This window comes from Perognathus longimembris, chromosome 8 (genome assembly GCF_023159225.1).
Source record: "Perognathus longimembris pacificus isolate PPM17 chromosome 8, ASM2315922v1, whole genome shotgun sequence".
Classification (NCBI taxonomy): Eukaryota; Metazoa; Chordata; class Mammalia; order Rodentia; family Heteromyidae; genus Perognathus; species Perognathus longimembris.
Genome location: NC_063168.1, coordinates 56,047,570 through 56,119,248, shown reverse-complemented (window position 1 = coordinate 56,119,248; position 71,679 = coordinate 56,047,570). Strand labels below are relative to the sequence as shown.

The window sequence follows — 71,679 nt, the reverse complement described above, 5'->3', positions numbered from 1 at the left end:
AGAAGAGTTACACAGAGGAAAAAAGTATCCAAGAAGGGAAAGGCCTGTCTGCTGTTTGACCATCTGGAGCCCATTGAGTTGGCTGAACACCTCACTTTTCTGGAGCATAAATCTTTTAGAAGGATCGCAGTAAGGAACTTGACATTTATTCTTCCAAGGACAACAACCACCATGCCAACTTTCCCAAGAGCTGCATTTTCATACTCCAAAGTGTTGGCAGGCTCTGTCACTATGCTTTGCTGGAAAAGTGCCCTTAATTCACAGGAACAATCCCTTTTAACCAAAGATAAATATTATCCTGCCTTTATTTTATGGCTCAGGAGCTGTATTTCTGTCGCTGTTTTCAATGTCTCCTTTCATAGAATTAAAGCCTGATTTTTCTAAATACTCAATGGAGATTTAACCATTCAAGGTTTATTTAGCTCGTTGACTTTTCTCCCCAGTGAACATGTCTAGTTGGGAGAGTTCATTCTGGAAGGAAGAAAAATGTGCTTATGTTGGATTTTGCATAAATGACTAATTAGGAATACAAGCAGAAAATTAGGAATTGTAGGTGTTGAGGATGATCTCAACATCCAGGGAGAGAGACCTTAAACTTTTTGTCCCTCCTCATCTTGCTATTGCTTCATTCCTTTTCTACATCCCCCCTTTTCCTCCTCCTTTTTCCCCTGGACTGTGGTCTGTTCTTTGCTGCCTTCTCCCTCTGTAACAAGTATGTTACAATGATATTTTCACCTTGGTTCACAATCAGCTAGCTGTTTTGCTTTGCTTCACCCAGCTCTAGGGAATTCACTTCTTGAAATGAATTGCACTATTGCTGGCAAAGAAGGCCCTGTTGATGAGAAGCTTGAATTTCTAAAAGACTGATTCTTTCACTAAGTAGTCCTACTTGCACAAGATCCTGACCACTTCTTCCAGACAGACCTGGGGGAGTGAGCAGACAGTCCCCTGTACTGTATATATCATAAACGATTCAGATATATTTAATGGAATTCACACTAACTTTCCCAGAATCTATGTCTGTTTTGCCAACAAGTCGCCCTTCTTCAGCTGATATCTTATCTCTCCTCTCTCTCTTCCTATCTCTTTCTCTCCCTCTCTTTCTTCCTCTCCCTTTTCCCTCTCCCCACCAGTACTGGACTTGAATTCGGGCTATCTTTTTATTCCTGATTGTTTTTGCTCAAGGCTTACATTCAGCCACTTGAATCACACCCACACTTCTGACCTTTGGCTGGTTTAATGGAGATGAGAGTCTCTGGATTTGTTTGCCCAGGCTGGCCCTGAAGCTCAGATATCAGCCACCTGACTGGCTAGGGTTATAGAGTAGCGCGCTCTCTCTCTGTCTCTCTCTCTCTCTTTCTTGAAATGACTCAATTTTTATTTGAAATCTTTGTACTTATTTCCTATTCTTTAGTATATCCCATTGTGTCTTCAGCTTGGTTGATCATAGTGTCATTCATAGTATAAATATGGGGATCTTTTGTTTCTCCCTGCAATGATACAGATTCTTTTTATCTTGGGTGTTCCTGGGAACCAGAATTTTGACAAATGGTCCAGGGGGAATCTTACGATTCAGTGAATGTAGAAGTTGCATCTTGGCCCTTTCTCCTCCTCCCCCAAAAGAATAAATGTTTCTTGGGAGGGGGGGGTTGAAATGCTGTAAAATAGGCTGTTGGTGGTAAATATGTATCAAATACATGGGGTGTCATCACATATAGGAATTGAAAAAAATCATGGTGCTGCTATGAAGGAATGCCTCATGGGCTGGCCGTAGTTGGTACACACATATCATCACAGCCCTTGGGAGGTGGAGAAAGATGGTTGCAGGTGCAGGCAAGCCTGAGCGACATTGCTAGACCAGAAAGGAGGGAGGCAGGGAAGGAGGGAGAGAGAAAGAGAGAGAGAGAGATAGGAAAATGTAAAATTTCAAACTTTGTGAAAGCTTACCGATAACTCCGGATCTCTGACTTTCCCTTTCCCAGTTTACTGATTATCAAAGCTACGTGATCCATGGCTGCCTGGAGAACAACCCAACCCTGGAGAGATCCATCGGGTTGTTTAATGGAATCTCCAAGTGGGTCCAATTGATGGTTCTTAGCAAACCCACACCCCAGCAGAGGGCGGAGGTCATCATCAAGTTTATCAATGTTGCAAAGGTATGTCTTAGAAACAGATAGGGATCTTGGATTCTGGATATTCATTGATACTATTGCAAAAAGTGATTGAGGAAATTTGGTTAAACCAGTAGTAGGTATCTAATGGACAAATCACACTTCTTAGACTGGAGATGTAGTTCAAGTGGCCGAGTGCTTGAGCAAGTACACGGCCCTGAATTTGGACTCAGGAGAGTCAAAAACAAAGAACTAGGCATACATACAAATATACAAAAATTACTATAAATAATAAGAAAAAAAGCATATTTTTCTTGAATAACAAGATTGCTTTTTAAAATAAATACCCAGCCTATTTAATGTAGTTCTTTTCCTAATGGAGTCTATTTGTGCTTCAGTTTAAGACTCATCAAAGATAGTTTTTTTTCCCCTTAAGTTTTCATTTAAAAAGTTATGCTTGCATTCATTTATAGTTTGGAACATTCCGAGCAATTAAAGGATCCTTGCAGAGTGTTGGTGCTAACATTTTTATTGCAGAAGCTCCTTCAGCTCAAGAATTTCAACACCCTGATGGCGGTGGTGGGAGGCCTTAGCCACAGCTCCATTTCACGCCTCAAAGAGACCCATTCCCATCTTTCCTCAGAGGTCACAAAGGTACTGTGAATACTAGTCCTAATTCTAAGTAGACATTTGTAAATCGCTTAAAATGTGCTCCTAGCAAATATCACTGAAGTGGGACCATTTTCTTCTTAAACAATGGTAAGTTACACAACTAAGAATAGCCATGGCAAGCTGGGTGCAGTGTCTCATGCCCGTAATCCTAGCTACTTAGGAGGCTATGATCTGAGAATTTCAGTTTGAAGCCAGCCTGGGTAGGAAAGCCCACGTGACTCTTATCTCCAATTAGCCACCAGAAATTGGAAGTAAAACTGTGGCTCAAAGTGGTAGAGCACTAGCCTTGAGCACAAAAGCTCAAGAACAGCACCCAGGCCCTGAGTTCAAACCCTACGACCCACCAAAAAAAAAGAAAAAAGAAAAGCCACTTATATCAGCTGAATCTATTTAGAAAAGAAGATTGGGGGTAGGTGGTGCTAAATCTTCCAACAAGAGCATTTGTGATAGAAGATGACTGTAGTTTGGTTGTAAATATTAACAAGTGTTTATTTGGTGCTTACTATGTGAGAAAGCCTGCTCCCAGAGGACTAAAGACCTTATTTTTAGACACATTTTGGGCCCTTTCAGACTTTTGTCCATCCTGGACCAACAGCAGTTACTAGAGAATGATGGTGTATGACTGGTTTAGCCCTGCGTTCCTGAACCAATCACAAACCAAAGGGATGGAATTACTGTGACCATTCTTGGTTCTATAGAAGGAACCAGCTCCATCTCTACCTCCACTGGGATCTATTAGGATGGTCTGGTTGCTGTTAACTAACCAACTAGGGGCTTATGCATATAAACAAGAGGACGTAAGCCACAGAAGTACCACTGTTCAACCTCAAACTCTGTACTTATTCCAAGTATAACATGACTCATTATGTGTTCTACTTTCTTTTAGCTTTGTACTAAATTTCAAATTAAAAAAGCAAAAAAAAAAAAAAGAGAGAGAGTTTCGATGTTGTAAAGACTAAGACTGACAGAGGCTCACAGAAGCTTGAAATTACTAGTGTGTCTTTCAGAATTATTTCCTTGAATTCATCTTTCTGATAGAAAAGGAAACTGAGGCTCCTCCAAAGTGTGAGTGATTTGCCCAAGTTCAGCCTTGTAGTTAGTGCCAAGTCTAAAACTACAGCTATCTCCAATCTTAGTGTGACTTTTCCTACCCAATAGTGTCCTGGGCCAACCTTTAAGTAGTATCTGGAATGCAATGTTCATGGAACAACCAAGTAACATGAAACAGTAACATGTTCTGTGCTTGACTTTGTGGATTGTGATAGTCTCATGAATTGTAAGAACACTAGGTCCACAGAGTATTCTTTAACATCCTAGCATCCCTGTTGGGTAGTCAGATGTGGTGGCTAGTTCTCTTTTGAAACAAGATAGAACAGGCTATCCAATTCATAGGCAGGCATAATACATTTTTCTAATTTTCTTTTTTCCTGGATAATATTTTACTGCATCAACATTGGCGCAATTGATACTTCTCACAGTAGCTGAGGAATTTGCTAGCCACACAGTGCAGATCCTGGTGGGATGGTGGGTGAAGAGGGAGGGGGCCAAAAGAGAAGGTTATTGAAAATGTCTACTTTTCCATCTGTTTCCAGAACTGGAATGAAATGACCGAGTTGGTCTCCTCCAATGGCAATTACTGCAATTACCGCAAGGCCTTTGCTGACTGCGATGGCTTCAAAATCCCTATCCTTGGAGTCCACTTGAAAGACTTGATAGCGGTCCATGTCATTTTCCCAGACTGGATGGAAGAAAACAAAGTAAACATTGTGAAAATGCACCAGCTTTCCGTGACCCTAAGTGAACTGGTCTCGCTACAGAATGCCTCTCACCACTTAGAACCCAACATGGATTTGATCAACCTACTCACTGTGAGTTCGGGGGGGGGGGGGGGGTGGTAGAGGCAGAGCTAAATAATCTAAATAATCCTCCTGCATCTCACTTTCTAAGACATGTAGGAAGACCTGTGCCAGCAATTCACCTTGGGCATGACTGCTTTTGGGGGGTGGGGAAAGGGTGTCAGTCAATGGGAAGAAATCTCAAAGAACGAGGCAAGAGGAACTTTCACATCCATAGCCAACATAACTTGAGACTACTATCACCTTGGCAAATAAATTTCTACTTGTTTAGAGCTGCCACATCTTGACCCATACAGCTCCCCTTTCTGGAGTTCTTAAGGACCCCCACCTCCTACCCCCTGTAAGCCATCATTCTCTCATACTTGCCCAGCTGATCACTAGTTTCTTTTCTTTAATTTTTGTGTCAGTACTGGGGCTTGAACTTAGGGCCTCTTATTTTTGCTTGGCTTTTTTTTTTAACTCAAAGCTGAGCCACAGTTCCACTTCCTTATCACAAACTTCCCCATGGCCTCAAGTGCTCTGCTTCTCTTTACCCTCCCTGACTGCTTTAGTTAAAGCTGGTGTGATTGATGCAAGATCATCCACTGTGATCCCTGCCACACACCAAGCCAACAGGATGTTGTTCCTAGGCTTGTGTTTGAGACCACTCAAGGCGCCATCTCTGAACATCAGCACCGCTGTGTCTGTCCTCCTCCTCTTGAGGAATATTGGACTCATTCTCTCTGCTTGCTGCTTCCTGGCCTTGGGAAGTCCTTGGGAAATCTTGTCTCTCTGTCCAGTCCACACTGCTACTTCAAATTCCCAAGTCTTCATTTGTCTGGAGCAATCTCTTGCATCCTCTGTTCCCTTCCAAAAGCAGCAGCACATCTGTTCTCTGTATCTGCCCTCAAGTCCAGGAGGGGTCACTCAGATCCGATTTCCATTCTGTTTACTGTCTTCTATGTCCCCCACACTTATCATACCCGGCCCCTTGAAGCACTTGGAGGATGAAGTAGGTGCCACATTAAGGAGTGATGAGAGTCCACCAAGAGAGGTTTATTTACCATTTGTGTTTTTTTTAAGTCATTAACATACATTATTTAGACAAAAAGGTTTCACTGTGATACTTCCATATCATGCCCTCCTCCTTTCTCTTTGGGCATTTGTGACACACTAGTTTATCGATCTTCAGGTCCTAGAACTTTCCGACACCACAACTATGTAGACAAGAACAGTTTCCATTGGCTTTTCTTTGGGAGGAAAAGGCATAATAAAATTCTGTCATCATTGCCTTAACATGCAGAGATATAACTTCCCCACTTGGGGATTATAATGCTGTGACATCAGAAGCAAGGCTACACTACTAGACTATAAAGGATTGTGTGAAATGAAATCGATAACTCTTTTGTGACCCAGACTGCTTAAATCTCCTTTTAAACAGCAGCATGGGAATTGGGTGAGAACTGACGTCTCACTAACTGTTCCTAGAGCACACAGTCCAACAGACCCCTAAGTGTGGCCGAAAGGGCTAGCTTCCCTCTTAGCACAAAGCAGAAGTTCTTGCACACAAAAACCTCTCTCGGGAATAAGTTAGTGCGGCAAATAGTAAACACACAGACCTTGTCTACCAGGGGAGAAAACCAACTTGTTACAATTCAACCACCTGCATTTATTACTCATTTTCCATGTAAATCTGTTTCCACGAATAAGTGACCAAAGGGGCCACCTAAATCAGATGACAAACCCACAGGCACAGGTGATGGCTGGAGAGGAGTCACAGGTGGGATGACCTCAGGGTCAAGTGTCATTGTCCAGGCCTGTATCATTGATGTTGAGCAAAACTTCACAAAGCAGGTCCCTACCCTTGGGCAATATTTCAACCAAATAAAAAAACACTAATGGAGCAGGGAAATTAATTTTGAGTTACAAATGCATCTAGCAGAGGCTCTCAGTAGTGGCAGTGTTGGCTGAGCATGCACAAAGCCCCCAGGGTAAATAAAACACAACAAAACCTAAATGCACCAAATATCCTTTGGGAAGCAAACACACCTTTAGAGAACATTTGAGCGATATTTTAGGAGTATCAATAGAAATCTTCAATCCCCAAAATAATTTATTTGGGCTGAGAAAATAAAATAAAAACTGAAAAGCATGTCAGAGCCTGCCCACCATCTCTTAGAGGTATCCAAGGGAAATTTTAAAAGCCACCAAACACCGTATTTATCAAATGCAATGGTGCGTAGCCTGGTGTAATGGCAAAACCTCAGACAAGAGGGCTTACTTTTAGCTTTGTCTCTACACCTTCTTAGCACTAGTCCTGACATTCAAAAAGAAATAAGAGATTTGTGCTCATTTGTGAGATCTCTTTTCAACTCTAAACAGCCTAATTTTAGATGTATGGTACAGTGAGGCATGAAAATAGAAATCATTTCTATAGTCCTGGCCTCATAGCTTCCCAGGATAGCACCATTCTGCAAATGAATCGTGGAATGTCAAACCAGTTTGTACCTAAACCTAGGATCCTTTTTCTCTCCTCACAACCAAGGTAAAAGTTTACCACATGGGAATATTTGTTCATTGTCCCTGACCTTTGGGGGGTTAATCTCCCCAGTATAAATGCTGAGGAGGCCAGCACTATATATTCCCCAGAACCTAGTGAGCATTACAAAGCACATACATGTTCAGATTAGAACCATATGATTGAGCTGTCTGTAGGCATGTGAGCAGGTTCCTGAGCACAGTTTTTTAGGGGTGACTCATTTTTCTCCAACACTCACTCAAGTGCTTGTTTTTGTCTAAACATGGCCCCAGGTAAGATAATCTGAACAATACATTATTGAGAGCCTTGGAGGAGAGAGAAATAAGAATTCTTCCAGTTAACTGACAACTTTCAAATGCCTAGTTATGTGCAGTAGGCTGTCTAGCAATGTTGAGTGTTTAATAGGAACTGGTTTACACAACCCTTTCACATATATTTTCTTGTCAAATTCTCACAAATGCCGTGTGATACAGCCTGGGCAAGGCAGTCACTGTAACACTAATGCTGTCCCTTCCTGTCTTCCAAATGAAGAAAATGAGATTTGGAAATGACAGAAGGCATGGAAATGGGAAACTTCTACCTTCCAGCGTGTTTTTTTTTTTCTTTTTCCTACCTCCTTAGGTAGTGTCTTAGTCGGTTTTCCATTAGTATACTAAATAATTTCTGCAAACCAACTTATAAAGAGAAAAGGTTTATTTGGGCTCACGGTTTGGGAGGTTTCCACCTCTATTGCTCTGATTCTGTGGTAAGGCAGCATATCATGGTGGATGGCAGAGTAGAACCACTTACCTCATGGCTAGGAGGGAGGGAGGAAGGAAGGAAGGCAGAGAGAGAGGAGTGAAAAGTCCTGGTATCCCACAATTCCCTTGGAGGACATGCCCCCTTCCCCCCCCCCCCCCCCCCCCCCCCCCCCCCCGCCCAACTACCTCTGGGCCTCTAAATGGGCCTAACCTCTTTATGTTTCTACCACTTCTCAATAGGACCAAACTGGAGAACTAGTCTCTAACACATGGCCTTTGGGGAACATTTAAACTGTAGCAGATGATTTAGCTAGATGCACATTTGCCTCTAGTATAAGCATGCTGCTAACATCTAATTTACTTTATTTTCTAATACTGAGGATTGAATTCAGGCCTTCACTCTTGTTAGGCATCAGTGAATCATCAAATAATAACCTTCCTCTGTCCTTCCCTGTGAACATGTAGTGAAGCAGGTATGTGGAGAGCACAGTGTACAAGGGCCAGGGACTCTGCCACTTTTATCCTCATGCCCTTGGCCCCTTGAAGAGCATGGAGTATGTGCGAGAAGGAGGAGCATGGCACCAAGCTGTGAGATTCTGGACAGTTTCTCCTTTCAGAGAAGATCTAGGGAAGACATTTGTCCTCAGGATTCCAATTCACACACCTAATAGTTGTGAAAGCTGATAATTCTGTTTCATGATATGTGAAACAGCCTAATTCTCCTAGTATTTTTAGCTCCATCAGTTACTTTTACCATTTTGAAGCATATGCAAATTACTGGAAAGTCCCTGGGTTTTCAGTCTCATTTCAAAAATGATGAAGAAGAGGAGGAGGAGGAGGAGGAGGAGGAGGAGGAGGAGGAGGAGGAGGAGGAGGAGGAGGAGGAGGAGGAGGAGGAGGAGGAGGAGGAGGAGGAGGAGAGATAGTTGAATAACCAAGTGCATTTTATTTTACAACAAACCGTCTCACCAGTGAAGATGAAGACTCTCTCTGCCACCATCCTTGCTGGCAGGACTGGCTAGTCATTGCAACAGCCTGAGACAATGGAGGAGAAGAACATTCATCAGAAACACCCAGCCTCAAAATATATTAAACAACAGGAAATATTATTAAAAAGCTCCCATGGACAAGCAGTTTCTCTTATTATTTTAAAGGTGTGTAGGAAGTAGGTCACTCTTTGGGCAGGTTTTTAAAGCCAGGTAAGATGTGAGCAGGGCACTGGATTATATGTGGGAAAGCAGAGAGAGCAGCAATGACTGGAGGATGGATTTCCATCCATAGATAAGCCAGTGGCTGTGCTGAATTAACTGGAAACCAGTAGATTTCCTTGGAAGGCATGCCCCTCCCCCACCCTTCCAACTACCTCTGGGCCTCTAAATGGGCCTAATCTTTTTATGTTTCCACCACTTCTCAATAGGACCAAGTTGGAGAATGAGTCTCTAACACATGGGCCTTTGGGGAACATTTAAACTGTAGCAGAAGATTTAGCTAGATGCACACCTATGATTTTTGTTTATTTACTTATGTATTTATGCCAATACTTGGGTATGAATTCAGAGATGACACTCTATGACTTGAGCCACACCTCTAGTTCTGGCTTTTTGCTGGTTAATTGGAGATTTTTTTTTTTTAACAAAATATATTGAATTTGTCTGTCTATCCTGACACTGAATTGCAGTCCTCACATCTCATCATTCTGAGTAGCTAGGATCATAGACAGGAGCCATTGGCACCCAGCTACCAATATGACCTTTGAAGCAAAGTCAACATGACACATATTCACCCATTTAATGTTCACCACAGTCCTAGGGCAGAACTTGTTCTTTGTGATTTCCATTTTTGAAGTTCAGGAGACTGAAAGTCAAGATTAGTTGATGGCCTAGGAATGAGCCATTAAGCAGAAAGCAAACATTAGGGCAAGAGCAAAACCTTTCTACTACTAGACCAGATATCCATCCTTGTGACATAAGAAAACACATAGGGAGGTTCTGCTTCTTTTGCAAATGTGTCTCTCTGACTCGGTGGGTGACTCGTGTGTTCCTTTTGGGTTGGCTATCTTGTCACTGGCAGATGTGGGAATAGGCCATCACAGGACTGGGGGTGAATCTGGAGGAAAGGAACTTGCTCACCAGAGTCAGGCATGCAGAGCAGGTATGCAGAGCGAAGACATCATTCGGTGTTCTGTTTTCAGAGCTTCATGTGCAAGGCTGCCAGCTGGCACTTAGGGTGCAGACCCCAGTGCTGCCCAGTTTCATGAGCCCCAATGTTGATAACTGCCCCATGGAAGATGAAACACATTTGGTTCATGCAGAATTACAAAAATGGTTGATTGTTGATTGCTAGTTAGTATTGACAACTGAGTCTGAATAGCGTTGTCCCCTCCATTCTTCCCAGACCACACCCCTCCCTACTGCTCCCCCCACAGTGAGCTGGTGTTACACCCAAAACCACAAGAGGAAAGATCCCTAAATGACTTACATCTGCAAGGATTCTTTTTTTTTTTTTTTTAACATCAGACCTTGTGGCACCAATGTCTTTGCTGAAATAGCCCTTTTGAGCATCTATGTCAGTTGTATGTGATGAGATGGTTCCTAAAAGCATTTGTGTGTGACATGTTGGTGATTCTTTTCCTGTAAGAAGGCAGAACCCCTGAACTGGGTGTTCAGGGAAAGGTGGAGACAATGTCCATTCTTCATGAGCAGAATTTTCAAGATCTGAAAAGATGCTGGAATGATGCATGGCAAAATTTTATTTTGCTTGGGAAGAAACTTTAGGTGATAAAGTATAGGTAAAATACCATACACATACGTGTGTGTGTGTGTGTAAAGTTCTCTGCTCTTGTACATGTCCCTGCTGCTGCTCTGAACAATTCCTGTGTTGCTTTTGTCACACTAAAGCCCTCATTGATATGAACATGTTATTTTTGTTTAAGTCCTAGTTAGTCAAATACTTGTCAGGGAGTAGGAGACAGAATGTTATTTTATATCACTTTGTATCAGCAGGACATTTTACAGTGTTCTAAAACAGGAACTGGGAAGTATTTATTTGTTCCTTTATTTGTTTTGGCAGTCCTGGGCCTTGAACTCAGGCCTTGGGCTCTGTCATCTGAGCTCTTATGCTCAAAGCTAGTGCTCTGCCACTTGAGCCACAGCACCACTTCCCGAAAATTATATTAATTTTTTTTTTTTTTTGCCAGTCCTAGGCGGTGAACTCAGGGCCTGAGCACTGTCCCTGGCTTCTTTTTTGCTCAAGGCTAGCACTCTGCCACTTGAGCCACAGCGCCACTTCTGGCCATTTTCTGTATATGTGGTGCTGAGGAATCGAACCCAGGGCCTCATGTATACGAGGCAAGCACTCTTGCCACTAGGCCATATTCCCAGCCCTTGCACTTTTTTTTTTCTTTGCCAGTCCTGGGCCTTGGACTCAGGGCCTGAGCACTGTCCCTGGCTTCTTTTTGCTCAAGTCTAGCACTCTACCACTTGAGCCGCAGTGCCACTTCTGGCCATTTTCTGTATATGTGGTGCTGGGGAATCAAACCAAGGGCTTCATGTATACGAGGCAAGCGCTCTTGCCACTAGGCCATATCCCCAGACCAACAAAAGAAAGAAAGGAAGAAATATGTTGGGGCTGGGGATATGGCCTAGTGGCAAGAGTGCTTGAGGCCCTGGGTTCAATTCCCCAGCACCACATATACAGAAAACGGCCAGAAGTGGCGCTGTGGCTCAAGTGGCAGAGTGCTATCCTTGAGCAAAAAGAAGCCAGGGACAGTGTTCAGGCCCAGAGTCCAAGCCCCAGGACTGGCCAAAAAAAAAAAAAGGAACTGGGTACATTTCTCCTTTATTTCTATAGCTCCTGAATTAAATCTCCAAGGTAACATTCATTATATTTTCAGGTCATATTCTACATCTCTGTCCAGCCTCTGTCCTGGGCATGTGCAAACTACCCAATAAATATTCTTAGTCCTTATTCATGATGACAAGAATATCAGGGTTAACTCTATCTTTTCATTTTACACTTCTGCATGCTGTTTTTTTAATTGTTCTTCATTCATTTGAGTATTGGACATTGAACTTCAAATGTTCAATTTAACATCTCTCCTGGCAATGTCAATAAACAAATATATTTATCTCTTCTAATTTTGTTGCAGCTTTCTCTGGACCTCTATCACACAGAAGATGATATTTACAAATTGTCACTGGTGCTGGAGCCTAGGAATTCTAAATCGGTAGGTATTGTTTTCTTGCAATGCTAACCATTGCTGTTTGTCTTCTGTTGTGATTGGCTGTTAAATGGTGTACTGTGATCTAAAGTCTAAAGTCTTTTATCTGAGGGTCGGTGGCTCATGCCTGTTATCCTAGCTCCTCAGGAGGCTGTGATTTGGAGGATTGAAGTTTGAAACCAACTTGGACAGAAAATGCTGAGAGACTCCATTTCTAACTAACCCGCAAAAGGCTGGGCTGGAGGCATGGCTCAAGAGGTAGAATGCTAACTAAGCAAGCAAGCTGAACATGCATGAGACCCTGAGTTTAAACACTGATGTTGGGGGCTGGAAATATGGCCTAGTGGCAGAGTGCTTGCCTCACATACATGAAACCCTGGGTTGAATTCCTCAGCACCACATAGATAGAAAATGGCAGAAGTGGCGCTGTGGCTCAAGAGGTAGAGTGCTAGCCTTGAGCAAAAAACAAGCCAGGGACAGTGCTCAGGCCCTGAGTCCAAGCCCCAGGAGTGGTAAGAAAAAAAGGATATTAGACCCTGATACTGGCAAAAAAATTATTATTATTCCTACTTTACAGGTGGAGCAGTTTAGCTCTGATAGTTTGAGAATTATTTCTTCATGTGACAAACTAATAAAGAGGAGGAACATTTTTCTATCACTCCATTTTTTAATTAATCTTCTATTCTTATAGCCCCTCTACCTATGAACAAAGGGAATAAAAAAGAACTCATCTTACTGTTCAAGATCACTTATACCCTCCCAGGCTCTGTAAAAACTCTCTTCACCATAACATTAGGCTGAATAAATTTTAAATACTTTGATTTTAATTTATAATTCACCAAGTTCTCTACTAGCGGTTGTAAAAGTTGACTCAGAATTCCAACATCACACTGGATAGTGTGTTATTTAATTAATGGCTGAGCCATGGTAAATAAACAGAATGTAATGAGATTGAAGAATGTCTTCCCTGAATGTTTACAGTTATATTTAGAAATGTTTACACTTTAAAAATGCCTGGATGGACTGGAGTTGTAGCTTGCCTACTATGGGTGAGGTCCTGGATTCAAAACCCAGCATCATTTTTTTTTTTTTTTGGCCAGTCCTGGACCTTGGACTCAGGGCCTGAGCACTGTCCCTGGCTTCTTCCCGCTCAAGGCTAGCACTCTGCCACTTGAGCCACAGCGCCGCTTCTGGCCGTTTTCTGTATATGTGGTGCTGGGGAATCGAACCTAGGGCCTCGGGTATACCGAGGCAGGCACTCTTGCCACTAGGCTATATCCCCAGCCCCCCAGCATCATTTTTTTAAAGCCAGAATGAATTTGAAGTTTATAATGTGGATGCTGCTTGCATATTGGAAAAAAATTGTCTTTTTGTTTCTTCTAGTTATAGCTCAAAATCATTCTCTCTCTCTCTCTCTCTCTCTCTCTCTCTCTCTCTTTCTCTCTTTCTCTCTCCCTCCCCCTGTCTCTTTCTATTCTGGGGTTTGAACCCAGGGCTCCACAGTTGGTAGGCATGTGCTCTACCTCTTGAGCCCCATTTCCAGCCCCCTACAAAAGGACTCATGCACAACCTTTTAAATAGTTGGTTCTATAAAATGTTAGCAGCAACTCTGGCCACTAAATCTAGCAATAACTAAATCTAGTAATAACTAACAACTACCTCAATTCCAAACCAGTGGGCTGAAAGCAACTGAGTGCTCAGAGCTGATAGAGCTGTGCTGGAATCTAAGTTAGTTGACCTCTCAGAACCCATCCTTGCAATAATGTTCCCAGCAGCTCCATTCACCTATCCTTCATCCACCAGTCTCCAGAGGCCATCTCCTGGGTATACTAGAGAACAGAACCCAGTGGGAAGGTGCTACTGAGGCCAAGGGAAGGGTGGGACCCAGGCTGTGTCTGGGAACACTGCACAACAAAACCCAGTGGGAAGGTGCCACTGAGACCAAGGGAGGGTGAGACCAGGCTATTCAAAGTTATCCTGGTGGAGGTATGAAAATTGGTAATCTCCTGCCTGCTTGTGGGTTTGGCTAGGGTGTGTTAGGCTGCACTGAGACTGTGCACACAGATGTTCTACCTTGGGACACCTCCCTTTGCCCTTCCCCCATGTGCTGTTATTCACTACCAGTGCTGTTATTCACTACCAGTCACTGGAAGCCTGCTTGGCATCACATCCGTGTTATGTTATCTCTGTGCAGGAAACCAGGTCAGCCGAGTATAGACTCCTCTCAGCTAGCTACAGGGAGTCAGTCTCAGGCCTGTCTCCTATGCCTGTGCCTTTTCTGCCATCCTTGCAGCAGGAATGGGGTAGGAAAGGGTCACAGGAGTGATGCTTTGTGCTTCCTTAGATTTCCCTAGTTTAATTTCTGGGGTAAATGTTTTGCCTAATGTAAGAGACATTACTAACAAACTCAGAAAAGCCAATTCGTTATAAGAGTACAAATTTTCAATGTCACTTTGAACAAGTGCTAAAATCTATGCAAACATATTTCCAGGTCTCTTTCTGACTCCACTGATAACCAGAGAGTAATTTCTAGACAGGGTTCTGTTACTCGAAGCCGGTGGCTTGAGTGTCTTTAGAGATGGTGCTGGCTGACCTCACCTCAACAGGCAGTCCCAGAAGCTCTCCTGTTTCTGTTCTCATTTTCTTGCTAACTCTGTGTCACCAACAGGCTTTTATTTCAGGGCACCCTAAATCAAAGAAATACCCACCAGGTATACTTAGAGAATAATGAGGTCCAATTGACTTAATGAATATTTGTGTTCTAATGATGTAGCGCCTATCTTATAAAGAATATGTGTAGCGGCTAGGAATATGGCCTAGTGGTAGAGTGCCTGCCTCACATACATGAAGCCCTGGGTTCAATTCCTCAGCACCACATATATAGAAAAAAGCCAGAAGTGGTGCTGTGGCTCACGGGGTAGAGTGCTAGCCTTGAGTAAAAAAGAAGCCAGAGACAGTGCTCAGGCCCTGAGTTCAAGCCCCAGGATTGGCAAAAGAGAAAGAAAGAAAGGAAAATATGTGTAAGCAAAATGACAGCTAAGTATGTTCACTGCCTTCATAGAGAACCATTTTCTTACTAGTGGATGTATGTGTCTGTTGGCCTCTAATTTCTTGTCCTGGTATCAAATTGGAGGTGATCCTTCGTGTGTGTGTGTGTGTGTGTGTGTGTGTGTGTGTGTGTGTGTGTGTGTGTTTCTTGCTCTCCATTGATTTTTTTTTCTTCATAAAGATTGGATACCCTTGTAAGATATTCTGTGGGACCTGGTAAATGAACTGTGTGTGGGTTGCTTTGAGGTGGTTGTTTCATGGCATCTGACAAATATAGAGGGTGACTGCACCGCACTTGGAGCTTTGAAACACCTTTGGGTGCCCTCGAAATTTACTGTGGTTCTTGGGGAGACTTTGCTGTACAATTTGGAACTCAGCTCTATCTTCTACCAGATCTGTCAGATCAGAATATTGATGGAAAGGGACAGAACATGTGAAGGAGGAGGGGGGAGGGTGTCAGATGCGTGAATGAGTGTGTATGTCCATGAATGGGTCCAAATAGTAGAACAGTTTTGGTCCTGTTAGTCATCCACATAACACTAATCACACCCACCTCACAGCATTGCTTGGGATTTAATGGAGTGCTAGTGATTCCTCAGTTCCTCTTGCAAACATGTTTATTTCCCAATTCATCACCACATGCACTCTGCTGATAGAGGTTCACACATGCAGGTAACTGGTGTGTGGGTCCCAGGGACAGGAAGATATCCATGATGCATCAGTCTCTGGATAGGACGGTCTGTGCACCATCCTTGTGCTATGCATTATTGCCCCTATTTCCCCCATAGGAAGTTTAAATGTCCTCAAGTACAGAAGAACCCATGGAGAAAGCAAGTACCCCAGAAATGGAGAGACATAAAGATCTGCCTAACAGAGTGATTAGGCACACTGAGCAAGGTGCAAAGATAGGAGCTTGGCCCATTGCATTGGTCCAATATGCACTGGGATCCATTGCTTTACATGTATCTTCTAGTGCAAATTTATCACTGATAGCAAGTATTAAAAATAGAGAAATGTCTCAAATAGTATAATTCCTTTGAAAGCCCAAATCAACCTTCAGCAAAATAAAACACCAAGAAGGAAGATACTTGAATGGGGCAGGGAGGTATGACAGGAAAGGCGTAGACAAATGAAGAGAAGAGAGGGGACATGCAGAGAATCTAATTAAGAACAGTGAAGGAAGAGATGGTAGGGAAGGGATGGATGAGAATATTGAAAGGGGTAACATTGATCAAGATGCATTTTATTAATAAATTGCTTTGTTCAATGGAAAACCCTTTGTAGAACTACTTGAAAATAATAAAAAAAATGATAAATATTGCTTTCTTTTCAGACAGGATTCTGGTCTATAACCCAACCTTTGATTTATAGTCCTCTTGCCTCAGCCTTGCCAGTACTAGGTGTACCTTACCATGTTCAACTTGATAACTGTTTTTAAAATACATCTTATGTTATATGGTGAACTATATTGGATTGTTACATATACATATAAGAATGACTTAGAAATATTTGGGGAACTTGGCTATTTGAATGAGTTGGGAAGGCATTCCTTTTCCCACTTGAAGTAATAGAACGAGCGAGGCATGGTAGTGCTGCTTGTAGTCCTAGCATTTCCAGGCTAAAGGCACGAATTTGGCAAGTTTTAGACCAGCCCTGGCTACAGAGCAAGATGCTATCTCAAAAAATCAAAAATAAACACTTAAAATTAAAATAAGAACCATAGTACCGTGTTACTAAACAAAGCACACTAGGTAGGTACTGGATCCCATTAACAAATGATGCTTATTTTATAAACCTTGAAGTGGCAGAGGAGTGGAAGTTCCTACTGTGATCAGGTAATTAATGCTCAGAATTGTCTTTCTCAGCTTCCCTGGTGCTAGTAGCTCCAGGACCAGCTAAAGTTGAAAACTGTGTGTCTTCTCTCAGCAGCCTACCTCCCCGACAACACCCACCAAGCCTGTGGTGCCCCTTGAGTGGGCATCAGGGGTAGTGCCAAAGCCAGACCCCACAGTCATCAACAAGCACATACGGAAACTGGTGGAGGTGAGTGGTAGTTGAAAGAGAATGCACAGAATGTTCTAGAAGACCCTTTTCTCTTTGCAGTATTGTTCTGTGATTGGCCTCAAGATGAGATGAGAGGGAGGGAGGCCAGGAAAACAGGAAAGCAGAAACAATGTGGCAGACATTTAGGTCCTCTTGGCATTGACCTCTGGGCTGGGCAGAAGGCGCTTACCCCCAAAGGCCTTCCCTCCCTTTTCAGTGTGTTCTTACCCGCCCAGATATTCTCAGATACTCCCAACTCTTGCCACGTCCCATTGCTGCCAGTTTTGAAAAGCTTGGGGGAGGGGAGGTCTTAGAATCACTCATGAAGAATCCATGTGAGTAAGAGTAAAATGCCAGATAAATTAGTTACCCCATGGCAGGAGTAACTGCTGTATTTTTTAGGGATCTGTGACCAGAGCATGATGCCATAGAAGGCAGAAAAGCCACTTCATATACACAAGGATCTGGCAGCTTTTTTTAATATAGAGAAAGTAATAAAATCTAGCATGGTAGGACATGACTGTCGTCCCAGCACTTGGAAGTTCATGAATTTGAGGCCAGACTGGGCTACACAGAAAGATCCTGTCCCAAAGCAACAACAACAAATAGAACAGTAGAAACACCAATATGGGAGAAATGGAAACATCTTTAGCACTGGAAATCATGAGCTTGTCCTAATTAAATGCCTACTTTAATGGGTTGATATATCCTCAGGTACAGTAGGTTTAGTTTGTGTGGTAGGATGTGCTTTTACTGAGAAAGGATGTTTAAAGGAAAAGAAAGAACATTCTACAACTTGAGAACCCAGGGAAATGTGCAATACTGATGAGAAAAGTTTTACAGAGCATGTGAAGGTTAGAAAGGCACAGTGGCACATAGAAAGTTCAGCTGGGAAGAGGGAAAATTCAAGAAGAGGTTGGGCTACATAGCAGGACTCTGTCTCAATGAAAGCCCTTTCTCACGTGAAGATTACAAAACATGAGAAGTCTTTTCGTCCACTTACCTTTGGTACTTTTATTACATTAACATTTTTTGCATTTTTTACATTAATATAGTTAACATATCTGGTATGTGGAGACAGTTTATTCTGGAAGATTATTAGATATTTAACTCAACAGCAATTAATAATCTAACCTTTTAAATCCTATGGATTTGACTTTCCTTTCCTTTTTTTTTGGTTGTAGGGCGTGAACTCAAAATCTGGGTGTTGTTCCTTGACTGTTTTGGTTAAGGCCAGCACTTTAACATTGTGAGCCACAGCTCTACTTCCAAGTTTTGGGTAGTTAACTGGAGATAAGGGTCTCATGGACTTGCCTGCCCCAGCTGGCTTTGAGCCATAATCCTCCGATCTCAGCCTCCTGAGTAGCTAGGATTACAAGCGTGAGGCACCAGTGTGAAGCATATGTTTTGTTACTTTTTAATGCAACTATAAGAAAGAAAATACAAGGTTTTATGAAGGTTTTATAACTTACATCTTGCCAGCTTCAACCCTGGTAAGATATGTCTAACATTTCAGTGGTTTCTTGCTTGATGCCCATGAGTATGCCCCGCTAGAAGGAATCACCCGGTACACCATAGCTGTGTGTGGAGAATAAGCGACCATTTGCAAATTAGCCCCTGCCATCCATTTCTGTCTCTGTTCACATTGCTTTGAAGACTCTAGCTTCTTAGGATGTTCTGTTTGTGAAAAGGGTGCATTCCTTCTGATTACATTCATTGTGAATCCTTTTTTAAGCTATTAACATATTCACTTCCCCTTAAACTTTAAAATCAGTGTGTTCATTCCAACAAGCTCCCCCTAAATACACACACACACACACACACAGATAGATATAGATAGATAGACAATAAAAATTTATAAAAAAAAATTCCACTGGGAATTTGATTAGAATTGCAATCATCATTGACTTTGATTTCTGAAATATTTTAATATATTTTATTATCTGTAAGCAGTAGTTCAAAAGAGTTGCCATTTTGCAAAACAGTATATGAAAACATGTGATTCACCTTGCTCAGTGTCACCCCTTTCAACATTCTCCCCCTTCTCTCCCAACATGCCCCTCTCCTCACTTTTCTTAACTTTGTAGGATTGAAGTCTTGACCGCATTCCCCACCCCCAGCTGCGTCCTCTCTTTGTTCCAATGCCCCAGATAATTCAACAACTTAAAGCCTCACTTTCTATTGTCAAGGTGTTTGTAAATTGACTAAGCGTAACTCCTATTTAACACAAAGATCTTCTTGGTGTAGACTTCACTTGAAGTCTTTTTTAATTTACACCCCTTACCTCCTTGAGCTTTTCCCCTCTACAAACCCCTTACCTGATACTATGAAGGATTCTGGATTTTCCTTATTGCCCCCTCGATTCTGGAAGTCCTTGAGAGAAAGGATGATACATGCTTTCTTTCGTAAAAGGCAGCATGTACGACAGCATGCTTGCATGACAGGTCTGTCGCCCATTGTCACTCAGTAAATGCTGTCTTCCTCTTATAGTCCGTGTTTAGAAACTACGATCATGACCATGATGGATACATCTCCCAAGAGGACTTTGAAAGTATAGCTGCCAACTTTCCCTTCCTGGATTCCTTCTGTGTCCTGGATAAAGATCAGTAAGTTAAAAAAAAAAAAATTCCCATGGAACTGAGGATGAAAACCAAGGCCTGGTGCACACTAAGGCAAACATCATGCCACAAAAGTATATCCCCACCCCAAATTGTGTGTGTGTGTGCGCGTGCGTGCCAGTATTAGGGCTTAAACTCAGAACTTGGCTTTTGTTCAGCTTGCGTACTCCATTGATAATTTACTACTTGAGCCATGTCTCCAGTTCAGCATTCTGTTGGTTACTCATGAGTTTTCTGCCTGGGCTGGCCTTACACTGTGATCCTCCAGATATCAACCTCCTGAGTAGCTATGATTATAGGTGTTGAGTCAACAGTGCCTGGCTAGCAACATTTTGTTTTTGTTTTTTTAATGAAAAAAACTATCAGAGGGAAACAGGAGCACCTATCACATCTTGACTGCTTCAAATATGCCAAATCTGCCTTTTCAGTGGTTGCCAGGAAATAACTAGTTGGAGAGAGTCACAGGGAAGACTCTATCATTGTGTCCACTTGCAAATCAACCTTTGCAGTCCATTTCTTTCACTACTTCTACTGCTTAGCTATCAACTCCAAGAAAATCTGTTAGGGAGGTATAGAGGAAAGATGCTGTTATAACTGCTTTAGGAGAGCCCACAGCATACACGGACCTGGAACAATCTGAAAAATCAGGTATGCGGAGAAATTTTTGTTTTAGATTATTTATGATCATCATGAAAGTAGATGGCATTTGCTGATAGCAGGAAGTACCCATATTTTTGTTTTTGTAAATAAATGAAATTGTAGCTTCTTTAGCTCAAAATGATTCCTGAAAATTTTAATGGCCTTAAAAGTGAACATCAGACTTATTTTTTTAAATATATAAAATAATTGCTGGGAAGCCTGACATGAATAGCTTTATTAGTTGTTGTTTTTTGAGACAGAAGGTTATTATGTAGCTCAAACTAGACATGAACTTGAGAATTAGAGATTGATTGATTTTTTAAAGTGTGTGATTAATGCCTAATTGGAAAAAGCATCTCTATCTAGGCACCTGTGGTTCAGGCCTGTAAGCCTAGCTACTCAGGAAACTGAAATCTAGAGAAACACAGTTCAAGGCCAGCCTGGGCAGAAAAGTCCTTGAGATTGTACCTCCATAATAGCATGGCTCAAGAGGTAGATTGCCAGCCCAATGAACAAGCCAAGCAAGCTTGAGGCCATGAGTTAAAAATAACCATCTATAATAAAATTCTGATTTTTATATTGATGAAATGTTCAGATTAAGTCATGGTCAACTAATTTGATTAGCTTAAGCACATTTTTATCAGTATGAAGAATTTTTTTAAAAGGCTGTAAGTCATTCAGAAGCCTTGATATTTGAACACAAAGAACTTAAAATTTATCTTCACTCTATATCCCAAATGAAGAATGCCTTTGGAACAAATTGCATGGTGAGAAACATAAACTCTCTTTGCATAGTAAAATTTAAGTTACCTGCTGACTATCCAGTTCTTCTCTAGTTTACTCTCTGTGATAGGTAAACAGGATATGGATTGAAGATCACTCCCTGCCTGCCTTCCTTTTCTCTATGGCTCTGTAGATCAGATCTCAATCTCTGTCTCTAACTCTGTGATCTGTTTCTATCAATTAATATTCATAGATAGCTCCAGAAATGGGTTTTCTCTTGGGATGACTTGTTGAACTTTTCCTGGTTTGCTGCCAGGATTTCTTGCACCAGACGCTGTGATTGATACCTCACATTAATACCTCAAATTTTACCATAGCTACTTGCACAGGAGTTTGGGTGTGTGCACACTGGGAAGTCTCAAATGAATATTTGTCTATTGTTTTCCAAACTCTGTGACATGGAACTAGCTCTTAGTATTTTTGGAACAGCTATTACCTGAGTGTGGGAAATGTGGGGTTCAGTCTAATCAAATGATGTCTTCATTGTAATACTTCTCCAAAATTTTGATAGGCCTTAATATGTGTTGCAACTCTTCTTTGGGGGTGTTGGGATACCACCCCATTTTACAGACGCATTTGTGTATAACCATGAACTCTCTGAGCACTATCTGATAGCACCTCAAGGATCTCTGTTTCCACAAAAGTCTCTGTGAGAACTTTTGTCTGTCTCTCCTAGAAGACTTGAGATAGATAAGACACTAGCTGGCTTTTTAATTTTTAGAAATTTAATTAAAAAATGTATTGATATATAAATGTAATAATATTATTAACAAAATTAATTTTATATTATTAATTTCATTAATAAGATTTGTGAAGGATTTCTCAAGTTTTTTTTAGCATATAAAGCAAGTAAAAGATAGGAAAGTCCTATATCTGGGAGAAAATTGTCATGGCTAATTGCACCTGGGACTGGTGATATGGCATACTGGAAAAAGTGGATATGGTTGGGCTTAGACAGGTTGATTTTGAGAGAGAACTGAAAAGAGAAAGCCATGTCTGGAAACTTTTTTTGAAGACCGTGGTTCAAAATCTAGGAGCTCAATCATGGGTAGAGATATGAACTAAATCTTCAGCAGAAGTGGCTGGAATTGGGTGCATGCAGATGACTGCCCAGGGGAAGTGCAGGAGGCGAGCGGAGGGCCTGAGGAATGAGCCCGCAGGGGCTTCCCTCCTCAGAGGCTGAAGCGGAAAACGTCAAGTGGACCCTGCAGAAGAACCAGAAAAGAAGGAAGAAAGGAAAGCAGAGCTACTGGAATCACTTCATCGCTGGAGCAAAGGAAGCATGTCCCCAGGCCACCAGCTCCCAAGAGATGCCAAACCTCAAAGAACCACTGAGAACAGTTTCTGTGGAATGGAACCTAAGTGTATGGAAAGTGAATAAGAAGTTTGATTAATGCTAGATTTGAGAACATTGTGAATAAGAAAAGGCAGAGAGAAAAGTGTGGAAAACATCACCATAGAGGAGAGAGTTTCAGGGAGGGAAAGTCCTATTTTCAAACAAAGGAAAAACCAAGTAAATAGATTGCTCAGGGCCTAGAAGGGACAGGGTTCCACAGAGGTGAAGAGTTGGGGAGTCTCCCTTCCTGAGTCATAGGAAGAACCAAGAGAGGAGAGAGGAGGTATAAAGGAAGTCCAAAGGGCAAGAAAAATCTGATCTCCATCACATGCTCCTGGGGAGAAAAGACAATATGGAGCTCACATTTGGTATATGGATTTGATTTTGTTTTGATAAGCAAGCAGTCAGTATATGTAATTTGCCTGGGGTAGGGAAGTGTATGGAACTAGAATTTGTTCTAGGTGGAGGAGATCTGGAACAATCACTCTAGTGGCTGGGCTGTGAGCCACTAGCACATGAATGAAATCACTGAGGACGTAGTCATGGTATCAGGCTGAATGGTGGATTGTGTAAATGTAATCTCTTGCCTTTCCCCAGCAGCATGATTCTTGAAATCCTCCAGTTCGGAAAGGGCTAGAAAAATGTCCCTCTGGATGCCACTACTCGGTAATAAAGGAGACTTACTGAGCCGGAGTACACAGGCCACATGTGTTCACACATATATATGGTCTATGTTCATGCACACACATGCACACACTGTTTTCTAGTTCTTGAAAATGTCTTTGCATGTTGGATCCTGTCCTTCAAAATCCTCTCTTTCTTCCAGATGTAACAGGGAAGAGAACATTCTTCATCTGGTTTGGGTCACAGAGATTGGAGAGGTGGGTGATTGAAGTATGGCAACTCCTTAGCACTATGATACTCAAAGATCCCTTCCTTCTCTGATTCTCCTCACAGGGATGGCCTAATTAGTAAAGATGAAATGATGGCTTACTTCCTGAGAGCTAAATCCCAACTACACTGTAAAATGGGACCAGGATTTGTCCATAATTTTCAGGAGATGACTTATCTCAAGCCAACCTTCTGCGAACACTGTGCAGGATTTGTAAGTTTTCTTTCCATTGTGTTTTTTTTAAAATTTCCCTTATATGTAGTTATTTTTGTCATATCTCAAGAAGGTAAGGAAAGGGTAGACTGCATAGAGTCCACCCATCATCTGCTTTAGATCAGAAGTAAAACATGGTGGCTTAAAATCTAGGACACAGTCGAAACAAAAGCAAGACCTGTGAGGTTAGCCATGTTCTGGGTATATAGAGCTAAGCAAGACAGGGAAGGCAGGTGTGGCCTGTTAGTTCGAGACTGGTTTGTCTAACTGTGGCCAGGGAAAGGTGTCAGCCCAGAGAGTGCTGGTACCCATCACTGAGATGCATCAATGATGACAAATAAGGGGAACACTAATGTCAGCCAGTTCCTTCCAGCACTTATCTAATAATGTATTCATCACTGCAAATCCATCTTGGCAAGCTTAATAACTTCCAATTTTAACAGGAAAAAATAGATCTTTGGAGAGAAGATGATAGTCAGAATAAATACTACTTACTTAATCTTCTTTTCTTTTTCTTCTTTGGCCAGTCCTGGGGGCTTGAACTCAGGGCCTGAGTGCTCTCCCTGGGCCTCTTTGTGCTCAAGGTTTATGCTCTACAACTTAAGCCACAGCACCCCTTTCAGCTTTTTCTGAGTAGTTTATTGGAGATAAGAGTCTTTTGGACTTTTCTGCCCTCGCTGGTTAGGAGGACCCAAGGGTAGGTGTTTGTTTTCAAGCAGAAAGATGGCCCAGGGTGGTCACAAGCAACTCATTTGTTTACAAAGATAGGTGAGCCTAATTAGCTTACACCTACCCTGGGGGTGGGGGGGGGACTTCCTCTTCTGATAGTGTTTCCACTGGGAATGTGTGGCCAGACCACTCCATCTGAAAACAAATGTGCCTCCTTTTTCATGGGTCTCTAGTTTTTCTAGAATGATTTAAAGTTTTAACAAATGCTGAGGCAGCCAAGGACTATTGGTTCACACCTATAATTCTAGCTACCCAAGAGGCTGAGGTCTGAGGATCACAGTTCAAAGCCAGCCAGGCAGGAAAGTCTGTGAGACTCTTTATTTCCACTTCAGCACCTGAAGTGGAGCTGTGGCTCGAGTGGTAGAGTGCTAGCCTCAGAGACAGTACCAAGGCCCTAAGTTAAAACCTTGGGACCAGCACCAAATAAAATAAAATAAGATAAGAAAGATAAGGCTGGGTGCCATGCTGTCCTGTAAAGTCCAACTCATCAAACAACTGGTCAGGCAGTGGTGAATGGCATAGTTCAGCCAAAGGCTGGGATAAGTCATCTGTCCTATGGTGAGGTGCAATGATTACCACCTCTGCTCTTTTCTCCCCCTTTTACGTGGGTGCTAGTCCTGTGGAAGAAACAAGGTTGTCTTTCCCAGGAAGTCCACATGCCTGTTTTAGACTTATCAGGGCATGAGTGCTGCTCTGCATGGTCCCACATACAGCTGAAATAAAGTAGAAAGCTCTGGACTTGGAGCCTAGAACCCAGGGTCTGAATCTCAGTTCTGTCCCCTTCTAATTCTAGGTCCTTGAATGAAGTTATTAACCATCTCTGAGTCTCCATTTCCTACCTGCAAAGGAGTCTCAACAGAGCAGCTAATCCACCATGGTATTGTAGTGATAAAGTTACACCAGTGATAAAGTAACATGTTGCAGCAAAGAACATATCATGGGATGTTTGCTATATTCCTTTTTAAGCATTCCTTGATACCCTTAGAGTTCTGTAAGCAGGCTATTGTTAGTTTTTATAGTCCTCTATATTTTTTTAAATGTTCCTAATTTCATTGGTAAAATTTCATCTGAGCTTAATTTACAAACATAAAAAGATCACTTTTTAAAGGAAATTTATAAGTAGAATTCTAAAGATATGTCATTGAAAGGGATTGTGAAGGAATGCAAGAAACCATTTCCTGGTCACCTGGCTTTAAAAAAGAAATAGATTCTCTTTTAAGGAGGACAGAGTCTACCGTCCCTACAGTACAGGTCTGAACTAGGAATCCAGAACTAAGAGAATGTTGGTAACCCCCTTATTTTGTAATCGAAGACACTGAAACCTAGAAAAGTTAAGGTGACTTCCTTGAGGGCACACAGACAATTAATTAGCAGCAGGACAATGAATTACAGCCAGGGATCCTGACTCTCAGTCCAGTGCTCCCTGACATCACAAAGAATTCCCCTAAAGGTTGCTTCAGCCTATGATTTCAGGACAAAGGATTGTGGGAAATACTCCTGATACCTATCTACATGAGTTTGCCTTCTACTTTCCTTGCCTGACACACTGACCCTGCCCTTCTCCCTGGCTAGTGTTGTCTCATTGTGATCAGGTGAGCATTGGCAAACCATGTGCTCACTTTCCCTCCTGCTAGTTCTCTTCCCTGACTGTAGCTTTTTCAGCAGCTATAGAAGCTGTGCTTATCATGTACCAAATCTGAATATTAGTACATATCCCCCTGTCGGTCTCACTGTTTAGCTTAAGCTAGCCTCCAGCTTGGCAATCCTCCTACCCCAGCCTCCCTAGTGCTAGGATTACAGGTGTGCACTCCCCAATCCCCTTGGAATGTACTTCTTTAGGTCATTCTTTTTGCCCACTGCAGTGGGTTTGTTAACATGCAGAATACTAGAAATGATGCCTTCCTATGTTTTCCTCAGGTGACACAGTCTCCTTTCCTTACTTAGTAGCTATGACACCTTGTAAAGATGAGGAAAATATTGTCTATTCTCATAAGGCCACCATGAACATCAAGTAAGTTTATACATATAAGGAGCTTTAAACTATGCCTTTCACATAACACAAGTTCAATAAATGTTATTTACCATCATTACCTGTTCCTATTACAAGCTAGTCCAATGGAGAATATTTCTTATCAGTGCAAAGTCTTCCAGGTGGTGGAAACAGATCAATTATGTATTTCTTGGATTATCATATCACCTTTTACAAAGGAGAAGCCGGCTAGATCAGCTTCAAATCCCTGTGGTTCCAGACAAAACCTGACTCTGCTGATCACCCACTTCCCTTTCCTGCATCCATACCTTTTCTGCTCATCCTCTGCTCCTGAGTCTTTCAGCCACTTAGTTGTCAAATAATTTTTCCTGCCCCAAGGCAGAGTGTTGCCTTGTCTTGGGAGGTGTTTGCATCTTAATAATGCATTCTGATGAAACCTACACAAGTCCACCACATTTTCCCTTTAAAGGAAGAGGGTCTGGGAACGTCTCTGCCTTTGACTGATTCTTTATCTTTTTGCCGGGAGAGGGAGAACATTTTTATTTGTGGCACTGGGGCTCGAACCCAAGGCCTCACACAGGTTAGGCAAGCACTCAATCACTGTGCCCCAGCCCTTAATAATTCATTTTAAGTAACTTTTGAGGCTCATAGGAATCCTGGGCTTTCTGCAGGTAGGATTTCCTTGTTAGGAAAAGTTAAAGAACAGTCTATCTGCTGTCCTGAGTCACTCACTATGCATTGAAATTCCCTTGCTATTTCCCTAGGGCCATGATTCCCACACTCAGAGGCTGTGTTGGCCTGAAATACAACACAAAAGTGTTCATGAGCCCCAGGAGGCCACTGATCCTGCTTCTTTCCACATCATTCCATTAAGCAAACAACATATACCTAACTTGACCTCTGGAAATGTTGACAATGGAATTCTTTCACCTTGAGCTAAGCCTATTAATTAAGTTGAGCTCAATATACTGTGGTATTTGGCACCCTCATTGTCCCTGTACCCAGTTCTGTGGACAGAGAGAAGGGAGGAATTGGAAAGGCTTCCTTGAACTCAGAATTTAGATGGAGCCTACATGAAAACAGTAAAGATACCACCAACAGGATAATATCACAGAACTGCATGGGCAAAGACTTTCTATTGAGCTTCAGACCTTTAAACCTCTCCTGGGGTATTTGTCATGGCAGTTCAACTTAAAGATCTTAATTGGCTTTGTTTGGGATTCTAGAACCATAACAGAATAAGTACTTTATAAGAGTCAAGTAGCACTGGTTGGTTTTACAGACATGGAGAGGTTGAAGAAAACAGAGGAATGGAGAGAGGAAGGGTGGTCAATGATATTTGATGTATATGATATTTAATGGTCATGATATTTAATGTACATATGTAAAAATGGAATTAGGTAAATTGAAGGGATGGGTGAGGTTGGGAGAGCTGGAGGAGAATGATGAAAGGTATGAGATTGATCAAGATGAATTGTAGTCACAAACTGACATGTTGAATGGAAATCGCTTTGTACAACTACTTAAGAATAATAAAAAAAAGTAAATAAACACTAATAAAACTAATTGGTCCCTTGATTTGCCCGTAAGTCATGGTTAGGGGTACAGAGCAAGAGAGAACCCACTAGCCAATTAATTTCCTCCAGGTTGTAGGGATAAGTAGAAGGAAGGTCATTATTGTGGCCACTGGCACTGGATGTTTGGGAAATGTAGCTGTTATTTCTCATTTCCCCTGGTTTCTGGGGAGGTCTGATAAATAACTTAGTTTCAGCTTGGTGGCGTAGAACCTGAGTGCAGGTGACTCCATTTTGATTTTTAATCTGGTCTCTTAGGGTCCAGTGCAGCAGCTTAGTCCAAAACACTGGTATCTTGCAATTCTTATTTAATAATCACATCCTACTTATTAACCACGTGGAAGTCATTACTCCTGGTTAGCAGAAACTGAGCACTTGTGACATCTCCAACTGCCCTGGCACAAGTCAAACATAGAGCAACTATGAATTCTGAATACATGAATACATGTAATCTATTCCTCTTCTGGATTCCTCAAGAAACAAGTACAACTCAGAAAATAACAGGGCAGGAATCAAGTAAGAGTACTTGATTTCCCACAAAGGGAATCAAAGGCATCATTATTGAAGGGCAGGGAGAGCTAAGGGCTTCTAACACCAAGTGGCCATCTCTTCCAGTAAATTTTCCTGAGACTCTATCATCACCAAAGTACCAACTTCAGCTTCCCATCCCCACTCCTGTTTGGCTTTGAGGAAGAAAAGGAAAGCAAAAGCTCTGGTTATCACCACAGCTGGAAAAGCTGAGGGAAGGTTTTCCTTTCAAAAAGGAAGTGTGTCCCCAGCAGCTACATCCTGTTTGTGTTCTTATTATCCTGTTTCCCAGGACATCCTTTTCTGTAGCCCTGTTTTCCTTCAAGATTTTTCTTCAGATGCCCTGACATTGCTTTGTCTTTTGTTACAGCTCTGGGGCATCATCAAGCAAGGATACAAATGCAAAGGTAAATAAACGTTTTTCTTTTGTTGTTGTTGTTAACATTGAAATTTTTTTTGGCATTTTTCAATAGGAATGAATTAGTCTGGTTTAGCCACTGAAGCAATTGGCATTACCTAGAATTGGGGTCTTTCTTGAACCAATGACATCTTATAAGTTAACATATTCCAGAAAAAGTCCCAGTTTTAGAGAGGCAAAATGTGAAATTTTTGGATTGGTTGTCTGTTTTGATTTTCAAAACAGGGCCTTTTAAAAAAATTGTATTACGTTTCAGTAGTTGCACAAAGGAGTTACCATTCAACAAATCTGTTTATGAATGCAGTACATCTTGGTTGATATCACTCCTTTCATCATTCTCCCCATCCCTCCAAACCTGTCCCTGCCCTTCAATTTTCATAGTTTCGTAGGATAAGCATTGAGTTTTATGACTACATTCTACCCTCCTTCCTCTCTTTATTCTGCTACCTCCCTCCCCTTAAGCTTTGCTCCTCTCCCCTAACTTTCAAGTACCAGTTTCTTGGTATTCATCTGGTAAATTGTGCATTTGTCTTTTTAAGGAATTTATACCTTCTGAATTGTCCCCCCAAAATACCAGATTTTGCTTAATACACTTGTGTACAGTGGTGGACACCTGTACGTGTTTTCTTATGCATTTGTATGTTAGCTCTAGCTTCCACATAGGAGAGAAAACACGCATCCTTCGTCTCTCTATGCCTGCCTTCCTTCAGTCACTTCACATCATTTTTTTTTTCCAGGCCCATCTAGCCCAGGATGGTTTGTAATTCATTTTTTTAGCCCAGCCTGGTGACAAATTTGTGACCATCCTGTCTAAAGTGTGTGAATTTTATGGCTTGTTGAAAGAGGACAGCAAATTAATTATCCTAATGACACTGTAGATTCGCACTAGTTAACGTAAGAACTGATGGATTCCTCAAGAGACACAGGCCTACCTAACTAAAATCCTGTAGAGTGGAAGAAGCCACCCCCACTGCTGTCATACCAAGGCTGTTCTCCCACTCCCTGCTCCCTGCTCTCCTAAATCACAGGGGGAGTGAAGAGGAGAAACACAGTTATGGTCCCTTGCAATGGACTCACTTTTAGTGTCCTCATTTCCCTGAAATTTATAAACAACTGAATAAATAGGTATTTAGCAAATGCCATATGTAAAGACATATTAGAAATTTGTTATTTGTTTACACAGGATTATTCTACCTTGTTGGTGTTTAAGAAGGTGATGGCCATTGATAAATCTCTGGCTGCTTTCACCAGAACTTGCTGTGGGAAATTTCTCAGAATCTGCTGTGCCCTGCAAAGCTATAGACTTCATTCGGAGCCAGTTTATTGAGCAGAAGCCAGACTTGTTTTCTACTTCCATACAATGAAAGGAAGCAGGAGATATAATCACTTACTATGGAAAAGTACTTGGGAAATGAAAATGAATTTTATGGAATGGAGCAACAATATACCCTAATAGAGAGGTAGCAGGTGGTCCTGCTAAAAAGAAAAGCTGAGGCTCCATAAAAATGTCCATTTAGCTTTAAGCAAAGGCAAACAAATGTCTCAGGTTGGATTCTGTTTGTTTGCTCGGTAAACTCCTCAGTCAGTTGTCCAGAGGAACAAGCTGAGGGAATGTACAGGAACCTCAGTGGCTGCAGGAAACAAGAGGCCCAAGGCTCTTTTGCAACCCCTAGAACACTTTGTGGGCCTAAATGGGACTTTGAGATTCAATTCAGAGTCTGAAAGTGAGGAGGGAAGGGCAGAGCTCGCTGCTCAAGCGCAACTCTAGAACCCTGTGGGCACCAGGTATAGGTACTTCCCCCTCATCACGTGTGGTGGATTTGGGATTTTCTTTTTTCAGACTGTGGAGCCAATTGTCACAAGCAGTGCAAGGACCTTCTAGTCTTGGCCTGCAGGCGACTTGCTCGGGCGCCCTCCTTGGGCAGTAGTCATGGGTCACTGCCGGGAAGCCCCTCGCTGCCCCCAGGTAATGCTTGTTACTTTCCTGACTACTACACTTATCTCCCTTCACTTCTCCACACTTGGACTTCATTTGGGTTCTTGGTTTAAACCAAGCCTAGCCAAGACACCAGTGAGCGTCAATGGCCAAACTCCTTGATTTTCCTCACTTTCTCTCTATTTGGTTGTCTTGCTAAAAGGCAACTAGGCCGCAGCTAATGGAGTCTGTCCTGCATGCAGTGTGTTCCTCTCCAACCTTGACCTTGAGAGTGGGACTCATGCTGTACTGACTTGGGTGGCTGGCTGCCAAATTAATGCCAAACCTCACCTTCCCTTTTCTCCTCACAGTGCAGGATGAGGTGTTTGAGTTTCCTGGGGTCACTGCTGGACACCGGGACCTGGACAGCAGGGCAATCACACTGGTCACCGGCTCCTCTCGCAAGATCTCCGTCAGACTTCAGCGGGCCACCACCAGCCAGGCCACCCAGACAGAACCCGTGTGGTCAGAAGCCGGTTGGGGGGACTCAGGCTCCCACACATTTCCCAAAATGAAATCCAAGTTCCACGACAAATCCGCCAAGGACAAAGGCTTTGCCAAGTGGGAAAATGAGAAGCCAAGAGTGCAAGCTGGTGTGGATGTTGTAGACCGGGGCACTGAGTTTGAACTGGAGGAAGATGATGACCAGGGAGAGACCAGATAGGATGGTGAGGTCAGTGCCTATCAATCCTCAAATGAACTCAGAAGAAGGAGGCTGAAGGTGCTGAGATGGCCATTGTAGTGGCTGTGTTCGGCAGCTTGATAGTTCTGAAAGTAGCATTTGGGAGAATGGAGGCATACTATCGCCAGCATAGCTGGTGGCTACTTGTGTTACCCTGGAAAGATGGATGCTTCTCTCTGCACCTCCATTTTCCTTGTGTGGAAAATGGAACTGTCTGTGTTCTAATGCTTTGCAAAGGTGGTCATGCCTGGGGACCAAAACTATATTCCATATATCTTAAAAACCAGTGCACGATATCCTTTATTTTTTCAGGCAAGAACCAGGGCCCCAAGTCTGGGTTGTGGAAGCAAGAGTTTTAGACAGAGCAGAATCGGAAAGTTTTCTTCCCTACCAAAAAAAAAAAAAAAAAAGACCTTTGACAGTGGTGCAGAGCAAAGGTAGTAAGAATCAGAGATAAAGTTCCCAAGGGTCTGTGAACCAGCTCAGCTTGTACACAAGGGTTACATTCAGATCAGCTCAAGTAAATTAAGATCCATATGGAATCTGTTAGAACATGCTGAAATTATAAATTGATTCAAGATGGTGTTCAATAAATCTATTAGTCAACAGCTCGTAGGATATGAAGAAAAAGGATTTGGAGAAATTTACCCTCATGGAGGGTAGCCATCACCTCCCTGTTGAAATGGCTCCTGAATAGAGTGTGGCTGGGCAAATATTCTACTGGACTGAGCCAGTGCTCTTTGTTCTTCTGGGTGGTCCTCCAGAGCCCTAAGCACACAGCCTCCATAGTTCCTCCTGACAAAAAAAGCCCCCTTAGCCTTTACCCTTCATCCCTCTGGCTCCCTCCTCAGTGAAGACAGGAACAAGGCCTGCTACTGCCCCACCCATAGGAAATTTATTGCAAAGTCCTACTGAGCCTTGCCTAGTCTTTCCCACCTTTCCCTTCCTTTCCTTTTTCCTTTCCTTTCCTCTTTCCTTTCCTTTCCTTTCCTTTCCTTTCCTTTCCTCTCCTCTCCTCTCCTCTCCTCTCCTCTCCTCTCCTCTCCTCTCCTCCTCCCCTTCCCTCCTTTCCTTGCCCTTTCCCTCCTTTCCCTGCCCTTTCCTTCCTTTCCCTTTCCTCCCCTCTCCTCCTTTCTCTTCCCTCCCCTCTCCTCCCCTCATTTCCTTTCCCTTTCCCTTTTCCTTTCCCTCCCTGTATCCAGGCTTGAACTCAGTGCCTCATGCTCCTAAAGCTTTCTTGCACACAGCTGGCATTCTACTATTTGAGCCACACCTCCAGCCCAGCTTTATGCTAAGACCTAAACCCTCTCACTAGGCCCCACCTGCCACGGGCTTCCACTGCCTTCCAGCAGAGCCAGGCTGAGGACTGAATTTTTAACACGAGGGCTCCTGGGTGACACTTATTCAAATTACTCCTCATTTTTTCTTCTTTCTTTTTCTGTCCTCTCGCTTCCCCTCCTTTTCTTCTCTCCTCCCCTGCCTTTCATTCCCCTCAAGGGAACAGTGCAGAACTTCAAGTGCACTAGCTTTTGAAAGTCTTTCTGTGGGAAAATCTCTCAGTATTGGAGCACATGCTTAGTACGCGTTAAGAACCTGGATTCCATCCTCAGGACTAGAAACAAGTAAAATAGTAAAAATAAATAAATAAATAAATAAAGTTTTTAAACTGTTTTACTGAAATAAAATGCACACACCATGAAATCCACTCATATTCAAATGGTCTCTTGGCCTTTCGGTTTCTCATCTCATAAGTCATGGGAAAGCCTGGCCGACCACTAATATTTAGTTTCCTCTGTGCCAGTCATTAAATGCAGTATGATCTTGTGTAAAATGCACACACACACACACACACACACACACACACACACACACGGTGTATAGTTTTACTTTCAACCAAATCAGTAGAAAATAAGAAAATGACCTTGATCAGGCAAAAAGCAAGCAGGGAAAAAAAAGTGTGAAAAAAATTATACCACAAGTTGAGTAATGTAGACAAAGGAATTATCACATTTTTCTGCCAGACAAGACCAATGAATGGCATTAGGAGAAACATCCATTGATATTTCTCAACCCTAAAATTCTAGAAATGATAAGCAACAGGCGTCAGTCCTTTTTCTGTCACTATAATTAGGTGCCTTTCAAAGAATTTATGTACATAGTTAGAGGTTCTGAAGGCTGGCAAGCGCACTACCAAGATGCCAGCATCTGCATTAAAGCATGGCAGAGGGCATGACTTGCAGTACAGAGTGAGCAGGCCAGCTCAGCTCTTTCTTAGAAAGCCACTAATACCCTGAGAAAGGCCCATCCTCATGGCCTCATCTCCCTCAACCCCTCCCGAAGATTCACCTTCAAATACCATGAACATAGGAATTTGGGAGTCAAGGTTCTCTTACATTATGCAAATCCTTATTGGCCCAGACATGGATGTCTTTTATATATGCTGGGTGGGCTGTACAATCACTATGTTTATTATTTATTTATATTCATTCATTCATTTATATTGTGCTAGTGCTGGGGCTTGAACTCAGAGCCTGGATGCTGTCCCTTTCTTAACTTTTCACTCGAGGCTGGTGCTCTACTCTTTGAGTCACAGCTCTACTTCTGTTTTCTTGCTGGTTCATTGAGAGAAGTTTCATGGATTTTCCTGTCCAGGCTGGCCTCCTGAGTAGCTAGGATGACAGGCTTGAGCCACTGGCAAACTTAATTTACTTTTGTAAGATACATCTTCATGGTGTTCCCTACATTGGCCTCCACCTTCTAGACTCAAGTAACCTTTTCCCCTCAGCTTCTGGAATGGCTGCACAGTCTTTTAATTCCTTTTAAAAATCTTGAGACTAGGTGGTACTGATAATTTGTGATCTTTCCCAAATTCATGAGCAAAACCACTTGCTAGGAGCACTCTTATTTTGATAAGACGTAGCCATGCAACCTTCTTATGTGTATTGCAGGACGGCTGACTGAGGATGGCTGAGAAATTACAAGGCAATCACGCTGGCTTTGGAAAAAAACAAGATGAGAAACTCCAAAGAGCACTCAAGTCTCAGGAAGTTGTCTGGACAATATCTGGGTGTTTACTGCCTCGTGATATGTTGGGAGCACCACAACTGGACTATGGGACAGAGGATTTACCCAAGCTATGAACTATTTATTTCCTCCTCCCCTGCCCCGAGTTAGGTGCCACAAAGACTGTGATGCAGTCGATTAGTTGTTTCTCATTTGTTTTTTCTCTAGAGTCATTTATATACGGGTGGAATGAAAGCTTTTGTGCATGTCCTTGATACTCATTCTCTAAACTCAGACTTTGCTTGTTTGTGAGAGTATTATTTCAGTATTTTTAAGTTGTGTGTGTGCTTGTGTGCGCGTGTGTGTACACACACGTAGAACTGTTTAATAAGTTGGCTTAGGTCTTTTTCGTGCGTGTGCTTTTGTCGATGGAACCAAGACACTGTTTTCCTGGGGGAGGATGCTCTTCCCAGCCTGGATTGCAAAGGTTCTTCTAATGATGGAGAATCCATACAAGGAGCTGTTTACGTTGTTTCTACCCCAGTTGCTATGATGTGTAACAACTCACACCTGCATACATCATCTACGCCTTACCAACTCTGCGTTATCAAGGGCTATAACCCAGCCTTGAAAGTGTTTCGAATATTTAGAATAGCCATGGGGGAAATTATCTCTGTCTTGTCATATCTAACTGACTGAGTTCACTCATCTTTCTTAAGACCCTGAAATTGGAATAGCAATTAAGAAACGATTCAGTTGAGTACGTTGGTGCATACCTGTATCTAAGAATTTAGGAAGCTGAGTAGGAGGGATCACAAGATCAATGATAAGGCTAGATGATAAAGGAGACCTCGTGCCTTGGAAAGGAAAAAAAAAATAAAAGAAAAAGGGAAAAAAGAGAAATCAAGTTCTGGGGAAATAATTTAGCAGAAAAAACTGAACTCAATGCAGCACAATGCAAAACCATCACCGATTTTTTTAAAAGCCCAATGTAATTTGGTTAAAAATATTATGATTCTCAAAGATAACTCTTTTACTTTTCCTAATAAATTGCATCTATAATTAAAGAATATTCATGGAAAGAAATCATTATGAACCCTCAACTAATATTTCATTTAAACTTTCTTTTGTGCCATTCCTTAGACTTAAACTCAGGGCCTGGATGCTATCCCTTAGCTTTTTTTGTATAATTCTAGTACTCTACTATTTGAGCCACAGCTCTATTTCTTGCATTTTGGTGGTTTTTTGGAGATAAGTATCTCATGAACTTTCCTTTCCGGGCTGGCTTCGAACTATGATCCTCAGATCTCAGCCTTCAGGCTAAGATTGCAGATATGAGCCGTGAGCAATTAGCTCTTTTAAACTTTTAAAATATTAATAATTTAAATATACTGTTGACCCCAAACAAACTATATGTGAGTTACATATAGTAACTCTTAAATCATTAGAGAAGTATTTGTTCAAGATGTTTAAAAGTAGGGCTGAGAGTGTGGCTCAAGTGGTAGAGTGCCTGCATAGATACACACACACACACACACACACACACACACACACACACACACATTCATGTGAGCCTGTGCATGAAAGGAATGATTGGCTAAGTGACGAGCCACAATATGTACTCCACAGATGTACATGGTCCAGGCTGAGCAGCTTAAATGTATACATTTTATGTTGAACTTTGTTCATATCCAAAGCCTTTGTTCTCACCGTTCTTCATGGGAGACAACTGAGGAAGTTCTCTTGAGCCAACCTGTCAGGCATCTGCTCTGGGCAGGCCCTGCAAGCCAAGCCAAGTGGTATCCGCCCCTTGGGAATGGAGAGGCTGTGAACAGCAAGACCAGCTGATTCCAATGACTTGAAATGTAGTTGGAAATGTGCTAGAATGGACATACTATGTGAAACAGACTCTGGAACGGAAATACTGCCAATTAAATAATCAGTTGAAGGATCTGCATTTGGGCTGGGTAATCTATCACTGAGCACCTCAGAGGGCCAGCAGCCATCCCCAAGGTGTTGTATCCATGTGTCTACACTACCTACTCCTCCTCATAAAGGCAACGAATTAAGTTGGCAAAATTAAAATCAGAAAACACCAAGCACAATATAGGAAACCTTTGTTGTGTTGAAGAAGAAGAAAATCCAGGAAGAAACTTGTTAATACATGTTGCACTGATTTTGTTGTTGTTCTCAAAGGAATTATTTCATTTTACAAGCTGGATATTTATGAGTTTTCGTCTACAGGATTAATTTTGCCAGTCTTCTTGTGGCAGAGACTAAATGTACCAAGTGAAAAATAAATACAAAACAGAAAACAAATATATGTATCTATGTATATAAACCATGCATGCTTGTGCGGTGTGTGTGTATACCCGAATACACTGCTTAAGTGGAATTGTAGTCCATTATGATGATGCTTTATGATTTTTTTGTGTGTATGCAAGTCCTGGGACTTGAGCCCAGGCCTGGGTGCTGGCCCTGAGCAAAGCTCAGGGCAAATGCTCTACCACGGAGCCACAGCTCCACCTCGGGTTTGTTCGTTTGTTTTTTGTTTGGGTGGTTATTTGGAGATAAGAGTCTCAGGGACTATTCTGTTCAAGCTGCCTTCAAATCTCAGCCTCTTGAGTCATTAGGATTACAGGCATGAGCCACCAGCCCCAGGCTAATTTAGAGTATATCATTTACTCATGACCAATGGTGACTCTGTTGATTCCAACCTATTAATTTCCAATAATCAGTAAAACAAACAAAATAGGCAAAGTGTTTATGGACAAAAACGGATTATGCTTGCTTCCTGCAGACCTCTGCTTTATAGATCTGGTGACTGCTGTCAGCTTTTGAAACTTTTTACAGTGAATATGAGGTCCTGGACAGGAGTTATTACATGCTTTCACTAAGTCTCCAGTGAGCCATGTAGAGATCTGCCTAAGCCAGAGTAGACTGCTTGCTTCCTGATCAATAACGTCATGTCTTTCTAATGGTCTAAGAGGTTTGTTGTTTGAAAATGAGGGCTAGACTCCAAGGAAAGACCAACTTGTTACTGATAACAGGAAGATTAAGTGTCCCTAAGATGAGCACAGTAGTTTTGACAGAGTTAAGAAATACAAGAATGGGGGGTGGGAATGGGGGCTGGTGGTAGAGTGCTTGCCTTGTATACATGAAGCCCTGGGTTTGATTCCTCAGCACCACATATATAGAAAAAGCCAAAAGTGGTAGAGTGTAAAAAGAAGCCAGGGACAGTGCTCAGGCCCTGAGTTCAAGCCCCAGGACTGGCAAAAAAGAAAGAAAGAAAGAAAGAAAGAAAGAAAGAAAGAAAGAAAGAAAGAAAGAAAGAAAGAAAGAAAGAAAGAAAGAAAGAAAGAAAGAAAGAAAGAAAGACAAGAATGCCTATAATGACTGAGCAGGTAAATTCAGTCAAATCACATTGCCAGAGCCTAACTTTGACATGCAGCTCACAACCAGATATAAGTCTCATGTCGACTGTGTGTGCTTACGGGCTCCTGGGCAGTCAGGAACGTGGATAGAGCCAATTTCTTCATTCAAGAGAGACATTACATCGCCTTCCACAGCTACCTCAGAGTCCTTGGGAAAATCAAGCCAGAGAACGTATGTAAAAGGACTTTGTAAAGACCTTATATGTTAATATTCTTTTGCAATTGGGCAGAGAGATCTCTTTTAAAAGTTGTCTCGAGGGCTGGGGATATGGCCTAGTGGCAAGAGTGCCTGCCTTGGATACATGAGGCCCTAGGTTCGATTCCCCAGCACCACATATACAGAAAACGGCCAGAAGCGGTGCTGTGGCTCAAGTGGCAGAGTGCTAGCCTTGAGCGGGAAGAAGCCAGGGACAGTGCTCAGGCCCTGAGTCCAAGGCCCAGGACTGGCCAAAAAAAAAAAGTTGTCTCGAGGTGTAATTTAGAGGCTCTAATCCCAATCTTTAAATTTGGTATCAGACATTATTTTAAAAAGAACTTACAAATGAAAATACTCGAGTTTTTCTTATGCTGGATCCTATGTGCATATGTGGAATTAGTTCTGGTTTGTTTTCTAATATGGTCTGTTCTTACCCTGTTTGAAAATAGGTAGGCAAGATTAAAGAAGCAAATGGCTGCAATGTAAATCAATTTAGAGAAATCCTGTATGTTGAGAAGATGTAAATATACCAAGCCATAAATATGCTTAAGAGACTAGCTTCATTTTGTTCACTACAAGGAGACAGGAGGAAAACAAAAATTAACTTTTCCAGTAAAAGGGCATCACTTGTCTGATAATGGGGAGGTATTTTAAAAGGAAAGGAGGTGGATCAGTACAGGAAACTACTAGCATTTAAAGCTGATCTGCAAAGAGCTTTCTCCTGGGGGCACCCTAATTCAGCTGGCTGAGGCTTAAAAAGCCTCAAACAAAAACAGTTACTTTATCTTATCTTTTCAAAAGGTTACTAGCAATGGGATTGGAATTTCCAGCCAGTGATTTAAGTGGCAGGGTTGTTTATCTGAAGGCCATAATGAAAACATTTCTGGACCTTCTATTAGACAAATGACCTGAACATTTCAAAAGTAAAAGGTAAAAAAGTAAAATTAAAAAGCAGAAAAGATCATTCTGAATCAAAAGAGAGTTAATGCAATGTTACAAACCTTGGTTGAGTTCTGGATAAAAAAAAATAAATTGAACCAGGCACCAGTGGCTCACACCCCACTCAGGAGGCTGAGATCTGAGGATCACTGTTCAAAGCCAGCCTGGACAGAAAAGTCCATGAGATTCTTATCTCCAATAAACTACTCATAAAAAGCTGGAAGTGACCCTGTGGCTCAAGTAGTAGAGATGCTAGCCTTAAGCACAAGAGGCTCTGGGACAGCACCCAAGCCCTGAGTTTAAGCCTTAGGACTGGCAAAAACAAACTAATAAGTAGGCATTTTACAGGTAACTATAGGGATTTAAATATAAAGCATGTATTAGAGGTTAAATTAAATTGCACTGAATAAATGGAAGTTCACTTCAGTGTGGTTAAGGATTTGATTTTATGGCTGTACAGGAAAAGGTATTTTTAGAAGATGCTTGCTGCAGTAGAGAAGCACCATTATCACCAACTTTCTGTTTCCTTTAATTGGAATATATAAAATTATATAGGTTATAAATATAAGTATATACACTCTATATTTATATATAAGTAAATACTATATATTACAAATATAGAGTGTATATACTTATATATTATATAATTAAAATAAAAAATGCCCTTTAATTCAAACTCTTCCTGCCTCAGCCTCCCAGGTACCTGGGCCAGAATACGTGTCCCGTAGCTCTTGGCCACATCTTCCTTTCAAATGGTCCAGTTAAAAAAAGGCAAGTTTCTGTTTTGTAGAGAGCAATAAAACAATATGGTAAAATATTAAAGGGCTGATTCATTTTTACTTACTGTCTTTTTAAGCACTTCTGAAGATTTCTAGTTAAAGGTTGAGGGGAAAAAAGGAAATCTTATTACTGTAGGTTTTAAAAAAAAAGCAACAACGAGAAAACAATAACAGAAGAAACAAATTCCATTTGTAGAGAAATAAGGGAAGATTTGGACTCTAAGGTCCAGTAGAGGAGAGATGGCCCTAGCTATGGGGGCATGTTGCTGTGACAGAGGGTACTCAACGAACCAGGCACAACACAGCAAGAGACTCCTTGCAGGGCTGGGAATATGTCCTAGTAGTAAAGTGCTTGCCTCATATACATGAAGCCCTGGGTTCGACTCCTCAGCACCACATATACAGAACAAGCCGGAAGTAGCGCTGTGGCTCAAGTGGGAGAGCACTAGCCTTGAGGCACTAGCCTTGAGCAATAAAGAAGCCAGGGACAGTGCTCAGGCCCTGAGTTCAAGCCCAGGACTGGCAACAAAACAAAACAAACAAACTCCTTGCAAACAGATGGGACACTCCAGAGGGCAAATCCTCTGTCCTTTATAACAGAAGGAACATGACAACAGAGGGCTAGAGAGTCTTTAGGTGAGTTTCCTACCAAGATGTAAAACTAACTGAATGTACACTCAAAACCTAGGATCAAAGGCTGAGGCTGTCTGTGGCTTAGTGCTAGGGTACTGGCCTAGCGTGTCTGAGGCTCCACCTCAAGCACAGCAAAAACAAAGAAAACACAGGACTGTAAGAAAAATTTCACCAGGCCTAGACATTATTTGTGGCTCCTTCCCTATATGAACTTGTCACAAATTTTAGACAGAAGCTCTAAATTAAAACACAAAGTAAAGCAAAAACCCAGAGCACAGTAGAAGAGGGGAAAAAATAGTTAATGCCAGACGACTTTTTACCAGACTACCACAAGAAGAAAAAAATGGCGGCAAAACAGAAGAAAATTGTTTCTCTAAGAATTAAAGCTACATAATGCGTTCCTGATCCACAGAAACCGTAATAATAAACACTCATTGTTTCAAGCTGCAAAGTATTAAGGTATTTGGTCCTACAACAGACAACAAATGTAATACCCTAGAGACAATTATATCATACCCTTGGGGGTTTTCTACTAGACCAAACAATATACATCTTTGCTAGATTGTATTTGATCAAATTTCTTCCACTTAGCACGTAAACTTGAATCTATGGTTAACTAGTAAAACACACAAAATTCCTTAGAGGGGTGTGTGTGTGTGTGTGTGTGTGTGTATTTATATATGTGTGTGTGTATTTATATATGTGTGTGTATATTTTGGGCTAGATAATGCTATATTGAGAAGAGGGGGTGGGGGTGGGGGAGAAAGGGTGCTGTCCAATCACTGTATTTAACAGCACCCCTGAATTCTACCCTGTTGACTGCAGCAGCACTCCCTCTCCCTCCTCTGAGTGTGGCAACCCACCATACCGCTCCCAAAATTGTCTCTAGACATTTCCAAGTGTCAATGGCTGGTAAAATTGCTCATGGCCAAGAACAATAGCTACATCGCAATTACAAGGAGGTTTGTTGAACAAACCTGATGCTCAAACACTCCATCCACAGAGTTTCTGATTCTTGGCCTGGGCTAGAGACTGAGAATAAACATTTTCTATGTTCCTAGGGGACATTGTCATGTATGCTGTTAGTGGGGATCTGAGAACCACTGCTCTAGAAACTCCGTTGAATCTTAGGCAAACCGTTTTTTGCCTTGCTTTCAGCACTAGAAACCTTTTTAATTTTTTTCCTCTTAGCAATTCTAAGGAAATGTAAGATGAAGGCACCCATATTCTGTTGTTGTAAATGTTAGAGTAAAATTTGTCATCTTCCTAAATATCAGAACACATGCAAAAACCAAAGCAAAGAGAACTTTAGGAACTCAAGAAAAACAGATCCTAACCAATACACAAAACTGAGATAAACATATCTGTCATATAAATAAATCTAAATGGGCTAAGCTCACCTATTAAAATAAGGTTCTCAGGCTTATAATAAAGAAAAAACCCAGTTTTATGTTATAGGTAACAGGTTTATCATAAAATGATTTAAATTTCTGAAAAAAGTAAGTTACAAAGATATACCAGGCAAATGCAAACAAAGAGAAAATATTGGTCATAAATGTACTATCACATAAAACTGAAGAGAAAACGCATGTAACAAGACAAAGGCAGCCCCATTTGAACACTAGAGGATACAGGTCACAATGAAAATGATACAATTATGAATTTTTTTCACCATATTACACAGCAGCATTACTTATAGAACAAAGATATAAAATATTCAAAGGTAAATACTCAGCTCACGATACAACCAAATAAGTACACAAAAAACTAAGTGCTAGACATGTACCATTTAATATGGTAGATATTTAGCTACATGGCCACTGGGCCAGTGAAATATAGCTAGTCCACATTGATAGGTGTTATAAGGACAAAATAGTCCATATTTTAAAAGCTTAGTACAAAACAAAGTAGGCCATTAATAATTTCTGAATTGGTGACATGTTGCAATGAGAACATCTTAAGTATAGTAGGTTAAACATTTCTTTTTTTTTATAGTTCAGAGGTCTTTTAATTATTTTTTTTTACATCTCTAGGCCATGAATTCATAGGGAATGGGTTTCAATAGTTCAGGGTCCTTTCTACTGGTTCTCACAAAGTGTGCTTCTCTGGGTGGAGCAGGCTGGCGCTTCAGATGAACCCAAGTTCCTTTCTCTTTGGCTTTCTTCTTTTTCGGGTTATTTTCCTTCACTCATTTCAGGACACTATCTCGGCTCTTAGAGTGCTTAACATGCTCAATACACCCATTAATCCTCTTGGTAAGGATCTTGCCCTTAACTTGCTTGTTCACAACAATGCCAACAGCATGCTGGGTAACATTGTAGACCCTTCCAGTTTTGCCATGGTAACATTTGTGGGGCATTCCTTTTTGAACAGTATCCATTCCCTTGATGTCTACAATATCACCCTTCTTGTAGATTCTCATGTATGTGGCCAAAGGAACAACTCCCTGTTTCCTGAAGGGCCTAGAACATGTATTGGGTACCTCTCCTCTTTCCCTTTGTGTTCGTCATTTTGGCAAATTACTGAAAGATGGTGGTTCTGGCCAAAAGAGGTTAAACATTTCTCACTATATTATTACTTTCTCAACATGGCCACTTGAAACTTAAAATTGCACATGTGGCTTGTATTACATTTTCATTGGACAGTAATATTGCTCTTGAAGACCTATAAATAATTACACAAATGTAATGTTTAATACCAGACACTGTTCTAAGTATTTTTTACTTAATTACCCTAGGAGGTAGAGAGAAATTAAATAATTTGCATGAGGTCATAGTTGTGAAAGTGGGATTTGTCCCATGATTCTGGGAGTCTGTACTCTAAATTACAGTGCTGCAGTTGTAAGCATGCACATCAAACTCTGTCCTCCGAAAGAGCAGTCTACCTTCTGTTCCATCTGCTTCCATAAAAGGCTCATAAAGTCATGTTGGAGATGTAGCCCAGGGACAGAGCACTTGTTAGTATGAGTCTGAAACTCCAATATTCAGGAGACTGAAGCAGGAGAATTATGTCCTAGGCCAGCACGAGGCAGCACAGCAAGACATGACCTAAAAATAACATTTTGATAGCAGTTTCACATATTCCCATCAACTGGTGAGTGAATAAATACACATACACACATGAGTATTATTTAGCCACAATGAAGAATGAAAATATGTGGTTTCCAGGACACTACAAGGAACTGAAAATGATGGTGTTAGGTGAAATAAGCCAGTCTGAGAAGGAGGAATGTTCCAAGTTCTCTCTGATATGTGGAATCTAGACCTCAAAGATGAAAGGCAATGCAAAATAGTGCTGGCAGCCAGCAGGAGAGGGTGTGGGGCTGAATATTATCCAAGTACCTCATACACATGTATGAAAGTAAAATAATGAAACCCATTAAGGTTTGCTTTAGAAAGGGGGAAAAGGGGATAAGAAAATAATACAGGGGATGAACTTGATCAAAGCACATGCCATGTAATATGGATGTACAATGAATACATGCTAATAACGAGAGAGGAAAATTTGAATATTCTTAGGCCAGGGGTTTAGCTTAGTGGAAGAGCACTTGCCTAGCAGGCACAAGGATCTGGATTTGATCTGGGTTTGGCAGATGATTCTATTCATATATCTCTATTGGGAATGTAAATTTGTGTACCCTCAATGAAGACAATTTTGGCAATATCCATCAAAATCAAAAGATTCCTCAACCCACTCTTTTCTTCTTCCTTCTATTCCTCCTCCTCCCTTTTCTCCTTTTCTTGAGACAGGATCATGCTTAGGAGCTCCGGGTGGGTCTGGAACTCACTATCCTCCTTGTCTCAGCCTCCCAAGTACTAGGATTACAGCCATGCACTAGAACATCCAGTGCTGTAGTTTCTTCTTGACCAAGTAATTCCACATCTGATAATTTATCCTGAAGATAATGAGAATGACAAACCAAGTAACCAATAGTGCATGGTCTAAGCCATTTGCACAGGGAAGTTCCCTACACCAACCCAGAAGTCTTGGTTAAATAAGTGGTTATATAAATACAATATAAAATTATTCAGATTTTTTTCAAAAAGAAGGCACTCTGTATAAATTCGTATGGGAAAGTCATCTATATGTCTATCTATATCACACATACTAGGCCAAAACTCTACCATTGAGTTACACCCCAAGCCCAAAGATAAACTTTTAGAGTCAAGATGTAAAGTATATATTGCATGTTGTCACTTGTGAATAGACAAGAATATTATTCTGTGTATGTTTAATGTACACAAGGACACAAAAGTAAATGTGTTGTGTGACTAAGAAGCAAAAGTGAAGAGATTTTTATGACTAATGTGTTTTCATATAGTTTGAATTTTCTTTTTTTTATAATTTATTCTTTTTTATAATTCTTTTTTATAATTTATTTATTAATTAAACAAAAATTTTTTGACAAGGTGTTGTGCAAAAGTGGTACAGTTACATAGTAGGGCAGTGTGTACATTTCTTGTGATATCTTACACCCTATTTTTCTTTCCCTTCCCTAGGTCAGATAGACATATATACAATACACAATGTACCAAGAAAATATACAGTAGCCACGTGGCCTACGCCAAAGGAAATTCGCTTAAGGCTTTAATAGACAATAGACAATATGTCGACAATAGTCTTGTATGAATGCCCATACATAGCTTTTGAGCTATTGTGATCCACTGAGAGGTCAATTTTTGACCTTTATATGTTGAGTAGTTGTTTAGGTTTTTTTTGTTTTTTTGGTTTTTTTTGGCCAGTCCTGGGGCCTGGACTCAGGGCCTGAGCACTGTCCCTGGCATCCTTTTTGCTCAAGGCTAGCACTCTGCCACTTGAGCCACAGCGCCACTTCTGGCCGTTTTCTAGATATGTGGTGCTGGAGAATCGAACCCAGGGCTTCATGTATACAAGGCGAGCTCTCTTGCCACTAGGCCATATTCCCAGCCCAGTTGTTTAGTTTTAGTTACATAATGTAGGGTCGCTGACCCAAACCTGTGGGAAATACCATTTGACAAGAAGCTTTTGGTTTCACAGACCTGGTCTCTACTGTCTCCCCCTCCCCCCACCTTAACAGTCATATATCAGGGAGATCATGCCCCTTTGTTTTCTGTGTTCTAGGCTTGTCTTGCTCAACATTATTTGCTCAAGTTCTGACCATTTCCCTGCGAATACTAATATTTCACCATTTCTAATTGCTATGTAGTATTCCATTGTATATAGGTACCATATTTTTTTGGATCCATTCATCTGTGGAGGGGCATATGGGTTGTTTCCATATTTTGGCTATTGTGAATTGTGCAGTGATAAACATGGAAGTGCAGATGTCTTTTTGGTATCTTGGGACCTGTTGTTCAGGATAGATACCTAGGTATGGCTGGGTCATAGGATAGGTCTATGTTGAGCTTTTTGAGGAACCTCCATATTGTTCTCCAAAGTGGTTGTACTAATTTGCACTCCCACCAACAAGGGAGAAGGGTTCCTCTTTCCCCGCACCCCCTCCAGCATTTGTTGTTGCCTGAGTTCAGAGTATAGGCCATTCTAACTGGAGTGAGATGGTATTTCAGGGTTGTTTTTATTTGCATTTCCTTTACTACCAGGGATGTTGAACATTTCCTCATATGTTTCTTTGCCATTTTTATCTCTTCTCTTGTGAAGTCTCTCTTTAGCTCCTTTGCCCATTTCCTAATTGGTTTACTGGACTTGGAGGGGCTTAGTTTTTTGAGTTCTCTGTAGATGACAGATATTAGGCCTTTGTCTGTTGCTGTGCTGGTAAAGATCCTTTCCCATATGGTTGGCTGTCTTTCTAGTTTGGTGGCTATGTCCTTAGCTGTGCAGAAACTTTTTAATTTGTTGTAGTCCCATTTGTCAAGTCTCTCCCCTATCTGTTGTGCCCCTGGGACTCTATTCAGGAAGTTCCTTCCTGTACCTATAAGTTCTAGTGTCTTTCCTACTCTGTCCTTCAGTAGTTTCAATGATTCAGGTCTGATGTTGAGGTCCTTGATCCATTTTGAGTTGATCTTGGTGCATGGTGATAGGCTTGGGTCTACTTTGAGTTTTCTGCATATGGCTGCCCAGTTTTCCCAGCACCAGTAGTTGAAGAGGCTCTGTTTATTCCATTGTATGTCTTTAGCTCCTTTGTTGAATATCAGCTGACTGTAAAAGTGCGGTTTTATTTCTGGATTTTCAATTCTAATCCATTGGTCTTCAGGTCTGTTTTTATGCCAATACCAGGCTGTTTTTGTATGTTCCATGGGCTGCTGAGAAGAATGTGTATTGGGTCTCTGTAGGGTGAAAGATTCTGTGTAGATCTGTCAGATCCATTTGGGATATGGTGTTACTTATGTCTTCAGCTCCCTTGCTAATCCTCTGGGTGTTGGATCTGTCTCTTGGAGAGAGTGGGGTATTAAAATCACCCACTATGATTGTGTTTGGGTCTATCTTGTTCTGTAGTTCTGTGAGAATTTGCTTGACATATGTAGGGCTTCTTTTGTTCAGTGAGTATACATTTATCACTGTGATGTCTTGATTCTGGACTTTTCCTTGTATTAAAATGTAGTGTCCTTCTTTGTCTTTTTGAGTTGATTTTAATGAGATGTCCAGCTTGTCTGAGATCAGGATGGCCACTCCTGCCATTTTGGTAGGTGCGTTTGCTTGGAAGATCTTGCTCCATCCTTTCATTTGGAGCCTGTTTTTGTCCCTTGCTGTAAGGTGGGTCTCTTGTAGACAACAGATGGCAACTTTTTGTTTGCAGATCCATTCTGCCAGTCTGCTCCTCTTTATCGGAGAGTTTAAGCCATTTATATTCAAAAAGATCAAGGATAAGGGTGTTTTTTTCCCCTTCCATTTTCCTGTTAGGCTGTTTTTCCTCTCTCTCTCTCTCTCTCTTTTTCTTGTCTTTAGTGAGCTGCTCTTTCTGTTGGGCTCTGGCTATTATAGTTTCTTTCTGTTTCTGTCTGTGTGTCCTATACAATTTCTGTTGGGTGGGGTTCCCCTCTTAGAATTCACTGTAAGGCTGGTTTTTTATTCACATACTCCCTTAGATCCTATTTGCTATGGGAAGATCTGGTTTTTCCCTTGAATATGAATTGTAGCTTCGCTGGATATCTTATTCTGGGTTGGCAATTGTTGGCCTGTAGGACTTGGGTGTGTTCTTCCACTCTCTTCGTGTGTGGTAGGTTTGTGTGGAGAGGTCTGCTGTGATTCTGATCCTTTTCCCGTTGTAATAAATCTCTTTCTTCGTTTTTGCTGCATTCAAAATTTGCTCTTTATTCTTGAGATCTGAAGTCTTGATTATTATGTGCCTGGGTGAGGATTTTCTAGGGTCTGGTCTGCCAGGTGTCCTATAGGCTTCGGTTACTTGGGTGAGGTCCTTTGTGATATTGGGGACGTTTTCTGCAATAACTCTATTGAAAATATGTTGTAGCCCTCTGCTCTGGTATTCGGCTCCTTCATCTATTCCAATTATGCGCAGATTATATCTCTTGTCTTTGTCCACTAGGTCCTGGATAAGTCTGCCCTGGAGTTTAACTGTTTCTTGGAGTATGGTAATTTTCTGGTCCTTATCAGAGGCATTGTCGTCCAAAAGAGAGATTCGGGATTCGATATGATCAATTCTTTGTGATGTGGCTTCGAGTGTGGAGTTTATGGATGTCAGGGAGCTATTTATGGTTGCCAGATCAGCTCTGATCGTGGAAATTTCTTCCTTAAAGAATTGTATTTTAAATCTATTTTTTCATGCATTTCACTTTTCAGGACGTTAAGGTCTTCTTTAACGGAGGATTGCACTGTATCCATTTTTGCTTCCATTTCTTTCTTGACTTCCTGAAGGTCCTTTGAGACTTCCATTCTAAACTCCTGGAATTGTTTTCTGATTTCATTCCTGAGGCTTTCCATCATTTCTGCTATCATAGCCTGAGTTGTTTTTTTATTTTCCATCTCCTCTTCCGTTGTATTGTTTTTTGGAGGTGGTGAGTTGGCCTGCCCTTTGATGTAATTTGTAATATTTCTTCGTGATTTGTGCATCTGGAGATCTGTAGGTGGCTTCCCTGGTTTGGCTTTGTGATGGTTCCCGCTGGTCCGTCAGTGGGAGATTTGTTTGTGACCTGGCTCTGGGTTTGAGTTTGGCTGTTGAACCTTACTGCCCAATGGGTGAGTGTGACTGTCTCTGTTGTTGCAGGGGTGGTCACCCTCCCTGCACTTGGGGGTCGGTAGGTTCTGTGTCTTTCTCTGCAGGATAGTGACTTGCTGCTGTGCTGTGCTGACCCTAGCACGCCTCTGGTGGGGGTTTGCGGGTCACTGATTCAGCATGGCATGGAGGTTTTTCTCTTCTTTGGTTCTTTTTTCCACTTGGTACCTTGGTCAGAGGAGCTCACTTCTCAGATTGAGATTTGCCACTGAGAGGCAGCTTGCCCCCCTGAGCGGGCACTGTCGCTGGGGGGCTCTGCCCTCCTGTGTGGTGTGCGCCTATCAGAGTGGGCGCTGCCGCTGGGGAGCCCTGCCCACCTGTGTGAAGTGCGCCTATCAGAGCAGGTGTTGCAGCTTGCCAGCTTGTGCGTTCCTGCGGGGGTTTGGGCAGGAGATCCTCCTGCTGGAGGGCTAGCACGCTGGTCCACGCTGGCCCTCCGGGGGCACGTGCGTGTGCACTCTAGTGCTTCCTTTGAGGACGTGTTGCCCCGAGTTGTGGGAGCGTGCTTGTGCCCTCTTGCGAGTTTGCTGTGGGAGGCAGTATGTGTGGGCCCCAGCAGGATCAAGTGTCCAGGCACGGGTTGGTGCCCACAGACTCTGCGCCTCCGCTGTGAGGGGGGGGGCGTGTGTTTGGGCCCAGGTGTCCCTGCTGGGCTGGTGTTGCACGCCAACGAGCCTGTGACTGTTGTTCAAAAAGTCTGCGAGGGCCAGGCGCCTCAGGTGGGGCTTTCAATGCCTACCAGTCCCTGGGCCCCTGCTGGGGAGGAGGCAGGCTGGTGTGGCCAGGTTCTGGCTCCTCTGTTGGGGCTTTGGGGGGGGATGCCTTGGCGCTGCTCCTTTGTTCCCTGGGGGTAGGGAGGGGGCGGGAGGGAGATCTAGCTTCTTTGTAGGGTTTGGGTCTCTGATAGCTGGCCTCCTGTTGGGGGGCGGGCAATGGGGAACTTACTGGTCCTGGGTTGTGTGTGTCCCATGCTGCTGTTGGCCCTTCGGGGGTGGGGTGCTGCGGTGTGGCGATCGGTCGTTTAGTGGTGGCAGCCCCAGCTGCAGAAGGGGTTCTGTGCCGCTTGGTTACCGCCCCCCTCCCCCATGTCTGATCCCGGCTGTGTGGTCCTGCACCTCTGGTCCCACGCCGCCATCTGTCTCGGTCAGTCCGCACTCCCCCTGGGGTCCATGGAGCTCCTGCTATCTGGACTCTGCGCTCCTGGTGTGACTTTTCGGCAGTTGATTTGCTGGTGCCGGGTCCCCTTTCCCAGCCTGGCCAGGGTCGGGCCAGGGTTGGCGGGTGGGGTGGGGGGGTACCGTGGAGATTTTCCGGCTCCGTGCAGGTTATAGGCTCTTTTTTTTTTTTTTTTTTCTCATTTCCTGCATTTCTCTGTTGCTTCTGGCTGCTGGGTTTGCTGGGTTCTTGATGGGGTGTTGGGTGCTGGAGTTCCCAGCTCGCTATTCCATTGGAGCGAGTTGGGGTACCTCTCTACTGTGGCAGCGTCATCTTCCCTTCTCTTGAATTTTCAATATATAATTGCCTATCTAAAAATTAATGATAGCAGTAGAACAATATGGATTTTCTTTATCAGGATCTAGGTCACAAAGGGGCAAATGGAGGCAAAAAGACAGGGTGACAAATGTAAGGATTCTAGAAGAATGCATAGTTAATGGCCTAATGCACACAAAAAAAGCACAGATAATGATTTTTTGTAATTTTTCAATTTTAATTCATTTTTAGTGCTGGTCTTTTTTTGGTGCTGAACTCTGGGCTTAGGTGCTTTCCCTGAATGTTTGTGCTCAAGGATAGTGCTCTACCACTTGAGCCACATCTCCATTTCTGGCTTTTGGTGATTAACTGGAGGGTGAGAGTCTCTGGGACTTTCTCGCCCAGACTGGCTTTGAACCATGATCCTTAGATCTTAGCCTCCGAAGTAGCTAGGATTATAGGTGTAAACCACCAACACCTTGCCAGAATTCTAAGTTTTAAAAGCTCCTATTCAGTCCTCTTTCCAGTGGTTCCCATCCAGAGTATTAGCAATGATATCTCTGTCTCTCTCTGTCTCTGTGTCTGTCTCTCATACACACACCACCACCACCACCACCACCACCACCACCACCACCACAACTATTTTCCAAATGAGTAAGCCTTTCTGCTTATCCATGCATTTTCAAAATTGTACATAATGTCTCAACAAAAGTTTAATTTTTTTCTAGAAGAAAGAATAAGCATCAGAGGGCTTGGAACAAGTACAATAAATAGGTTTCAAACCCCATGTTTCTTACAAAAGCTTTGAATGGACAAGAAGTCATTGAACATTTATGTACAGTTTGTTCAATGTATTAGTTTTCCTAAACTATTCTAGTTATATTTAAAACAACCCACAGAACTATATTATTGGGAGCTTTGAATTCAGAATATCTCTGGACAATCCAATTCAATCTTCAATGAAATTAAAGGTATTCGAGAAGCTAAGATGCTTGGATAGTTGTCAAAGGAGGCTTCTCTGAATCAGTATTTTGATTGTCTCTTTGACACCCAGTGTGTCTCTTATACTTCGGGGCAGCCATAGGTAGACATGCTCAGATATCTTCTGGGCCTTTTGTAAAGGGGCAAAGTTATCTCCTCTGGTTGGCGGAAGAGTATTTGTGAGATGAGAGTTCTTGTTCCAGACACCAACTGCCTTCCTTCAAGTTATCCATCTGAACACTACATTGCTGCCAGTTGTGTCCCACAAACAAGCCTAAATTACTTTTTTTTTGCATCCTAAGAATCTATCTGGTGACAGAACCTAGGGCCTTGAAAATGCTAGGTCAGCACTCTACCAGTGAGCTATACTTCCTGCCCTTTTATATTTCCAATAATTTTGTAAAATGCCCAAATTTTACACACACACACACACACACACACACACACACACTTTGGAACATGCAATCAGTAAATCAGGAGGTTCCCAATTCTCCCACTCTGACACAACCTTTTTTCTTCTTGATGATGCTGTTACAAAAGCTGCCAATTTCACAAGGCACACTAAAAGCACTAGAGAAAGTGACAAGGAAAAGGATGCATGGGGCATGGTCCCTCTAAAAATCTGTATGTGTGAGCACTGGAGTTGTTTCACAGCATTTTGAAGTTGCAGGAAGTAGAAATAGCTGAGTGCCAGTGAGTTGTAACAATTGTCAAATTTAGGTAATGACATAATTCTCCCTAATATTCTGAAAATTACTTGCCACTGATAATAGCTAACCACTGAGCACATATTATGTGTTATATACTGAGGTAAGAATTTTGCACCAATTCTTATCCTTAATTCTCCCAGCTTTACTAAAGTGAGCAGTACTATCATTTTACAGATTGAAAAATTATAACAAGTAAGGTTAAATGTGCTCATGGTCACATTCTTAGTATACCAGAGTTTGTACCCAGATCAACTGCAGTCTGTAAATTAATCGTTAGGCAAGTATTTGTTGCATCTATCCATTGCTCTCTATATTAATATGAGCGCACACTTCAGTATTTTATTTTGCTAAAGTACCTAAAGGGCAAGCTTGTGTCCTATTACCATTCTGCTCTAGTAAGCACTTACATAACTTGGTGATGAGAAGCACCCAAATTCAAAAACTACTCACTACATTTCACCATCATAAATAAGATTAGAAAATAAACCTTGCTCATTCTTTTAGGTTGAGATTTATAATTTCTGACGACTAAGGGTTAGGCAGAATGAAGTATCATTAAGATGTAGTTGACCTGTGATTGATCATCTTCTATACCATATAATATGGTTTGTGTTGAGACAGTGCTCAAGCAACATTACAATTTACAATGGCTGGTGATGTAGCTCAGTGGTAGAATATTTGCCTAGCATGTAAGAGGCCTTGGGTTCAGTCCCCAGTACTACATAAAAAGATAGCTAAGGCCTTGGTAAGTGCTGGAAACTGTTCTGAGGACCTGATAAAACATTTTTATACATTTCCCAAGGAAAAGTGGATTTACCTCAACCTCAACTTTTTTTTTTTTTGCAAATGTCTAGTAAAGAACAGTGGAAGAGCCAGACAGTGGCATACTGTTGCAAACCTGGAACAATTTTGGGGTCTTATAGGGATTAGAATTACTTTTCATTCTTGAAATTTTTTCCTTGGCTTTTAGTGATTTTTTTTCCAGTCTATCATTTTGGCCATTAATTTGCTATTTTACTGTCTTTCCTATCTCAGTAAAACTCTGGAGCTAGTCTGTACTTTCTGCCCTCATTCTTTTTCTCAAACTCCACAGAGATGGCCTATCTTTATTCTGAATCTGCTCTTGAAAAGGTCCTAAGATGTAATGGCTATGTCCCAGCTATAGTTTGTTTTCTGTGGCAGCTGGGCTTATCAATTACTGAACTCAGTGGAGCTAGATGAACCAGATCCCTAGTTATAAACTGAAGGTATCTGGGCAAGTCTACTGGTCTACCCTGTCTTCATTCTCTTTGTATGTGACAAGGGTGTCACAGTATTGCTCAAAGCCTTGTTTGAACACTGAGATCAGTAATCGTTAATATTTCTGCTAAATTTACTTGAGCAAGAAAAAAGCCCTAGAATTTAGTGGCACTGAAGACCAAATGGTTCATAAACTCACTCCCTCACCCATTGTTATTTATAGCCAGAGAGAAGAAAGTCATACAGGGGAAACGAATGGACTGGGTGTGGAGCACAGATGCCTTACATGAACATGGTTTGCTAAGTGATGGCCTGGGAAGGGCTGACAGTTGCTTAGCAACAATGGTATACTGTTCTTTAAGTTATTTGTACATCAAGCCAGGGTGTAGTTCACTACATAGACGCTTCTTTGGGCCAAACTGTATTACTTTAGGCTTAGGTGAAACTTAACATTTCCAAGAAACAACAATTCTAATACTCGACTTCGAAACCGCTGTTATTTGTTGTGCTCTTACCTTCTCCATCATCCACCCAATAAGTATTCCTTGATTATTCCATCCCCAATCCACATTTCCACATTGGGTGATCTAATGGAATCATGAACTTAATTCAATCCTTTCTCTCCCTGTTAAATGTTTAGCCAATAAATTGGTTTCCAAATTGGGAACATGCCATTCTTTTTTGATTTGCAGTACTGGGAATTAAACCGAGTGGTTTCCCTACAACTTGATAGGGTGATAACTTTTCTTAGGTTGGGCTTAAACTCATTGTCTTCCTGGCTTTACTTTCAAAGTAGTTGGGATTAAAGGAGTTTGCCACCAGGCCAGGCATACTGCATTGTTTTTAACTGGTATATGCTATTATACATAAAATAGGTCTATGTTATTCAAGAAGGCAGGTAGACCCCTCTCCTGACCATGTAACCTTTCCAATACTGGCCAATTTCTACCCCAAACACACAATACCTAAGCACTATGCTACCCTAGCATTCACTGGTCATTATTTTCTAACTTATTTTTGCATCTCATTTCCATTTTCCACTGAGGAATATAGCAGGCACACTGTTTTCTTGAAGTGCTGGGGATTGAACCTGCAGCCTCATCCACTCTAAGCAGATGCTACACCAATGAACTTACTAACTAGCCCAACACTCAAGTTTTCCTCAAACCAAAATGCAGTCCTTTCCCTTCTTAAAGTATAATTCAACAAATACTCATCATTTAGTTTCTCACACTCAAGTCTTCCCCCAAATACCTAGGGAACTTGTTAAATTTCACTTTCAATTTTCACAGCAGGTTTCACATACATTTGGTGGGCAATCTTGCCAACCTACATTTAATACAACTTCTTTATTAACCACAATTACTCAGGTCTGACTGTATGCAAGGTGAAAATCAAGGTCAAACATTGACATACATGCCTATCTCAAGTACATCAATGATTTGAACTCTAGGAATACATTCACATACACAAATGCGGAAATGTAGTGAACAAAATAATGAAAGGAGCATTCCTGGGGAATAAAAAGAACAAGAACAGGAAAATAACACAGGACAGCAATGATGGATGTATATTTTCTACCTAGGTAAATACAATGGTTGTTTAAAAAAATGAATCAAACATGAAAATATATAAAGATCTCGAGTAGTCACACCTTTGAAATCTGTCTTTAAAAGGACATATACACAGTCTGACACCAGTGGCTCATGTCTATAATCCAAACTACTCAGGGGGCTGAGATATGAGGATCATGGTTTGAATCTAGCCCAGCAGATAAATTCGAGACTCTTATCTCCAATCAACCAGCAAAAAGCTAGAAGTGGAGCTGTAGTTCAGTGATAAACGTGCCAGCTATGAGTGAAAAAGCCAAGATTTCAAGCCCTGGTACCAATACAAAAAAATAAAGAGACAAGTACCTAAGAATCAAGAAGGTTTATGGGTCAAAACCAAAAATAATTTAAGTACATACAAACCTAGTAGTTGGGAAGTGTGAAATTATTTTAATAATATTTGCCCACAGTTACAAGTCTAAGTTTTGACAGTTGGACTACTGGTTAAGTTCGAGAGCAAGAAATGAAAAGTTGTACAATTTAAAAATTCTCAAGAGAATACTGGTATTGCTTAGTTCCTATAGTGAGCAGAAACAATGCATTAACATAATGCAATGTCTTTATAGGTAGTATCCTTTATTTAAGAAAGTTCCTTTTTCAAAATTTCCTCTTATTTCTTCAAGAAATATCCATACACCCTACTCCAGTAAATCCCTGGACTGCTGCTACAGTTCCCACTATTCAGGAGGCTTAGGTGGGAAATCACCAGAGCTGAAGAGTTTGCAACAAGACTGGGTAATAAGATATGTAGAGAAGACTCCCAATCTCAGAAACAGAGCATGTCTAAGATAAAAAGAAAAAAAATCTCTACATGAAAATACAAGAACTTTAATAAGTTGGGTAGTCTGAAATACCTTATTTCTACAGAATTTATACTGATGAGGAATTCTTTTAGGGGTTCATGTTGAGAAAAAAATGTGTAGGTTGAAGCAGAAAGCGAGGATGTAGACTTTAGAGCCATCGTGGAGAAATCAATATTTGCCGTCAAATTTGCTCATATCTGAAAAAAGCAATCTAGTAATTATTAAAAAATATCAAAATTTTATTTAAAAGCATGAAACGAGTTTATAGGTGTCATGTCACAGGTTAAAAACCTGATGGAAGCAAATATAAACTAAAAGTGAATCGATTCTAAGGTCTCAAGAGATCTGTAATGGCGTCTGAGGGAGGGGGCAATCCCCCATCCCTCCAAGAGTTCACCACTCAGAGATAGTCTCAAGTTAAAAAAGATGAATTTATTGGGGAAGTTCCGGATGAACTGGTCCCAGGTTTCAGAAAAACATGTTAACACAGAACAGGACAGTGGCACAGAGACTTACTTCCGGAGGATTTCCAAGTACCAACAAACCAATTCAGCTCCAATGGAGAGCTGAATTGGGACGCCATGGGGACGACAGACACAAGACTCAAACATGTGGCATGGCATAATGGCACCTGAGCTGGCCTGCCCCTAAATACGGTCAGGGGTCACAGGAAGCTCTTAGTTTCAAGCACTTAACAGACAGGTTCAGTAACCTATAGGCCAAGTGCCCACCCCTGTTTCTTGGTTCAGGAACTCCCATTACCTGGGGATGGGGCTTCCCTTCCTGTAGGAAATCCAGGCACACCTATCAAGAACTGGCATACTGATTGGGGAGGGGCACTATTGTTTACAGTGAGAGGGAATCTTCCCAGGCCTCTGAGCAGGGGGGGCTGAGGAGACAGTGGAGATAGGGTCAGCTTCTGCCCTCTTTTGCTAGCCAGATCTGACCTCCATATTACAATCTTGTCCCAGGATATGAAGCCATGCCCATTTTATTAAGAACAAACTCCTATACACACTGAACAAACTTATTTAATATAAAGAGATCAGCTCTTGCAATGTTTAAGACAATGTAAAACTTTAATGATGAAACATTTTGAACATTTTAGAATGCAAATATTAGCTGAAAAATAAAACAGGTAAAATTAACAAAGATGGATGTCGTCTTCCCAAGATGGACTGGGCTATCACATGTCCTTATCTCAATGGTAAGTAGAATATTTTTAATGGTAACACATGATTTTTCTAAAGACTCATTTAGGAGGAAGACACAATTTCCCTTTAATAAACATTTATACCTTCAATTCACTTTTTCTGAACAAAAAATGTCCTCCATTTGTGGTAATAATGGAGAAATGAAATAAACTCCTCTACAAGGTAAGACATTAGGTATCTTTACCCAATGTGTAGCAACAGCTACACCCAGTGGCCAGAGGGAAGTAGTGAGGTTTTCCAGCCACGTGGTAATTATAAAAGATAAATTTGGAAATGGTCATTCTTCATTATAAATTAGGTTTTAAGGAAACAGTGAAGAATCTTTGGGAACAAGAGCCTTAGCTCATAAGCTTGACACTACTATCCAGAACAATTTAGTTATTGAAAGCTAAAATAAAACTCAACCCAGAGAGAACATACAGATATTTTATTGCTCACCTTTCACACAAAGCACATCTCCCGCCATCTTTCTTTCACAGCTTGACAATGTTTAAGTATACAAAAACCCAGCAAGAAGCATCCTGTCAGGTAGATGTCAGTAAAGGAGAATGGGAAACATGGACTCAGCCAGGCTTTTGTTTTCTGCAGCAATAATAAAGGGCCTCCTGCACTAAGCAAAACTCCAGCTTACTTTGTAGTGCATTTCTTCCATTACAAAAGAAAAAAAGAGTGTCCTGCCTAAAGCAAACTAACTTGTATTTGCTGAGCCAGTGGTATTAACTCGTGCATAAAACAAATTTTGGTTTGCCATTTCTTCTAGCAGACTTCAAGTAAAAATAAGGTTGAAGGAGGAACTTGTAAGGATGCAGGTCAGTTTGAGTTGCTACACTTAACTAAATGCCTCTATGTCCTATAGGTTCACAACTTGGTTTGCTTTTATTGTCTTTATGGATTTTGGCCATGCTCAAGGTTGTCAGAGTTGAGCATATGGTACATTATTCCATCAAGAGAATAAGGCTACTCAATGTGCTATCTGCAGAGGAGCTCATTTAATAGGAACGGACCTAATGGGTCTACCAGGGAACAAATGTGGCACAACCTCTTGGAATAATAAATCGCCAACCTGGGGCAGAACTGTGCTTACAAAACAGGTATCAGAACACTTGACGCAGAACGTATAGAAGTGGACTGTTAAGTATGAGGAAGGTTCCTAGTAGTAAATCTGAAAAAAGTCTAGGTGAATCCTCATTTTCAAAACTGCATATTGAAAACATGGAAATTACTTTACTCAAGTAATTTCTTCAAGAGTATGCAGCATGTTCTGACTGTGGAATTACTCTACTGGTCAATTAAAGGCAATTTTAATAACCTTTAAAAAATTGTTTTCATAGAAAGGAGAGACGTGGTTTTCAAATAAACAGCATTAATTAAATCTTAAAAAAAAAAAAAGCAAACAACAGAATTGAATAAAGACCCACAAATGCTTATGGCAAGTAGGAATCTGCCTGCCACCTGTGGCCTCACGTGAAATCAAATGGGATGCTGGATCCAGGACTCTGAAACTAAGTTTCTATTACTTGAGCTCTAGCAAAAAGTAAGGTGCTGTAGCCTCAACTAGTATAGTGTCTTCCCTGCCCAAAACCAGAATGACTGTACTGGTAGCCTCCATGCTGGAAGTGCTGCTCAAACTGCCCCCCTTGGTGGTATGTCTGGCTCCCTCTGCCTCCCCACCCTCCTCCCTGGCCTCCACGTCCACCTCGGCCTCCCCGACCACCTCTCCCACCACGACCACCGCCTCGATCACTGTGGTGCCCACCATCTTGGTATCTATTGTCCTGCTGGTATCCACCACCCTGGTATCCGCTTCCTGTGTACGAAGATGTCTGGAAGCCCCCATAACCACCGCCTCCACCTTGATAGCCACTGCTGTGGCCACCATGGTAGCCACCAGCCTGGAAACCTGAATCTCGATAACCACCATCTTGGTAGTTACCTCCTCCACTCCCTCCATCTGTCCAGCCTCCTTGGTGTTTACTTCCTCTTCCTCCCCCTCGGCCACCGTGGTCAAAGCCACCACGTCCACCTCTCCCTCCTCCTTGTTCATGACCTCCTCGTCCTCCATATGAGGAATGTTCATAACCACCTCTCCCTCCTCCTCGGCCTCCTGCTTGATGCTGGGGGCCGTCTTGCCTTTTCTGCCATGGTGGCATCTCTGGGGGTGGAGGTTCAATTTCATTGGGTCTACCACCTCTGTCAGGCACCCTGCCCATCAACACCTATGGAATAAGGAAAAAAATACTTTAAAAGCATCTCACTTTATAAACAGAGATGAATGTGTTGGAAAGAAAATTAAAGCACCATAATCACCTTATTGATGGCACAGGCAGTCTTTTCTCTTATGGAACCACTGCTTGTCCTTAAAATCTTTGACAAGTCTTGTCTTGCAGCCAGCAGATGGGCAACAGAAACAGTGCTTTTAGGAGCTAGTGCTGAGCGCTTTGGCTGGTAAACCTTTGCTAGCTTTTCTGTCTGACTCTAGAAAAAAAAGTTTTCAAAGACATATCAGTTTTCAAAATGACATAAGAAACACCCATATTTAAATAAGTTAAGAGAACTGACAATGCCATTTATTAGGTGCTAGATGGTAGGAAAAGTTACATATCCAACAATGTTCCTATCTAGTCAACAAATGTCTCATCCACGTACTGCTGCCAATGCAAGGAGTAAAGATGAGACTGGGCAGATTATTCCCTTTTGACATTTAGGAATCATATATGTAAACAATTCTTTAATGTGTACCTTAGCTCTGTCAGACCAGCCAAAGGACTGTACAGTGACATCCAAGCGTTTTATTAGCAGCTTTCTCCGGACTTCATATTCATTGGCTATGATTTGGTTGATTGCTTCTATCTTTTCCTAAAGCAAAATTAAAAGACTAATTAGAATTTAAACTGACTTGCTCCCATGCTCTTAAATGGAAGAAACTCTGTCTTTTCTTTCAGAATAGAATCCCTAGTATTACACATAATCCTTTCCAATTGGAAATATGTGTGTGTGTATTTATTTACACTTCATAATATATTAATAGCTACTGAAATAACAGGCAAAAAAGTTAAGCTCAAAACATAATGAACAATTTGTAAAGAACCAAATTTTTGTTTAGCTTTCCTATAATTCACTAGGTGAAGTTAGTTTTTAGCCCAATGAGGCTTGTGCTCATTTGACTATTGAGAACATGCCTCAAAATAAACTTCAATTTATTTTAAACCCCTTGTGAAATAGTCACATATTAAAAAATAAATGCTTCTAATTGTATATAGATAGAATTACTGTGCACTAAGTTTTAAGATTCACAGAAATGATTCCCAAGCTGTGTAGAAAACTGTGTTAAAAAATACAATTAAAAAAAACAAACCATTAGCACTGACATTAAGAAACCCAGAAAATTGACAGATGGATGGTTCCTCACCAAGTTTTCTGAAGAAACAACTACTCACCCAGTGGGCTGGTCCCATTGGCTTCTTCAGTAAAGGCTTTCCCACATGATTAGGTGGAACTTTCGCTAATGTTTCCTTTAACTGACACAAAAACATAAGCAAATGAATAAAACAATGTAAAAGTAAACATTATCTTCCTCCTCTTCCCAATTCCCATCATATCTTGCCATCAAAAGGAGACTCCTGACAGAGGCAAAGGCGGAGGGGTGTTTTGAAACGTGAATGTAAAGACCCACGAGATAGACACTCACTTGTCCCACTCCTCACGTGCCTACAGAAGCATGAATCCTCCACTGGACCTAGCGCAGTGCCTGACAACACTGGGCACTCAATGGGCATTTGCTGAATGGATGAATGAACACACAGAAGATTATGGACTACAGATATAATGCTGTGTCCCTGTAGCGTTCACCAAATCTGTGCATCCTGGTGCCGTTCTGCCCCCCTTGCAACTGTACTGATTCTTAGAATCTAGCAGATAAGCACATAGAATTCGGAAGTACTGTTCCCTTTTCCTTGTTTATTTTTATTTTGTTTAGAATCACTTGTTCCTAACCAGTTACATTAAAATATCTTAACCGTTGGTGATATGTGGCACAAACACAATTCAAATTTATTTTCACATGCTAGATTATGTTAGCACTGAGTAAATCCAGTTACCAATTGGAACTTACAGACCCAGTGACTGGACAAAAGCAGAACGATTACCATCCATTTCTACTGTCAGCAGAGAGAATGTTATCATTAATTCAATGATGAAGACTGGAAAAATTAATTTCATCAAAGTCCAAGGATATATTAAGGACTTAAATCATAATTCTTTTTAGATGTCTACCTTACTTCAGCTTTTAAGCCAAACTGTTGTCTTTTTGAAAAAGAAGAATGATGGTATGTTTTTAAAAACACTAAGACACTAATTTGTCTTTAAGGTATCCATCTAGAATTTTAAACCCAAAACTCATTTCGTTAACAATTACTTATTAATATGCACATTTGATTCCCATTAAGAGAAATAAACTTAATGTTTCATTTCAAACAAACGTAGGACTATGCCTTTAATACACTACAATCTGGTACTAAAGGTCTTACTTTTTTTTCAATCCCGCTGAAGAATTGGAACATAGTTATACTGGCTGGAGGTTTGGACATTCCTAGAGCAATACAAATGCCTTTCAACTCTTGAAAGACCTCACTACCGCCTCCTTCTTGAGCTTTTTTTGGAGGAGCATTCACACAGAGCATTCTGGCAGCTTCTAGTTCTGAGATGAGGTATGCTGAAGTAAACAAAATAAGATTTCAAAATGAGATACAGCTATAGTTAATAGTCATAAGTCTGGAGTCACAACTCTATAGACCTAAGGATATGTAACTTTTAAAGCTGCAAGAATGGATAAAAACAAGAAAGAAAAACCATTTTTACCTGCAAATGACATAACATATAAAATGGTTATGTAATTCAGGTATTTAACCAATATATACTATTTAAAGGTTAATTTAAAAACAAGCAATTCTTTGAAACCAAGATCGAGGTAGATCACTTATCTAAAGATTTGGATTGTTGTCTTCTACTATTAAGGAACCTCCAGAACAGGGGTTGGCATCTGGTCAAAATAATAAATAAACAGGCCAGATTTTAGTGAATGTTTCACTACCTGTGAGCACCAGTGGTGATAAAATCCCTTGTCCTCTGCTGCCCCGTTAGAACTGGGATGAAATGCTTCTTCATTTTAACTTACAGGAGACGTGGGAAGAAGGGCTATAAGGTCCTTTCCCATGTCTCCAATGGCCTATGGCCTTCTCCCGCCAGTCTTTCCACTCTTGTTCTTCTAAAACCACAGAACTTTCAAACTATATCTTTGCAGAGCCACCCTTGCATCCATCAGGAGTGTTGGGTTCAGACAGAAACAGTGGCGGCCACAGTGCTTCAGGAATTCACTACAAAGTCTAGGTTTCCAACCCCATTCCTTAGTCCTTTCCAAGGACATTTCAATCCTTATTATACAATGAATAATCACTGAGTTTGGGGGGGAAAAACAAAAGACATTTTTCCGGACCCCTAAATCCTATTAGAAATACAAGCATGATTGACTTTACTCACATACTACCACCTCCAGGCCAAGGTGCATGTGGGTCATAATTTTGGTAAATAAGCAACCAACTCATGTTTCTAAAACAATAAACACAACTAAAATTCTGCAAAAATTCTAAATAAAATCATAACATGTTCCATACAGCAAACTGTACAAAGGTGTTAAAATAGCAAAGCTCCACAGATATGAAAACTGCTGCTGCAGTTTCTCTGTGCCATGCCACACTTGCTTGCTTCACACTGTCACTGTTGGGGCTGCTTTCCTGCTACAACAGCAGAACTGTGTACTGTCATCGACACCTACTGGCCTGCTCAGCCCAAAACATTTACTATCTGGCCCTTAAGGAAAAAGTGTGCCAACCCTTGTTCTAGAAAATCATATACTATATGATTTAACAAACTGGTTCTTGAAACGTGGGTTAACACAGGCAATCACAAAATGAATTCACCAATGTAATCATGAACAAAACTTTAATTCTGTTCAAAGCACTGGAAAGGTACTAGAAATACTATTAATAAAAGATTATCTTTACAGACAATGTTATTAAGAATAAAGATATGCCCCCCTCCAAAAAACGATGACAGCTCTTCCTCTATTAGGAACTCAAATCTTAACTTACCTATGAGAAATAATCTGAGGATCATAAAAGACCAACAAACCGCCAGAACTGCCCTTAAACCTAATATGTAAGTGACTATCATTCAAAGATATTCTGCTTTACTAACAATTCTAATGAGGTTTATTTATTCCCTTTTTCCTATATATAATGCGCTAAAAGATTCAAATGATGCAAAACAATGTCAAAGTAAATAAGGGAATTAGGAGAAAAACAGATTCAAATCAGTGAGGCAACAGTGCTGAAAGAAATGGAATTATAGCATCAAGATGTGACTGGTACTTGGAAAGATAAGCCATCCTCAACACAGAGCAGTGACATGCTAGAATCAAACAAGAGGACGGTTACAGGAAGAAGGTAATCTGCAGAGGCACAGATAAAAGAAGAAGGAAACAGTGGGATGAACAATTTAGAAGCTTGACCTTTAGTTGGGTTAGTGACTTTTAGGTGACTTAACTATTTAGTTGAGAAGGAAATGGTTGTCTCCCTCAAAAGGTTTCTGAGGTGCTAGCTAAGTCTATCATAACCCTGAGTGTAAACTAATTTCAGTTTAATCTACTTAAGAGGAAAAGAGTGAAAACCATTTTATAGAGATTTATATTCAAAGTGAATTTTATGAACATTAGTGCTAACAGCACTGCACTTGGAGCCCTTTGGAAGAATTAGCAATTCAGGGTCATTATCAAGCACTCCACTGCAGCTGTTATCTCTTATGTTGGTAACCTTCAAAGCGGCAAATGTCATGGCTAAGGATAATGCGATAGAGGAAGAGCCAGCTAACACCACAGTGGGGCCAGTTATTGAGCTGTACAGGCTGAAGGATGCAGAACGGCCGTGCAGGAACACTACGTGGCATCTCGCCCACAGCAAACCCAAACCCTGCATGCACACCTCTCCCTTAAGATCATCCCACAAGGGGGAATCCCAAAGGCGGAAAAAGTGGGAGTCATTTAATGTCTAGGAATAATGGCTATGCCTCTTTTTCTTTCTAAACAACATAACCTTTAAAATTAGAATTTATCCCTTTTCAGAGAACATTATAGGTATAAAGACAAAAATGCTTGTTAAAAGCCCTCTGAAATATGTTTGTTATAAGGCAAACTTAAATTCAGTTACTCAAAGCTTAATGTGTTTCAGAAAGCTACTGGTTGTATTTTTGCAAAGCTTATACAAAGCAATAAAATCTGTCAGCCTACTTACTGTTTTTGAGGGTGAAGAGACAGTTTATTAGTGTATAAAAAACATGAAGGAAAGAATTTTCCATAAAAATTTCCTAGAAAGACCAGTAGAAGAGCAACTATCCAAGTACTATTGTAGACTATTTAAAAAGGGAAAGTCTACAATTTACCAAACCACAAAGAAATAGCAGTACAAAAAAACACTGTAAATAGTTACTTTACTCATTAACTAATGAGTGCTTACTGTCCTCAAAGAAAGTACAAATCAAAGAATTGTAGTTATTATATACACTTATAATTATTACAAACATCATGACTTCTACCTTCCCCATCTATTTAAAAGTGTGCTTCTGGTCTAGGATTTCCAAGTTTAGTGCTCACACACTCCACCACAAATCTCATCAGGTGAGGCACACCAGTGTGACCGCCACGGAAGGTTAAGTGGTAAGAGCAGCAACCATAAAAACACTGGTGCTACTGGTACACACACCCGCCAGCAGCTCCTGAAGTGGACAGCTGAGAAACCGCTCTTTCAAATTAGGAGTACTTGAGTTAAAGTCATAATGGGACAAGATATAAGAACAACTTGCTTAGTAGTCATGAAAAACATAAACAGGACAATAACAGCTGCACTGTAGGAGCCGTGAACTTACTGAGCAAAAGGAGGCAGTTCTTCTGCACGAGCAGGCGCTTGGTCACATCCCCAGATGTCAGTGACAGATATGGGCAGTTCATCTCCCCTAGGAGCCCACTCACCTCAAGCTGGAATTCTTCAGCTTCACTTGGACCTTTGAAGAATTAAAATAAGCATTTCATTGAATTGAATTACTCTGCTCATTTCCTGTTGGTGTTTCACTGTATGTAAATATGGTAGTTTCTGTAGGCCCACTCCACTCTTCTCCTCCAATGAATCCCACTCATCTGTCAAAGCCCAGTGGTCTTGCTCCCATCTTTCCTTCTTATTCTGGTTCTCATTGCTTTCCTTGCCCTGTGAACCTCAGAGGATTCCTGCACTTCTCTCCTGTTTTACTGGCACCTAACACCCACATTTAAATTTGAAAGCAACACTCATGACTTCTTGCTCTAAATTTCTGTAACATGTAAAAGAGCAGACAATTCACTAGGTGAGCCAAAGGGGAAAACGCTTTCTCCCTTACTGTTTTCTTTTTTTTTCTATTCAGTGCCAGAGAAGATAGAAATTAAGAGTCACTTTTACGTCTCAACTCCACTCACTTATCTGTGGATCAGGACTGCATTCCTAGTCTGAGGTCTGTAAAGGTTTCCACAGAGCTCGGTCAGAGGCAGATGGGGACACGAAGAGTACAACAGGAAGTAATGCTGTGTAGCATTGCCAGTGTTTTGTCAACTGTGTTCTATGAAGCCTGAAGTTTCCCAGCTGGATGAGGAGGAGAGTTGTGGTAAAGGTACTCCTCTCCACTGTTTTATGTATTGGTTTCTCTGTTTCACTTGAACAAAAAGACTGCCAGTTAAAAGCAGTCACCCTGTATAGGTGTTTTCAAAGGTTTCTACAGTTTCTGACATGTTATGTCTGGAGGCAGTACAGCATAGTGGTTAAAACACAGGCCCCTGAACTTGACTTCTGGGATTGACCTCAGGCAGTGTTATAGCTTTGTGCCATTCAGTGTATGAATAATAAAACCCATTTCATAGGATTGCCCAGAAGTTTAACTTGAGTTAACACCTGCATATTTCTTAAAACATAGGGCATATTCAATGAATTGAAGCTCTGTATCATTATTATAAAATTAGTTTTTTTTTAAAGGTAACCAGAATTAAAAGAGTTGGGCTACAGTGTAGCCCAGTGGCAGAGTACTTGCTTAGTATGCATGAAGACTTCAATCTCTAGTACATACATACATACAGACATACATACATACATACACACATACCCCTAGAACACACACCTACACTATAATTGGATACAACAAACATGTATACAATATATATACTAACAAGCAACAGTGTGAGCTCTCAAAATGAGATTACGTGGTAAAAAAAGAATTACGTGTACAGTTTTCCCTCAGGGTAGGTTAACAGATGGGCTTTTTGTTTGTCTCCTGTTAGAGCATTACCCAGGGCAGGAGGGGACTAAGAGAGTAGAGTATCAAGTTCCAAGCATTTGTTTCTTCTGCAGTTGATGAAATAGTGCTAATGTGTTAAAATTGGCAAATATGAAAAAGCTCTCACTCCCATGAATCAGAGGGTGCTGGATGGGTTGTAATGCTATCTAATAATACATTCCTGTGATTAAAACAATTGTCTTAACAAAGCAGTCATTCTTCCCAAGCCGAGCAGAACTACAACACATTTAGTTATTTTATTTTTTTTTGCTATACAAAGCTTCTGGACTTCTAGAAGAAAAAAGTTCCAATTTCCAGTTCCAGCTACCAATCTAGGATCTCACAATCCATGTTTTGCAGAATAGAATGTTTAGCCAAGTATGGAGTTGCACATTTGTAATTCTAACACCTGGGAAATTGAGGCCAAAGGATCATGAGTTCTAGGCTTTTGGGGGCTACATAATGAAAGCCTGGTTTAAAAAAAACAACAAAAAAGCAAATCATAAAAACAACATATGTTCTATACTAGTACTCTCTCATTTTTCTGTACTTCATTTTTTTCAGCTTCAAAAATTTTTTCATAGTTACAAGCCCATTTTTGTTTCTAAACTCTGGAATCACCTTATCTCTAAAAACAATGAAGGAAAAAAGTTATCTTGGCACTTTAATAAGATTTCTCTTTACAATTACAGAAAGATTAAAAATTGTAGCTTTAGTACTAATCATGTACAATTGACAATATTGACAATTATTTTAAAAATAAAAGTAAAAGTGTGTACTTACTGTTAGTCGCTTGAACATTTTCTTCTAGTTTACAGAGTACTCTTAATTCAGACACCAGCCAAGCACAGAGTTTGGTAAACTCAGGGGAACTGGCTCCAGCAGAGACTGCCTGAGACAGTGCGCCATCATCCAACAATGGGCCTTTGTAACTGGCAAATAAGAAATTAAAGTTAGAATATAAAAAGCACACCTATTGTAGCATATCTATAGGTTATATATAATTAAGTAATAAATTAATAAGTATAATGGGCAATTTCTAAACTTGCAAGTATAAACAAAACTTAGAAGTGTACTGAGTCATTAGACAAGTGAGTCAAGCTGGCAGCTGTGGTGCTGCATGCCTATACTCCCAGGATTAGGGAGACTGAGGCAGGAACCACAGCTCACAGTTAGCCATATTGAGAATGTCTCAATGGAAACAAAACAAACCGGGCATGTAAATCCCAGCCAGCTCTTGAGCAAAAGAGGCAGGAGGATCTCCTGGTCTACAGATAGTTTTAGGCCAGCTTGGGCTGCATAGCAAGACCTCATCTCAACAACAGAAACAAGCCAGGTGCTGGTAGCTCACACCTGCAATCCTAGCTACTCAGGAGGTTGAGCTCTGAGGATTGCTGTTTGAATCAAGCCCAGACAGGAACGTTTGTGAGGCTCTTGTTTCCCAATTAATCACCAAGAAGCAGAAGTGGAACCATGGCTCAATTAGTAGAGTGTTAGCCTTGAGCAAAATGCTCAAAGACAGCAAGCACTCAGGCCCTGAGTTCAAGCCCCAGGTCAGGAACAAACATGAATTCAAAACCCAAACCACAACAAAATAAGTCAAATGGGAACTGCATTTCTGCCCTTCAAAGTACATGTGTGAATACTTAACATAATCACAAACATTACCAAATAATGTTCACTTCTTTACTGAAAGCTTATTGTGCAAAGGTTTATTTTCTTGCTGTCAATCATTAAAAACCAGATTAACAAATCATAGCTAATTAAGTAAAACTTGAATTATCTTTTCTAGAATTTTTTTCGAGAGGTAATTTAGGCTAGGTTTTTAGCAACTCCCTTAAAAACAACAACTTTCTGATCAATCATTTATTTCTTTTTTTAATATATTTTAAGACAGTTATACTAGCAAGACATACACCAGAGAAATATCAAGACTTAGTATTTATTGGTCAGTTGATGAACTGGTACATCTGTACACTAATTCTTTAAGTAATTCCAATGTACTTACAAAAAAAATCAGAAAATGTGTATAAACATTTGCAACAGTAAAAATGAACTATCATCTAAATTTTGGAATTTGAGAGTTTGGGTATGATGGCATGAGAGGCTAAGGCAGAGGATCTCAAATTTGAGGCCAGCCTGGGCAAAAACTAGCAAGATCTCAACCTTTTTTTTTTCCTTTTAAAGTAATTTTAAAGTATCTGTTGATCAGACTATTCTTTTTTTTTTCTAAAACTAGTTTTCAATCTTTTTTTTTTTTTTCCTTTTTTGGTACTAGGGTTGGAACCTAGGACTTTGCACTTGCTAGGCTACATCTCAGCCCTCAGACTATTTTCTTTCAAGTGGAATATTGATTAAAGGAAACACTATTAGAGAGATGGATTAAATATACTTAAAGTGATGTTGAGAAGTATAGGTATGCTGAAGAAACAATTCTTGATCACTTTAAAATGTGTTTAAATTGCTAGTGTATGAAATAAAATGAAAAAATCTTACACAAAATAAATGACATTACAGTCTACTTTCTAGATGAAAAAAAAAAGCTGTGTTATTAGACAATGGAATCAAAACAGGCCTAGAACTTTCTCCTTGTGTTTACCATTTAGATTATTCCTTTGTTTGACATGGAGCGATTACTAAAATGACAAGTCAGAGACAGAAAGTGCATCAAGGACCACAGGTCATATGACGTTCATCCATATGGAACTATGATATTCCATACTGTACTCTTGCAGCACTGACCTTTGATTTACTTATCCGAAGTTTACAGGACTTCATTTCCCTTCCTAGTACACACATTGTCCTCAGTATTCCTCACAGCATAGTCTCCCAGTTACCATGAGAACTTTGTAGGGCATCATTGTACCCTAAAAGCCACGCTTAACAGTCTCACAAAGCGAGTGTCCCCCACAAATATTCACTTAATGACCGGCCTCACAAGTTAAGTGGATCATTAGGTGAGATGTCCACCAAAACAGAGGGTATACTGCACAGTGTGACGTTTACTTTGTTCTAAAGGGGTAAGCTCCCTCCCTGTCTGGAACATTCACCAACATACAGAACAAGTTCCAAAGAACAATGTAATTTATTTTAACAGAAAAAGAAAAGGTAAGCACTACTTTCTTTAAAAAAAAAAAAGAAAGCTGAAACTTCTAGTTACTTAAATTTCTAAGGTCAGTCGATGCAATTCCACTGTAATTACAAAAGGCTTCTTCTCCTACAGGTTACCAAGTCCTGGAAAAAGCCTATGGGGAAGTTCTGATAAAGGAATCGTCAGGAATACAGCTAGCCAAATCTGTACTTTTCCTTTTTTTCTTGGCATGGTGACCTGTAGGCAAATACTCATATAATTGGTTTCCAGAACTACAATTAGACCAAGAGGTTCCAAGTTCTCAGGTTTACTAGAGTGTACGGATATGGGTGACCTCATGAGATAAGAAGCCCTGTTTCCAAGCTTCTAGACACTGGTGAATTCTGGGCGAGAAACTGTTCAGAGAAGGAGATAGAAAATGCAAAACAAAATGTAGGTTCTCCGTGGTTTGCTGATGACCCTGGGTTAATGGGGCTCCACCAGGCGGTGCGGGAGTCAGAGGGAACTGCCAGTGTTTCCCCGGGGCGACAGGGACAGGTTAGGTGCACTACAGAGCTGGCTGGAGGAAGGGAGACCTCGCCCAGACATGTGGCTGAGGGAAGCCTGGGTGCACGCAAAGATGACTGAGCAAAGGAGAATTTTTTTGAGAGAGGAAAGAGAGCGAGAGAAGTGGGGTGGGGCAGGAGTGGAGTCTCAAGGCAAGGGGAGGCAATCTGGAGGACAAATGGGAAGACAGGGAGTCAACTTTGGCAGCCCCCCACCGTGGGGGCAGGGCAGGGCTGGGGAGCAGCGCGGGGAGTGGGGGTGGTGGGGACCAGAGCCCAGACAATGACACGCAGGGCTGACAGACGGTGCGGGGAACTCGGCCGGGGTGAGGGGGGGGAGGCGCACCGGGCAGGTCTGGGGGTGTCGGGGGTGGGAGGCCGGCAGTGGGCTAGTGGGTTCCGGGGTCCCAAGGCCGAGCAGGGAAAAGCCCGGAGCGGGCGCCGCGGGGCGCGGCGTGGAGAGGCAGGTGCCGCCGACCGAGGCGCGAAGGAGTTCCCGGGGCGCCCGCACTGTGGGGTTTGCGAGTCGCGTACCCCGGACAGTCTTACCCTAAGTCTTCCAACGACTCCAAGATGTCAGTCTCCATGAGGTCACACTCCATGCCACTGTGCTATTCAAATTTCCGAGTCGCCAAGCTCCCCTCTCCGCCGGCAACGCGTACACCCGCGCAGGCGCTCTCCTCCCGGAACTTCCAAGTCGGCAGCTGGCGCCTCAGTCTCCGTACTGCGCATGTGCCCAGACTGCGCGAGCTTCCTGGTCCTGCCTTCCGCCCCGCCCCACGGGCTGAAGGACGGACGGAGACGCACGGTTGGGCGCATGCGCCCTACTGCATAGTGAAGCCGGCTGCCCATTGAAAGGTAGGAGGAGGCTGCGTGGCAGCTGGGCTTGGGCGGGGGGTGTCTCGCAGTGGGAGCGCGCTTGGCGGTGGGTGTGCGCATGCGCCCAGCCTCGAGCGAGGCGGGCGGGGCTGGAGTTAGTAGGGGGTGGGTCTTGGACCCCCGGGGGTGTCAGTTGGGGGCGCGGGATCTGCGCCCTCTCGAGATTGGGCGAGCGGCTGGCTACTCCGGACTTGCGGGCACCTACTGGCGTCACTTGTGGGTCATGCAAAAACAGAAACACTTGTATGTCCCAATGATTGGCTAGGTGCCAAGAACATGCAAATCACGTGCAACTGTGTGTGTGTGTGTGTGTGTGTGTGTGTGTGTGTGTGTGTGTGTGACTTTAGTTGAGTTTCTGGGGTGCAGGCTTTCCTTTGCACCAATGTAATAACAAAGTTAGATCATTCCTCCCAGTGCATTCTCTAGCTGGCTTTTTGCGCTCATCTAGACACTGTCTTATTTTAGGGAGATAGGGGTGGTGAACTTCTTATCGGTATCAGGGTTTGACTCTCTGGAATAGAAGGTATCTTAAGTCCATGAAGTTTGCACAGGGAACAAACGGATTTGGCTTCAATAGCATTGCTTTTGACAAAGTTGGCCAGGGCATAACATTCAGCTCACAGTGGGCTAGGGCATATACATACATACATACATACATACATACAAATATATATACACACATACATATATATCTTGATTATATGCTTGGAATTTATTGAGATATGTTTTCAAAATGATGGCATATTTAGAAAATTATATTTAACCATAAATTGGCATGACATTATATTGTGTAGGCATTTAATTCAAAGTTTTTGTGTTGCTACCCAGATTTTATCTAGCAGTTTTAAAAAAATCACATTTAATGGACAAATGTTCCTAATCTTCGGTGATATAGGTTTACATTCCTTGTTCTGCATCCTGTGGAGTGGAAGAAAGTTGTTAATTTGCCTACTATCCACTTTGACCCACCCAATGATGCAGGCCTCATTAGGCTGGCAAA

General features: G+C 41.5%; 2 protein-coding genes and 1 pseudogene across 6 annotated transcripts in view; 1 reads left to right on the top strand and 2 right to left on the bottom strand.

The window, feature by feature from the left end:
• The window catches only part of Rasgrp3 (RAS guanyl releasing protein 3), an 88,233-nt gene extending 52,493 nt beyond the window's left edge, over window positions 1–35,740 (top strand). For 3 of the 5 annotated variants that reach the window (XM_048353142.1, XM_048353141.1, XM_048353146.1), the window contains 12 exons: window positions 1–129; window positions 1,983–2,156; window positions 2,649–2,765; window positions 4,376–4,651; window positions 12,045–12,122; window positions 17,091–17,207; window positions 19,698–19,813; window positions 23,541–23,688; window positions 28,880–28,916; window positions 30,768–30,893; window positions 31,214–31,562; window positions 34,533–35,740. The exon at window positions 1–129 is cut by the window's left edge and continues 19 nt beyond it. In XM_048353142.1, coding sequence (XP_048209099.1) covers window positions 1–129; window positions 1,983–2,156; window positions 2,649–2,765; window positions 4,376–4,651; window positions 12,045–12,122; window positions 17,091–17,207; window positions 19,698–19,813; window positions 23,541–23,688; window positions 28,880–28,916; window positions 30,768–30,893; window positions 31,214–31,562; window positions 34,533–34,545 — 1,680 coding nt within the window. In that variant the 3' untranslated portion in view covers window positions 34,546–35,740. Of the gene's footprint in view, window positions 130–1,982; window positions 2,157–2,648; window positions 2,766–4,375; window positions 4,652–12,044; window positions 12,123–17,090; window positions 17,208–19,697; window positions 19,814–23,540; window positions 23,689–28,879; window positions 28,917–30,767; window positions 30,894–31,213; window positions 31,576–34,532 lie in introns of all 5 variants that reach the window. The other 2 variants (XM_048353143.1, XM_048353145.1) reach the window with 2 other exon arrangements.
• A 6,857-nt stretch (window positions 35,741–42,597) lies between these two features.
• LOC125356572 lies at window positions 42,598–43,095 on the bottom strand (annotated as a pseudogene).
• A 13,511-nt stretch (window positions 43,096–56,606) lies between these two features.
• Window positions 56,607–70,508, bottom strand: Fam98a (family with sequence similarity 98 member A). The gene is made up of 8 exons (XM_048353147.1): window positions 70,350–70,508; window positions 66,948–67,096; window positions 64,737–64,871; window positions 61,289–61,473; window positions 60,200–60,280; window positions 59,502–59,618; window positions 59,070–59,237; window positions 56,607–58,978 (listed from the first exon to the last, which is right to left on the bottom strand). The coding sequence occupies exons 1-8, from the start codon at window positions 70,400–70,402 to the stop codon at window positions 58,313–58,315; spliced, it is 1,554 nt and encodes a 517-aa protein (XP_048209104.1). The 5' UTR covers window positions 70,403–70,508; the 3' UTR covers window positions 56,607–58,312.
• Window positions 70,509–71,679: the final 1,171 nt, after the last annotated feature.

Bases quoted from the DNA above. Each gene is read 5' to 3' on its own strand.
- Fam98a (XM_048353147.1), bottom strand. From the start codon at position 70,402: ATGGAGTGTGACCTCATGGAGACTGACATCTTGGAGTCGTTGGAAGAC. The intron at 59,619-60,199 runs GTGAGTAGTTGT...ATTTTGCTTTAG, and splicing joins CAATGGGACCAGCCCACTGG to GAAAAGATAGAAGCAATCAA. The intron at 58,979-59,069 runs GTGATTATGGTG...CTTATTCCATAG, and splicing joins CTGCCTGTGCCATCAATAAG to GTGTTGATGGGCAGGGTGCC.